General features: G+C 38.8%; 3 protein-coding genes and 1 non-coding gene across 4 annotated transcripts in view; 3 read left to right on the top strand and 1 right to left on the bottom strand.

The window, feature by feature from the left end:
• Positions 1 to 9,167, top strand: part of LOC129444367 (von Willebrand factor A domain-containing protein 7) — a 17,224-nt gene extending 8,057 nt beyond the window's left edge. Inside the window, exons 9-15 of the mRNA XM_055204991.2 lie at positions 845 to 961; positions 1,083 to 1,271; positions 1,478 to 1,610; positions 1,747 to 1,899; positions 7,839 to 7,934; positions 8,025 to 8,290; positions 8,569 to 9,167. Of these exons, the coding sequence (XP_055060966.2) occupies positions 845 to 961; positions 1,083 to 1,271; positions 1,478 to 1,610; positions 1,747 to 1,899; positions 7,839 to 7,934; positions 8,025 to 8,290; positions 8,569 to 8,940 (1,326 nt within the window). The 3' untranslated portion in view covers positions 8,941 to 9,167. The remainder of the gene's footprint in view (positions 1 to 844; positions 962 to 1,082; positions 1,272 to 1,477; positions 1,611 to 1,746; positions 1,900 to 7,838; positions 7,935 to 8,024; positions 8,291 to 8,568) is intronic.
• An 8,975-nt stretch (positions 9,168 to 18,142) lies between these two features.
• On the top strand, positions 18,143 to 43,986 carry LOC141361408 (von Willebrand factor A domain-containing protein 7-like). The gene is made up of 15 exons (XM_073862533.1): positions 18,143 to 18,467; positions 19,505 to 19,717; positions 29,343 to 29,627; positions 31,833 to 31,926; positions 34,601 to 34,735; positions 35,037 to 35,223; positions 35,482 to 35,651; positions 35,781 to 35,890; positions 36,121 to 36,237; positions 36,363 to 36,557; positions 36,814 to 36,946; positions 37,609 to 37,761; positions 42,559 to 42,654; positions 42,747 to 43,012; positions 43,271 to 43,986. Exons 2-15 carry the CDS (start codon positions 19,520 to 19,522, stop codon positions 43,640 to 43,642), a joined length of 2,511 nt encoding a protein of 836 aa, XP_073718634.1. The 5' UTR covers positions 18,143 to 18,467; positions 19,505 to 19,519; the 3' UTR covers positions 43,643 to 43,986.
• Positions 43,987 to 46,062: 2,076 nt separating this feature from the next.
• LOC129445434 (von Willebrand factor A domain-containing protein 7) lies at positions 46,063 to 69,438 on the top strand. The gene is made up of 16 exons (XR_012367464.1): positions 46,063 to 46,108; positions 51,993 to 52,208; positions 52,638 to 52,919; positions 53,870 to 53,963; positions 54,777 to 54,905; positions 55,052 to 55,238; positions 58,514 to 58,683; positions 59,386 to 59,498; positions 59,778 to 59,894; positions 60,050 to 60,256; positions 62,147 to 62,279; positions 62,727 to 62,879; positions 63,091 to 63,180; positions 63,432 to 63,703; positions 65,524 to 65,817; positions 68,639 to 69,438. It is a non-coding gene; the product is annotated as a von Willebrand factor A domain-containing protein 7 (transcript).
• On the bottom strand, positions 47,173 to 49,343 carry LOC141363547 (zinc finger BED domain-containing protein 4-like). Its single transcript, XM_073866342.1, has 3 exons — positions 48,420 to 49,343; positions 48,053 to 48,306; positions 47,173 to 47,674 (listed from the first exon to the last, which is right to left on the bottom strand). Exons 1-3 carry the CDS (start codon positions 49,341 to 49,343, stop codon positions 47,173 to 47,175), a joined length of 1,680 nt encoding a protein of 559 aa, XP_073722443.1.
• Positions 69,439 to 72,089: the final 2,651 nt, after the last annotated feature.

Here is a 72,089-nt window from a genome sequence, read left to right as displayed (position 1 = left end):
TCTAGTGAAACGATTAAACCACTTTTAAACCACAACTTCTCTTCTTCCTCCAGCTGTGGGACGAGCCAGCGCGACCTCACGTAATTGCGTAATGACTACGAAAGGTCACGTGTTATATATATATGAAACGCACATTTGTGGACCATTTGAAACAATAAACTGACACAAAGACATTAATTAGTATCATTCGACATACAACAACGTCGGAACGGTCCTCTTTCTCCACACTTTCACATACGTCATCCATGACCTCTTGACGTGATGATGTATTACGTGAGGTCGCGCTGGCGCGTCACAGAACCGGAGGAAGTCATGAAGTTGTGGTTTAAAATAAGCCCCTTATGCCTCGTTTGAGATCGTTTAGAGTCCTTTGAAACTGCAATTTTAAACTGTATTAAAACTGTTAAGTGTTGGGGTCCATTAAAGTCCATTCAAATGAGAAAAATCCTGTAATGTTTTCCTCAAAAAACATAATTTATTCTCAAATTAACAATCAACATTTTGGATGACACGGTGGTGAGTAAATTATCTGGATTTTTTTAAGAAAATGGACAAATCCTTTAACAGTGGGTGGGGCTTACTGACATCACTATATAGGCTAAAATCTAAATCAAATTAAATTCAAACACTGCCATGTTTTGACCTTATTTTCTTTTTTGTAAGGTGGTTATTTATACATTGTAAAAGTGAACTTTGCATATTCAGTCACATTTAAACATTAAGATATTATGAAAGTTTACATTTGGGAGCTTTTGAACTTCATACTAATGCACAAGAGGAAGTAATTATGAAGCAATTTTAGGCTTTAAAGGTATTTTGTGTTTTGTTGTTCATGGATCTCCAGATGGCATTAACAAGAGCTCCACCATCCTCAGACATTTATGTTTTCACGGATGCTTCAGCAAAGGACCCTGAATTAAAAAACACTGTTGGAGCCATGATAGAAAGCACTGAATCCATAGTGAGTTCCTGCATAGCACGTCCTAATGCTGTCTTCATTCATTTTGTTAGGCTGAGTGATGTTGCTGAAACATTTACATCTAAAACTTTTATACTTTTGTCTTTGTCTTTTCACCGTCCAGGTCACTTTCTTGTTCATCTCACCAGAAGTCTCAGACTCCCAGAGCTCCTCATCGAGGCCGATGACTCAATCAGAACTACAATTATACAGAGACCTGGCCCATGTCTCTGGTGGACAAACCTTAGAGGTCACAAAAATCACGCTTTCTGAAGCCTCTACAGCCATTAGCGATTTATTTGCCTCTGACCAGGTATAACAATGCTTTAAACTTCTTATATGCAGTCATTACCATTGTATTTTACAATGTAAAAATGAGACATAACATACATAAGGTAAATAGACCTTTGCATTATGTTACCAATCGTATGCTAATCTTATTTACGTTTCCGCTACATCAGATTTTGGAAGTAATTGTGAAATTGCTCAAATCTTGACATGTCCTTGTTTTTGTCAAAGGTCACAGTTCTTCAGGTGGCAAGAAGTGCAGGAAATGCAGGAAACTTTTCTTTTCTGTTGGATTCATCTTTGTCTAACGTGACTGTTTACATCACTGGGGATTCACTGGATGTTACCGTCTACAGCCCCACAGGTGAGCCAAAATGAACAGCAAGTTACATAATCCTAGTAAGGCGTACCACACCAAATAAAATTGTCTCAATTTAAAGCATATGTGGGAGGCCGCCTAATTCTCTTAACAAATCTGTTTTGATTTCTATTCCTCTCAGGTGGGTCTCAGTCAGGTTCAGTAATAAATGGCGGGCTTGGTAGCATTCAGACTGTGGGAAATCTAAAGAAAATAACACTCAAGTCTGACTTCCAGACAGGGCAATGGAGCATCAGTGTTAACTCCACAAGCTCATACACCATGAAAGTCACTGGTAAAGTTTTAATTTTCTTCATGTGATCTTTATGTGTCTTGATATAGTGAATGTTCTTTCTTTCTTTCAGGTCATTTGTCAAGTCGGCCGCATTTTATTTATCTGCTTAATTCATTGTTATGTATAAAATAGCTTTAAAATCTAAATACAGACAGTTGACCAGTATCTAATAATAATTTGTTAAAATGCATATAAAGCAGTGGCAATAGCGCTACAGTAAGATGAAAATTAGCAAATGTTCAATTAAAAATAACATTTATTATAAAATAATTATTAGAATAAACACTTTACCATTCTGCCCCGTACAGCACATTATTCTATACAAGCTCTGTTTGGTTGTGTATCATGGCACATTAAAAATATTAATGTGATTAGATGGTTTGCTTTTTTGTGCATTTTAAAACTGGTTTAAACAAGTAAAACATGTTTCAGATTCATAATCCACTGTATTAAACAGTCCTATAGCCAGGGTGGATTCCAGTGGTTCGAACGAAGCAAACTTTATTTGTCAGCCAAACCCCTTGACTTAAATTATTGACTTGAAGTACCCACTGAGATTTTAGGTTAATATTTGAGTAACTCAATAGCACATTTGCATGTTTAACTTCATAAAGATAGACTAGATATTGTACACATTTTAAACTTTTATTAAAATGTTTTATTAAAGGAAACTATTATTGTTACAAAGTAATTTGGTAATTTTTTTATTGGTACATAAAACATATCTCAGTTCTAAGTTTTCTATGTTTTGTTATTGGTTACATCTGCCCTACAAAGGCAAAAGGCAGTAACGTCGTTTTTGGTCAAAAATTACTTTTATTTTTAGACATTCAAGACCTCCATTATTATTTGCATTAGTATCTAGAGTCAATTTTATGTTTTTTCAAGAAAATAAAAATAAAGAAGAAATTAACTGACAACTGAAACTCACTATAAGTCTAAACTTTAAAGTCATTTTTCTTAGTTTCACACTCTAGCGAGTTAAGATCTTTTGCCTTTGTAGGGCAGACTGTCATGGTTCTGCCATCTTGTCCTTTGTTTAATCTAGTCTTGTGGCAGAATCATGACAGACCCATGTTTTGTGTGGGTTCACGTGGTCTTAGTATTGATTTACTGGACCACGTGTTCCCAGTGTCTTGTCTCTTTTACCCCGCTCCCTTGTCATCCTCCTCATTATTGTTTAATTCCTGTCACCTGTTGCCCTCATTAGTTGTCCTCTATTTAAGATCCTTGTGTTTGTTGTCCTGTGCTTGTGCATTGTTTCTGTCATCGTGTGAGTACGCTGTCTGAAGTATTGTAGAGTTTATATTATCCAGTCTAGTTCTTTGTTTCATGTATTCCTGTTTAATGTCTTAGTCTAGTCTTGTGTCTTGTACAGTTTAGTGTTCCTGATATACCCTGTTTATGTTGTTTTGCCCCCTCGTGGGTTTTTGTTTTCTGTTCATTATATATTAAAAGTCCTATTTGAGTTATATCTGTCTGCATTTGGGTTCATCCTTCATCCACATAACAGAATGCACAAGCCAGTTAAGAACCCAGCAGACAACCCGTGTCGTCCCGCCAGGCGGCAGTCGGCTGACCTAGAACTTTGGTGGCAGTCGACTGCCGCCGACATGAAGATGGGCAAGGCCCCATTTCCTCCTCCACAGATCTTGCCACTCCCACCATGGCGCTCATCCCACCTGCTCCGTTCACCGCTCCACGTCCACGCAAGAAGAGGAGGAGGAGAGGGGTTGTGGACCCTCAGCCTCTGCCGTCTGCGCAGCCACCGCTGCAGCCTCTGCCGTCTGCGCAGCCACCGCTGCAGCCTCTGCCGTCTGCGCAGCCACCGCTGCAGCCTCTGCCGTCTGCGCAGCCACCTCTGCAGCCTCTGCCGTCTGCGCAGCCACCGCTGCAGCCTCTGCCGTCTGCGCAGCCACCGCTGCAGCCTCTGCCGTCTGCGCAGCCACCGCAGCAGCCTCTGCCGTCTGCGCAGCCACCGCTGCAGCCTCTGCCGTCTGCGCAGCCACCGCTGCAGCGCCCCCTGTCACTGTCTCCTCTGCTCTGACGGACGCAGCGCCCCCTGTCACTGTCTCGTCTGCGCTGCCGGACGCAGCGCCCCCTGTCACTGTCTCGTCTGCGCTGCCGGACGCAGCGCCCCCTGTCACAGACTCTGTCTCGTCTCCGCTGCCGGACGCAGCGCCCCCTGTCTCGGACTCTGTCTCGTCTCCGCTGCCGGACGCAGCGTCCCCTGTCACTGTCTCGTCTCCGCTGCCAGACGCAGCGCCTCCTGTCACTGTCTAACAGAAAGATCTGTGGAGGACCCCTCGGACGCTGACTCCCACGAGATCCTCCTCTCGCGCTTCCCCCGGAGGTCGGCAGGCTGGGAAGAGCCTTCGAGAGCTGGAGTGGTGAGAGCCGGGTTCTCCAAAGTCACCACACAGATGGTGCGGCCCTCTGGAATGGTAGGCAGAGTGGCAGATGGTGATGCCCTGGTGGGAAGCTCCTCCCGACACAACTGGTCCACAACCTCACGGAACGGGCGCCGGATCAGCCCCTCTCGTTCAGACAAGGGAGGAGGGACGTTGAGGCCCGCAATGAAGTAGGAGTTGAGGAGGGTCTCTGGCAACAAAACCCTCCTCGCTTCAATATCCTGGGCATACACCCTCAGGGTCCTCTCTAGCTGAGGAGGAAAGATGAACCCAAATGCAGACAGATATAACTCAAATAGGACTTTTAATATATAATGAACAGAAAACAAAAACCCACGAGGGGGCAAAACAACATAAACAGGGTTATATCAGGAACACTAAACTGTACAAGACACAAGACTAGACTAAGACATTAAACAGGAATACATGAAACAAAGAACTAGACTTAGGGTGACCAGAAGTCCTGAAAAATTCGGGACAGTCCCGAAATCTAAGCTGCTGTCCCAAATCCTGAATCCTGCTCTTATTGTCCTGAAAATTATACGGAAGCTGGGGCTGGACACACCAAAGCTTTTACGCCTGCGGCCGGCGCATGTTTTCAATTGATTCCAATGGAAACCCGGCGTTTTTCTCAAATAATCAAACAGCTAGCGGGTTTTTTCCGCGCTGAAACCCTGCGCTAGGGGTTCAAAAATATTAAACTTTGAGAGAAATGCTCTGCTCGTCAATGTCAGTTCTTACAGGGCCGTCCAATTACAGTGGAGGGGGGGAGGGACATTACCACAGCAACCAACCGGCTCACAGCTGAAGTATCACAGTTACTAAAGCGCTCGGCTGAAAAACAGCTGGCATTTAAAAGTGCTGATGTCTCCAGCCCCTTAATCTTAATCTGAATCCCACTCAGTTAAAACCTCCGCGAAATATGCTGAAATGGTATTGTTTCTATTACTTTATCTAATTCATCTATATGCAAGAAAGACAATAGGACAATTTTGTTTTATAGAGTAGATTAAGAGAGCAAAAGTTGCAGCAGCCGCGAGGACAGTTGAAAGTGCTGGCTGGCAGTGACAGTCAGTCGCGTGAAGGAGTCAGATTTGTGACGAGGCACTGAGTTAAAAAAATACGTCTATACGTATTATATAAATGTATGTACTTATATTAATAAAAATATGATTTGGTTCAGTAACTTCCGTTTAAAATTCATTATCTTTTAGTATTAAGTAAATGAAAACTATGAAGTATAAAATAGTTCTATACATATTATATCAAGTTATTAATGCATAGGTACTTATAATAATATGATTGGTTCTGACTGAAATTCATTATCTTTAATTATTAAATAAAAGAAATAAATTAAACTAATATTGGATGACACAATCCCCCCCCCCCCCCCCCCCCCCCGTAACGTCTGACCCCCGTCCCGAATTTCAGCCAATCTCATCTGGTCACCCTAACTAGACTGGATAATATAAACTCTACAATACTTCAGACAGCGTACTCACACGATGACAGAAACAATGCACAAGCACAGGACAACAAACACAAGGATCTTAATCTAGTCTTGTGTCTTGTACAGTTTAGTGTTCCTGATATAACCCTGTTTATGTTGTTTTGCCCCCTCGTGGGCTTGTGCATTCTGTTATGTGGATGAAGGATGAACCCAAATGCAGACAGATATAACTCAAATAGGACTTTTAATATATAATGAACAGAAAACAAAAACCCACGAGGGGGCAAAACAACATAAACAGGGTTATATCAGGAACACTAAACTGTACAAGACACAAGACTAGACTAAGGGCTCAGTCACACCAAAAGCGCTTTAAATGCTTGCAAACGCAAGGCGCGACGCACTGCCTTTTTTAAAAAAGAGCAGTGCAGCGCGGCTTTTCATATTGCTAAGCAACCACCGAGTCAGCTGTCTTGTCAATCAAATATTGAAGCGTGAGCGCTCTTTTGCTGTTAACTGTCATATTAGCAGAAACTTTAAAAAGAGGGCGCTTGCTCTGACCTTGTTTGAGGATAAGAGGAGCACAAACACGCAGGAGAGAGTGAGCGAGTGGAGTCCGGTTCTTCAAAGCAACTGTAAACTTCCCTCGCCACAACGTAAGGCCCGCCTCTCCCCTCATTCGATTGGACAATGGAAGACGCGAATGACGTCAGGCGCTCCTCCGCTCTCAGCGCTCCTTCAAAAACGCGTGCGCGGCAGGCGGCAGAAAACCGCAAGGCGCTCGGCGCGCATAAACAGCGCGCAAACGCGCCCTGCCCATAGAATATCATTCAAAAAAGGCGCCTGCAACTGCCATAAACGCTTTTGGTGTGACTGAGCCCTCAGACATTAAACAGGAATACATGAAACAAAGAACTAGACTGGATAATATAAACTCTACAATACTTCAGACAGCGTACTCACACGATGACAGAAACAATGCACAAGCACAGGACAACAAACACAAGGATCTTAAATAGAGGACAACTAATGAGGGCAACAGGTGACAGGAATTAAACAATAATGAGGAGGATGACAAGGGAGCGGGGTAAAAGAGACAAGACACTGGGAACACGTGGTCCAGTAAATCAATACTAAGACCACGTGAACCCACACAAAACATGGGTCTGTCATGATTCTGCCACAAGACAAGATTAAACAAAGGACAAGATGGCAGAACCATGACACAGACATTACATTCAAATTAAAGGGAAGGTTAGAGATAGGACGGTATAAATATAACATAAATATATCTTTTGTGTATGTAAGTGTTTTATTTAGACTTTTTAATTTTAAAAATATTCATGTATGCTACATTATGATTTAATTGTAATTAATTAATTGTTTTTATCAACTCACAAACCACCAGTTTGTGTACCCCAGTTTGGGAAACCCTGCCTTAAACTAATGTTGGTTAAGACAACAACGGACAAAGAAAAAAATCACTCACTGCTTTTGATGGATACATATTTAATAATGATGTATCTACATTTAATTTATACAGTGCATGCAGTATTATACTTTACTTTAAGTACAGTACTGTTAGATCAATCTGAAAACTCTGAACAGCACTCTTTAATTTCACTTATTTGTTTGTTTTGTTGTATTTATTGGCGCTATATATAAAATATTTGCAAGCATACTGAAGCCTTAAACGTGTTAAAGCACTACTTTTGTGATTCTGCTTCAATGAATGCGTTAAACTGGCACACAACCTATATATCAATAAAAATTATAAAACAGACGTTTTGGTTCTTCATTCTGATTGGTCGAAACGTGTTCTAAGCTGTGATACCCACGATTCAGACCGCATTACATAAGCTGAAAATTTGAGAGGTGATAAGAGAACAAATGAAGGTAGGATGAAACAGGGTTTTTTTTGACAGCGGAGGCTGTTCTTTCATTTGATATATTTATGTTTATTTAAAGAAAATCATTTTTCTGGAAGGCATTAAACTAAAACTGTGTGGCAACTTAAAACAGGATGTGTGCCCACAAGCTGTATTTAAACTGGTATATTATTTGATTTGTTGCTGCAGGTCAGAGTTCAGTGGAAGTCCTCTTTTACTTTGTGAAGATAACTTTGGGAGGTCATGGAGAAGCTTGGGCACAGATCCTCACTCGCCCTTCTATTGGTAAATAATTTGTTTGTTTCTAACACATTTACTCCCCATAACTATGTGAAGTGTAAAGGCTTCATTGTCTTTGTGTGATTTGTTGATCAGGTCAGAATGCCACCTTGTTTCTCTCTGTGTCTGGAGGAGAATCGGCCACAGTGACTGATGTACTACTAGTTGATGCTTCGGGATCCAGTGTTGTTAATGGAAACGTTACATCAGTGGGTGATACAGACTACCTAGTTAGCCTAAACAGAATCCCAGAGGGTGCATTTGGGCTTCTTCTTAAAGGGCTGTTGAATAACTCATCGTCATCTAGTCGATTCCAAAGGCAATCATCCATTCATCACAAAGGATCAAGAATAACAGTCGCGGTGAGGTTAAAAACCAAAATGTCTCATGGCTAACAGATAGTGGGTCTTTACGCAATTTGTAAATTATTATAGTTAAAATCTCATTATCTGATAGTAATGCTAAACTCATTGATTTCTAAGAAACACATGCATTGATTAAATGTACTGTGTAGGAGCTTGAATTGTGTAAAAGCTTCCACCAAATGCATAAATGTTAATGTAACAAAAAATGTATATTAAAACTTCACGGTCAAGTTGCATTACATCACTGTCTGAGACCTGTTTCCCATCATCCACAGGTTGAAACACAAACCACTACAACTCCTGGAGTTTCTTTCAGTTTCAACTTTACCGTGGCCACTAATACTACAGCAGGTAACTACACTATCCGAGCCAGGACAAGCAACGGCTTCACTGTGACTGTCCCCAGTTCCCTGAATGTGTCGACAGGAGGAAGTGTTCAGGGGACAGGAACGCTGGCCGTGCCCTTCAACACAGAGTCTGGGACTGATGTTACACTCATTGTTGAGGCAGAAGCTCCAGGGTCCACTGATCTGAATTATGCCACAGTTCGAATCACTGCCTCAGCTACAAGCATAAAGTTCAGTGGCTTGCAGTCCTTCTCCATGTTTCTGTCTCTCATTAGCTTATTTGTTTCTCTTTTGCTGTAATGGAGAGTAACCGGAGACATATACTGCATTAACAGTTTTAAAATAGCTAGACACTATTTTATGTTTATTTACAACTCTTCAATTATTAAGAATAAGCCTTTCTTTTCATTTTAGAAAATTAATGAAACAAAATGATGTAATTGCTACTTGCAGCACTTTTACTAGCATATTATTACTATAACTACATACCTGGGGTTTTTGGGGTGATTTTTTATATATATATCTGTGATTTGTTTTGACACTGTTAAATAAAAAGTTTTATGAGTTAAACTGCACAAAACTGCCTGCTGCTTACTTAATTCTAACCTACACTCTTAAAAATGCTGGGTTGTTTTTAACCATATGGGTAAAAATTGGACTGAACACACCGCTGCGTTAAAAATTAACCAATGCTTGTTTGTTTTATCCCAACTGCTGGGTTATTACAACTTGCTTTATTAAGAAATAATGGTGTGAAATCGGCTGAAGGAGACAAAAGTTAACTCTGGAGCAGTTTACTTGTGGTGATCAACCAACGAACCACGCTGTATGTTATGTGTAATGACGTACAGTACCTTCCATGAAAAGCCACAGTTAGAGGCCGATCACACCAATTGGCTGTTGGAGGGCCTTTTTAAAATGATTTTCTATGGGCAGTGAGCATTATGCGGAGTTTGTGTGTGGTTTAAGCACGCCGAATACCTTTAATTTTTTGCTGCCTTTAATTTTTTGCGTTTCGTTGTGGTGACGGAAGTTTACAGTTCACTCTAAAAAACAAACAAAAAATATGCTAAATATCACTAAAAGCTAGTAATCATAGGGGAACCATTTTTGAGCTATATAGCACCTATAAAGCACCTATGAAGAACCATCCGGAGGTGATATAGGGTGTATTCACACTATCCAAACCAAACCACGCTCAGGCGCGTTTGACCCACAAAGCCTGGTTTTTTTGACTAGTGTGATCGCTCTGTACCGTGCCTGAGCACGGATTGGTTAATCACGCCCCGGCTGGGTTGCAGAGGTGGGCTGGAGGGCGGTTCACTTGGGCTCTTGGATTTAAAAGGTGAAGACGTCAATTGCGTGACCGCTTACCTCTATCTGCCTCTGTAAAAACCTTTTGATGCGTGCAGCAGTGTTACGTGAATGTCCGAGCTGCACACGTGACAGATAAACTATAGCAATATGATGACATGTGAGAGGGCTGTCTGTAATCGTGCACCAAACGACTCCGTCTAAAAATCACAGAAATAACATTGCAATGGGTACCAGTGTTAAGTGAGCACTTTACTTCCTGCTTTGTTCAAAACAATCGCATATTTGGTTTGGTTTGGATAATGTAAGTTTGGTTTGGATAATGTAAGTATGCACATAGCACCACTATAGCACCAGATATGGTCATTTTTAAAATTTTGCTAATATAACAGTTAACAGCAAAAGAGCGTTTATGCTTCAATATTTGTTGGTGGTTGCCTAACAATATAAAAAGCCACGCCGCACTCTCCTTTTTTTAAAGTGACTAAAAGAGGCATTGTGGCACACATTGCGTTTCCAAGGTTTAAAACGTGTTTGGTGTGATTGGCCTCTTAGCCTGCAAACAAATATGTCAGGCAACATAAACTAAAAAATTCTAAAGGAATTTGTAGTTTCAGGCAATTACTGTCTACCGCAAAGTAAGACTGTACACAATAGGTCTTTGGGTTATAATATTGTGCGGCAATTTGTTGTATAGAGGGTATGCATTGACTTCACTTTTCCACATGACCACGCCGGAGCACGCCCTGTTGAGTGGCAAAGGTCAACAAAATGTCTGGTTTTCATAGCGGCTACTGCGGAACTCCCGGTAAGACTGACTATTATCAGCTTAAATTGAATTTAGTTGGCCTTAACAGTGACCCTAACAACTTGCCAAACAACCAGTAGACTGGGACATTTGCATATGGCCAGATTGCTTTTCAAGACATATATGTTTGTCTTGCCTTACACTTTTAAACCATCCCACTTTTGTAGAACACAAAGTTCATCATAATGAATGTTTTTAATTGAAGACTCACTGACAAAACTTTGCAATTACACAGAATAAGAATATGAATTTATATGTATTTCATGTATTTTTATAGGATTTCTTATCCCAACATTGTACATTTTGTACATTAAACATTCATATTTCCCATCACAACGTTTCACAATTATAGTAAACAAGAAGGGTGGATGTCTTTTTAAATTAGTGCTTATATTTGTGTCTTACTCTTAAACGGTTTCTCGGCAAGGTTCACTGAAGGTTAAAGTATGTCTATATCTTGGAACTGAGTATTCTACAATTGCAGAACTGTCTTGTTAAACTGTCTAGATGTTCAAGATGTTTCCTGTTTTAATGTCTAACCGAAACCTCTCAGACCTTGGAAGCTGTTAATAAGCACTCTTCGCTTCTTTAAAACTAGGTCTTCTTTATAGTAAAACTTATCTTTTGAGATGACTTTCTTGAAAGAATAAAGACCAAAGTACAAGTCTCTGTGTTGGTTTAAATTTCAGCGTCACCTGAGATAGGTTAATTATAGTTTACCATAACAATATCTTTTATCATTTTTTTAAGCATGGCATACACTATGTAAAGGTATAAGTTTATTTTTGGAATGATCGTACCGAAGAAGGATGGGTCGTTACGGATCTGCATTGATTTCAGGAGATTGAACAGCCAATCTAAATTTGATGCCTACCCAATGCCTAGAGTGGATGACCTTCTGGAAAGAATAGGTAAGGCACAGTACATCACCACATTGGACCTGTGTAAGGGGTACTGGCAGGTACCCTTAGATCCAGCTTCAAGGCCCTACACCGCGTTCCGCACACCTCTAGGACTATTCCAGTTCACGGTCCTGCCATTTGGCCTGCATGGGGCACCGGTGACCTTCCAGAGGTTAATGGACAAGGTGCTTGAAGGATGTGAAGAGTGGTCTGCAGCATACCTAGACGATGTAGTCATCTACAGTCATTCATGGGGTGAGCACCTAAAACATATAGAAAGAACTCTAAAGAAGATTCAAGAAGCAGGTTTGACGTTAAACGTTGACAAGTGTAACTGGGCGAAAGAAGAAACTTGTTACCTGGGTTACCAACTGGGAAGGGGACAGCTGCGTCCTCAAGTGGACAAAGTGGAAGCAATTCGACGGAGCCCCAGACCAACCACAAAGAAAGAGGTGAGGTCTTTCTTGGGTCTTGCTGGGTGGTACCGAAGATTCATCCCTGAATTTGCTGCCATCGCTGTGCCACTAACGAACCTGCTAGGGAAAAACATCAAGAACCCAATACCCTGGACCGAAGATACTGAAGTGGCATTCAGGACTCTAAAAGACAAGATGTGTGCCAACCCAGTACTCCAGAGTCCCGATTTCACCAAGCGGTTCCTGGTCCAGGTAGATGCCTCAGCAACAGGAGTAGGGGCAGTCCTGGCCCAGGGCGAAGCAGGGCGAGAGTTACCAGTGCTTTACTTAAGCCGGAAGTTGTTGCCTCGAGAGACCAGATACTCGGCGGTGCAAAAAGGAGTGCCTAGCCATCAAGTGGAGTCTGGATAGCCTCCGCTATTATCTCCTAGGGCAGGAGTTTGACCTGGAAACAGACCATCGAGCCCTGACCTGGCTGCATACAATGAAGGACAGAAATTCCAGGGTGACAAGGTGGTACCTCAATCTCCAACCCTACAACTTCAAGGTACGGCATCGACCAGGAAAGCAAAATGTGGTCGCCGACTACCTGTCTCGTTTCCCGGCCAGTACGCGGCTTGGAGAGGGGGAAGGTAATGTGATGGAGCACGATCACCAACCACGCTGAGCAGGCAACACTGGCGCACACACACATACATACACGCACATACACCACATACACCGCATACTCTTACCTTAACTATACTCCGATTCGACGGCGGGTGCACACAAAGCCGATTCACATGGACATTACAGTCCTCAACATTTTCCCCTGTTAATCCTGTTATTTCATACACATGCACACACTTTGTTTTGCTTGTTTGTTTGGTTTGTTTGTTTAGCCAGCCTTCCGGGATGGGATGCTGCGCCGGCGAACCTGAGCGATTGAGCGGCACACGCTTATGACGTCACAGAGTGTGCCGCGCCGGCGCAGTATTCGCGAAGGAGTCCATTATGTTTGTATATAGGGGGGTGTTGTTTTTGTCATTGTTAAAGGGGCTATGTGTTAAATTATGTTTTTAATATGTGTCAAATAGATGTTTTGTTATGTGTATATAATGTCATGTTTATGTGTTTAAACTCACTGGATCTGAGTTTAATGGCAATTTAAAATACTTACCTGGATACTTACCTGGTTATGGGAACTCCCATTGAAGGGGAGGAGTCTGGCTCTATAAAGAGGGAGGCCAGACTCTCAATCAGGACTTGTTTACCAAGTCGACCGGAGTGAGTGGTGGTGGAGACGTTGCTATTGATATATTGTGAATATTTACTTGTGTATATTTTTCGTCATTGTTTTGTTTTATTTATTTTTTGGTATTTGGGGTTTTGTTTTCTGCACTTGTAAATATAAATATATCCCCTTGGTTTTTCTCCTGATTCACTGTAAATAAACTTCACTTTGTACAAGAGTACAGTTGCGGTATGCAATGTTTAATTTACATAAAATAAAAGGAAATTTAAAGGAAAATGCAACTTTACATGTAGGCCATTTTACCTGAGGTTAGTTGATAAAATTAGTCACCAATTTTCAGGTAAAATAGACCACTTTCCCTTTTGACATTTTGTTACAACTCATCTTGTTAAACGGCACTTATGGTCCGATTCATGTTTTTTTTTCCTTTGGTGTGTAAGTGTGTATTAGTACATGTTTAAGATATGCAAGATATGCAAAAGGTACATACCCCAAAGTAAATAATGAAGCGAGTTATTGTTTTCAATGTAAATCTCTTTTCTTGGACTACAACAAACACACGGATGGTAGGCAACAGTTTACTTCCTGGGATTGGTGATGTAAAGAAGACCGACATTATTAAAATTCCTCCTGCTTCGGACTCAATCTGTAAATTAATTCCTGTTAAATTATTAATGATATAAGTGAAATCGAAAACAAATATTCTCATTTGGTTTAAACTGTATGAAAAGGAGGAGAGGTACCATCTTTCTCCTTTTACCTTTTTAAGATTAAGAAGTTATTATCTGTAATGAGCTGAGATCTCCACACCCACGGGTCATTGAAGTGAACAAGCAGAGACATCCATATGCATAACTCTCGCCTCCTGCAATCAATGGACACACAATCCCTGATTCATTCTCTCCACTCCTTGCTATGCTGAGCTGTATATCCGAGTGCACCAAACATGACATCTAAATCCTTATTTACTTGCGTATGTGTGCCATTAAAAGTTCTCTCCAGCCGCACAAAATTTCTTTATCCTTCCTCAAACAGTACACACGATAGGTACACACATACACAAACACACGCGATTGTAAACAGCACATCTAAATCCTGTTTTACTCATGTCTATGCGTATATCTCTGCGCAGCAAGTTTATTAAACACAGGATCACACGAATGTCCACACATTCCTTTGTGCTGCTTTCACAATCAACACTTGAGGGAGCAAAGGTGTCTGTGTAACATTGATAGGTTGACCGCTCATCTCTTAAATTATTTAAAAAACACAAATAAGTCCAGAGTCCAGACAATGACTGGCAGTTCTTCTTTTGTGCTTTTTACTGCGCAAAAGTAAAACTTGCTGGCGCACCAAACAATAACCATGTGTTAATTTTTACGTTGGCCAAACAGTACTTTTACCAAAGTTCAATAACAACTCAATACACTACATGTCTTACTAATTTTACCATGATTACTATATGGTTGCACATTTTCTGTAGTAAAACCTTTAAAAGGTATATATATATATATATATATATATATATATATATATATATATATATACACCCACCTACTAATACTGTGTTTAACCAACCCCCTTTCGCCTTCAAAACTTCCTTAATTCTATGTGGCATTGATTCAACAAGGTGCTGAAAGCATTCTTTAGAAATGTTGGCCTATATTAATAGAATAGCATCTTGCAGGTGATGGAGATTTGTGGGATGCACATCCAGGCCACTAAACTCCCATTCCACCACATCCCAAAGATGCTCTATTGGGTTGAGATTTGGTGACTGTGGGGGCCATTTTAGTACAGTGAACTCATTGTCATGTTCAAGAAACCAATTTGAAATGATTCGAGCTTTGTGACATGGTGCATTTTCCTGCTGGAAGTAGCCATCAGAGGATGGGTACATGGTGGTCATAAAGGGATGGACATGGTTAGAAGCAATGATCAGGTAGGCCGTGGCATTTAAACGATGCCCAATTGGCGCTAAGGGGCCTAAAGTGTGCCAAGAAAACATCCCCTACACCATTACACCACCAGCCTGCACAGTGGTATCAAGGCTGTCCAAGTTTGGTGAACTTGTGCAAATTGTAGCATCTTTTTCCTATTTGTAGTGGAGATGAGTGGTACCCGGTGGGGTCTTCTGCGGTTGTAGCCCATCCGCCTCAAAGTTATGCGTGTTGTGGCTTCGCAAATGCTTTGCTGCATACCTCGGTTGTAACGAGTCAAAGTTATTTCAGTCAAAGTTGCCCTTCTATCAGCTTGAATCAGTTGGCCCATTCTCCTCTGACTTCTAGCATCAACAAGGCATTTTTGCCCACAGGACTGCCACATACTGGATGTTTTTTCCTTTTCACACCATTCTTTGTAAACCCTAGAAATGGTTGTGCGTGAAAATCCCAGTAACTGAGCAGATTGTGAAATACTCAGACTGGCCCGTCTGGCACCAACAACCATGCAATGCTCAAAATTGCTTAAATCACCTTTCTTTCGCATTCTGACATTCAGTTTGGAGTTCAGGAGATTGTCTTGATGTGTGTGTTTACATTCTATTGAAGATTTTTGTTATTAATTCCCAAATAAACATTATCATGGTTTTACTACGGAGAAAGTTACATTCCCCTTACATTCCTACAAGCCTCATTATGCGGCTCATTATGAAAGTCTTTTGATTCCTCACCTGTCAGTTACAGATTATTCAGGAGCTTTCACGCCTCTTCGCATACACCAAAAGTGTCTTAGAAACTGTAATTCAATATATTGCTTTATGTGAATGAGTAGGCAGAATGATTTTCACATCATTTTAAAGAAACAACTCTAGACTACTAGATCCTATTTTGAAAATTTAGCTTTTTCAAAAACCACGCATAAACATTTTTCTGTACATACATGTTGCTCATATAATATTGTAGCTAAGTTTGTGCTGAACACAGTGTTATGAGACGTTTGCCATTATTATGTTTTTAAGCAACTGAAAAAAGCACAAATGTCAGTGCATGTCAAAACTTCTCCAAGGCCCTAACAACCCCTTAGTTCTACCACCGCGACAATGCACGTGCATCTGATGAAATTGTATATACTTATTAAAGAAACTATAAAAACTATATACTGTACACCACCAAGTTTCTGCTTCCCTTTGTTAAAATAAACTAATTGTATGGTACTGTAAAATTAATCTAGATTGTACAGATAAAAAGTCTGTATTTTGGTGTGGACCAATGAGGGACTGCATCCCCTTTCCACTCATCCATTTCCATGCTGCGCTTACTGATGTTGTATCTTAAGAACTGAACTGGTGACATAGCAGGAATATTTAGCAATGTAGATAAGAGCTATAGGTAGACAGCAGGTTTACCTCTGGGTTTATAGCTCAAGTTGGTCATAAGGTATGCCTGTTTCTTATTGTTTTTCCTATTGTGTACAGTGTAGGCTGATTTTGACCAGTTTTTTGCTTAAGAAGTGCATTGCGATGTCATAAATTGTAATCAGACTGCGATGGCACAAAAAGAGTTGAACATGCTATCAATGCAAATTATTTCCCTGCAACCTGAAAATGTTGATGGCGATGATTATGGTCATGGTGTAGAGGTTCAATTTTAGCTTGCAACCATGAGGCTGAAGGTTCAAATCACACATGGGTTGGTCTATATTTCAAGACTTGAAATTTGACAAATGCCCTTCATATAGTTGTTTTCACTATACTGTACATACTGGAAATGTGTTTACAACTTGTTTTTGTGTGTGTTGTCATGTCTAAGGAAGAATGAGGCCAATCTTCATTCCTTTCCCTATCTTTTCAAAGCCAAGGAGAATGCAAAAGACACTTAGCATTGTGCAGATTGACCCAGTTTTATTTGTATATTACAGTGCATTTTACAGTACGTTTCAAAGCAGCTTTACTGAAAATACTACCTTAACAAAACCAGCAAGGAAGCAAATGGCAACAGTAGCAAAGTTGACACAACTTAAATGTTTATGTAAATAAGAACAAAAAGTAACAAGACTTTTGGTCAAAAAAATGTGTTGTGCACATACATAAAATTAAGTATAAACTTTTGACATGTTTGTTTCATTTTGTAAGTTATTAACACTTAATGACATTTAAATGACAGTTTAATGTAATGTTAACCCAAAAGGCTAGGTAGTTCCTTAAGTTTGATAATTATTCTGCTATGTCATGTTTATGACATATTTATGACAAGTTATGATTGGTTTATGTCAAGTTGTCATAACAAAGACAATTCGAACAATGTCATCTTTGCCTTAAAAATGACATTACTGAACAAATGACACTTAATGGCAGTTGTCATAAACTCTCCTTGGTGTTCATGACACGTGTCATGTCATGATTATGAAGGTGTCATGTCAGTCTTATGAACACTCCTTCAAGTAAAGTGTTACCTTACATTTTCTATGCTTTGAAAAAGTCATAACATGGGTTTAATATAACATTAGCAGCAGACAACAGTTTATCCTTAAATCAATTCCCATTTACCTGTCCAAAAAACTGCTTAAAACGTTAAGGTTGCAATAATACTCATTCCATTTCTATAGAGTTTGCCTTGCTGTTTGTTTATTAAAGCTGTGTCAGAAAATATATTAAGAGAACAATACAGTAACATTAAACATTCTCATCATCAATACTCATGAATCTTTAGGCAGGTGTGTCAGATTGTGGTTGGAAATCTAAAGGCTGCAGGATCAGGTTTGAGCACCCTTTATCTAGACTTTTGTCATTGTTTAGTTTGTGGAGTGAACTATACAGAATGGGTAGATTAACAGATATATAAGTCAACCTTCATTCCAGCCTAATGGCTTGCAAACAGGATAGGCAGCATTTTCAAGCATTTTAGAGAACAAGTTACTTTCTCTTTTCCTTCGGTTCTTTGTTCTTAGTTCCACCTTTCAGCATAAAAATTGATCAGATCATAGACAGTCTGGATGGATTAACTCTGTTAGGTCGACACGATGATTTAAATCTTGCATTTTTTAATTTTCATTTTTAGATTGCTATCATTCCTGTACTGTAGTGTTTCACCTACCTGCCAGGTCAAGATTCCTGTGTGACGTTGGTGTTTATCACATCTAAACAAGTATAAATATACTGGATGCTGTTTTTTAAGGACTCTGCAAATACACTGTGCTACAAAATCTGCTCAAAGGTAATAAAATTTTCTTATTTCATTTTTTGTGACTTCTATAATGTTACATAAATTAAAGATTTTTACCACTTTACCAAGTAAATTGTTTAAGTAAACTATAATGTTAGTAAATCTCTTAGTAAGTCTCAATCTTCTTTTCTGAAAAACTGCCTTTCTGTAAAATTTTGTTATAACGTAACTGTGATCAAACAAACCTGACCCCATAAATCATTATTTTTAACTTCACAAAATTGACAACAGTCTGCTCTTACAAGCATACAATTTTTAAGTAAATTAAAAGTCTTGATAAGCTAGTTCAGGTGTGCTGGGTTTTTAAGGCTGGAGTTACAGTACAGTAAGATGTCTGATAGTGTCTAGTGATCCTGATGATCATTTTTAGGGGTTTAGGTCATCATGTTTTTCCAGTCTTTATCATTGTCTCCTTTCCTACACATTACAGAGTAAATGTTTCTTGAACTTGCTTGATTTAACAACAGTTTATTATTACTATGCAACCCAATATGAATGTATCATATAAGTGAAAGTGACATGATTGTAAGGTATGGTAGCGCATAGTCAAAATGCAACTGCTGCATTTAACCCATCCAACAAGTAGTGAACAATGCACTGCAAATTGTGAACACACACACACCCACACACAAGGAGCAATGAGCATCTGTTACTGCAACACCCAGAAAGCATGTTGGGGGATACGTGCTTTGTATAAAGGCACCTCAGTGCCCAATTCTCTTACCATAGCTCGAACATTAGCAGACATATAAAGTAAGCCTTATTATGTTTGGTGTTAATTGCGTTCAAGGAAAAGCTGGGAATCAATTGATTAATTGTAACTGAACTCTGCGCAGACCTGTTGAGTAATATTTGTTTACAGGCAGAAAACAAGCACTTGACTAGATGATTCAGTTGGTCTGTTACATTATTCCATTTTTTTGCATGTTTAAAATTCTGCAATGCACTGTAAAAAGTGAAAGTTTGATCTACATAAAAAAATTACTTCATCTTCAAAAAATACTTAACATTTATAATTTTTTCCACAGTTTTTGTAAACAGAGATGGTTTCACCGGTTGTAGTGGCTGTATTTCTCCTTTGGGGAACAATCTTTCAACCACCCCATGCTGGTGCATTTAAAATCTTTTGGTCTGATGCCTCCCTCAGTCATCAAGAAATCACAGAAGCGGCAATCCTCCTCAAGACGGCAGAAGTGTGTCGTGACATAGCCAAAGCCCAGGGCAAAGACTTTACACTACCTGTAAGTAAAGTATAGGAAAAAAACAAGAAAAGCAAGGAAGACCAGAGGTCCACTGTCCTACAGAGTTTAAATCCTGATTCAACACCTAAAAGATTGAAGTCCTTTATAAATCTTGCGGATCTCGATTTACTGGTTCAGATGTGTTTGATTATGGTTGAAGCTAAACCAGAAAGTTGGCTCTTTAGAAATAGGAATCCCCACCCATGAGGGAATTAAGAATGCTGTTTATCAAAACAGACATATTTAATCTTGTTTACAACGATACTTCCAACGTGATCTCATGAGAATACGTGTATGACTTGTATTTAACCTAGTTTAGATGTTGTTTCTAGGAACCTAGTTAGTGTCTGTGTTATTTTTTCTGCACGTTACATTAAGGTGGGAGGTTTTTAACAATTACATATTATAGTTTTTGCATAGATCTATATAGACACTTTTATCCAAAGCGACTTACAAAAGCTTACAAAGGAAAAACAGCAAAGCTATTTGTCAAAGGAAAGCAACAACATCAGTACACCCATGCAAGTCCCTTACAGTTTACAAAGTTTTCACCAATCCTTATAGATGTGGCAATGCTGACTAATGATTTGTACCAACTACGCCACCCGGGGGCTATTTCCGGGATTGGCCTCAATTTAACAGCACACAGGTTCGTCACGACTGGGTCAGGTATCAGACAAGAGTTGAGTCAATCAGAAAAGCTTTATTTAAAATGAATTCAATTTTATTCACGTTATCAAATAGTAAAAGTAGCAAATAAGAAAGACAAACAACACTTCAGGGTGGGAGAAGGCCTGACGTTCTTTGGGCAGAAAGCACACAGCACTCACACGTGCACACACGCACCACAGCACACTACAGCACGGCACACCTCACTGTGAACACAGCACTGCAACCAAATAAGGAGCCCACCACCTTAAAGGAACAATCTGCTGATACGGCCAACCCACACCTGAAGAGAAAGCAACAAAAAAACAAATAAGTAACCTTTAAAAGACACAATAAAAAAAGGACATCACTTCTAACAATCTGGGTTTTTGTCATGCAATTAACTGCCCAAAAGTTATTACTGTAGGCGCCGCGTCCGGTCACCCCAGCTACCAAACAGGCAATAGGCAGGAAGCCTGTAAAGTGGTTACAGAGGCAATGAAAACTACAGAGAAAGAAAACACCTCACAGGTCACCAAAATTAGAAAGTACTTAACTTGATTAATACAAAGAAAACAAACAAGCGGTAGCTTAAGACTGAAAACAATAAAGTAATAAACCAAAATAATTCTAAATAATAATAAATATCATTATAGAATGACAATAAAAAAACAATAATCAAAGTAAGTAAAGAATAATGCTAATAAGAATAAATGACAACAGAAATAATAGAGATAATACAAAAATAAACTAATAAATCAGAACCAAAGGAATTCAGAGTAGAATAATGCTAGTGACAGTCAGATAATGACTACTCTGTCACACGCCGATTTCAAATCAGTTACTCACGCTACAATTGGATAAGCACCACGCCCCAAATCCAGACCACGGTCCAGCTGATCCTGCGAAATACTGCAATGCTGCAACAGTAAACTATTAGCACATGAGCAGCGCAATGTTAATCAGCTGGTATAACCCAGCAACGCCGCAAACAGCGCAAACCAGCAGCAGCACAGAGCGCCACCCGTCAGAAATGTAAATTAGAATGCCCAGCTGACCCAAGCGAAGCAGACAATGCAGAGCGAAGCAGGCAAAGCAGAGCGATGCAGGCAAAGCAGAGCACAGATGACGTAGCGCGAAATCCCTTCAGTAGAGTTAGTACAGCCCAGATGATGACGTAGCGCAAAGCGGCTGCAGTTGAAAGCAGAAGGTAAAGCCAGCAGTGTAAGCGATGCGCGTAGCGCAAGAAAGCCATGCAGCCAGCAGCAAGCCCACTACAGCAACCCACTGTAACGTCCCTTGCACATTGACCCACACCTGTATTGGAACTCACGAAGCACAGATGGAGACGTGTAATGTAAACGTCTCCATTCACGCAGCGATTGACGGGTTTCCCGAAAAGCTCCTCAGTCCACCCTTACTACCATTCGTACACAAAAAAAAACCCCGGAAGTACGGCGGCTCGCTCGCTGATGGAACAAACGCACCCGCATAACGTGAACTGAAACGCTTTTATAGGCAGATACATGGTCATCAACAACACACGCATCAGCTGGCCAGATGACGTCAGGGGATAGAAAACCGTACTGCTACATTCTACCCCCCCATTCATCATCGTCGTCCCGACGATGAAACAATCAAGACTCTAATTCCAAGGCCTAAACCACGCCATAACTGCATTAGTCCCACAGGCTGGAGCATCTGGAGCGTTTACACTTCCAGCTCCTACCGTTCGTGGCAAATGGTGCACATTAGAATGTTGCCCTGCCCCTACTCGTCCTGTCCGACGTGGAACTACACCTGGTGGGTTAGAAGTTTCCCGAGAGGGGGAAGCCACTACAGGTACCAACTCAACATTGGCTACTTCTGTAGGTGCTGGAGGATCATTGGCCTGCACTATTCCAGCTGGTTCTGGCCTTGCCGTATTTCCGCTCTGAGCTAACGGTACAACCTCAGAAACCACATATGCCAAGTCCCCATCTTCAGGCTCTATCTCAGTCTCCAAGTGCACAGGTGAATCAACTGAACTTTCAGAAAGGTCATCTGATACCACCTCCCCTTGGGCTCGAAGTTTCAATGCCGACCGATGAACCTGTCGGACTTGAGTCAGATTGTTTACTGGAGCTACTGTATACACAGAACCACCAGGTGGAGGGGCTTTAACCACCTGATATACTGTGGAGCTCCAAAGGTCATGAATCTTATGCCTACCTCGAACCCCAAAGTCTCTCAAATAGACAAACTGGCCCTCCCCTAACGGCAGCTCTTTTACCCGTTGATCATGCCCCGCTTTACGCCGGCTTGCTGCAGCCTGCAGCCGCTCTCGGGCGCCATCAACCGCCACCTGCAACTGTGCCTGATGCTCCTCAATCCACTTGTGGACTCTACCTGGCACCGGCTCTTGTACTTGCCCGAGCAAAAAGTCTATGGGCAACCTTGGTTCTTGCCCAAACATCAAAAAGAAGGGCGACTCACCAGTAGCCTGGTGGGGAGTGGTGTTATAGCAGAACACCACCTGTGCCAGGCAAGAGGCCCAATCTCTCTTACGGTCAGTGGGCAAGGTCCGCAGCAAATTGTGTAAAGTCCGATTGAACCTCTCACACTGGCCGTTACCAGCCGGATGGTATGGAGTGCTGCGCGACCTTCCTACCTCATACAGGCTACACAACTGTTGAATCAAAGTGGACTCAAAATTGCAGCCCTGGTCGGAATGAATCCGCCCAGGAACCCCAAACTTGAAGAACCACTCCTCCACCAAGACCCTAGCCACAGTGCTCGCCTGCTGATCCCAGGTGGGAATTGCCACTGTAAACTTACTGAACACGTCAGTCATCACAAGCACATTTTCTTGTCCAGCCTGGGATGGCTCCAACACCGTAAAATCAATAGCTACAATTTCGTTTGGACGAGAGGCCAGTAAATGCCCCATGTAGCTCCGAGGGATTGGTGCCACATCTTTAGCTTGTTGACACCGCTCGCACTCCTGAACCCACTGTGCCACGTCTGCAGACATGCCCGGCCAGTAACAGCGTTGCCGTACCAGTTCTAAGGTACGTTCGACACCTTGGTGTCCATGCTGCTGGTGTAAAGAAGTTAACACCTCTGGCTGTAAAGCAATTGGCACAACAACCTGAAGCACTGACTCCCCTCCATCTGGCCGGAAAGCTCTTCGATATAATAGGCCCTCTTGCTCTACCAACCGGTCCCATTGTCGGAGGAGTGTGATTACTGGCTTAGCCAAAGTCCGTCGCTCCTGCGGGCCTGGGCGCTGCCCTTGCCGCCAAAATCGCAAGGCTTCCCCTACCACTGAGTCTGTCTGCTGTAAGGCGCTGATATCAAGCACTGAGCGACTAGGCCAAGCCTGCATTGCATGCACAGTGGTAACCTCCCCTGGCGTTACCCTTACTGCTCGCCTCAGCAGCTCGGGTACCACAGCACCTAACTGCCCACTATCATCAGCCCCCAGCTGCACAGTAGTTAATCGTGACAGCGCATCGGCATTCTGGTTGGTTCTACCCGCTCTGTACTGAATCACAAAATCAAAGGCGGCTAACTCAGCAGCCCACCTTTGCTCGGTAGCACCCAACTTAGCTGTAGCAAGATGACTTAACGGATTGTTATCAGTACGTACAATACACTTATGCCCCAACAGGTACTCACGAAACTTCTCAGCCATGGCCCATTTAAGGGCCAAGACTTCAAGCCTCATGGAACTATAAGTGGCCGTATTCCGTTCCGCAGGTCGAAGACCACGGCTAGCATACGCGATGGGTCTAATCTTCCCTTCGACTTCCTGTGACAGCACAGCTCCAAGCCCTGCATAACTGGCATCGACCTCCAATATGAAAGGACGCGTAAAATCCGCATATGCCAACACTGGCGCCGTGGTAAGCTTCCGCTTTAAAGTTTGAAAGGAGTTCTCACATTGTGGGGACCATACCGCTGCCAACTCTAGACTGCGCTTACCTACCTTACCTCTTGTTAACTCTGCCACTATTTGATGTAACGGGGCTGCCAATTTCGCAAATCCCTCGACAAAACGCCTATAGTAGCTAGCAAATCCCAGGAAGGTCCTCAGCTCGGCCACTGTCCTAGGACAAGGCCACTGAGCTACAGCCTCAACTTTACCTGGGTCTGTTGCCACTCCGGAAGAAGAAATTACATGCCCCAAGTATGTTACCCTTTCCTGAAAGAACGCACATTTTTCCAGCTTAACCTTTAGGCCTTCGGCCCTCAAGCGACCCAGCACCATCCTTAACCGCTCTAGATGCTGTTGTATGGACGATGAAAACACAATGATATCGTCTAGATACAGCAAAACAGACTGGTGCCGCTGGTCACCGAAGAGCCGCTCCATCAGGCGCTGGAACGTACTTGGGGCATTACACAACCCAAATGGCATACGATTCCATTCAAACAAACCGAATGGCGTGCAAAAGGCAGTTTTGGGACGGTCGGATTCAGAGACGGGAACTTGGTTATACCCACTGGCTAGATCTAAAGTAGAAAACCAGTGGGCACCAGTCAAAGAATCCAACGTCTCCTCAATCCGAGGTAACGGAAACGAATCCTTGCGCGTTTTAGAATTAAGCTGACGGTAGTCTACGCACATGCGTAAACTACCGTCCTTCTTCTTAACTAACACAATCGGGGAGGCGTATGGGCTGCAGCTCTCCCGGATAATCTGTGTATCTAGCAACTGACTAATGTGAGTCTTAACCACTTCGTACTCCGATGGTGGGATACGTCGGTACCTCTGCCGAACTGGAGTGTCATCGGTCAGGGGGATCTCGTGGGAAAGCAGGTTGGTACAACCCAGGTCTCCTTCATGTGTCGAACACACACTTTGATACTCCCGAAGGAGAGCCCTAACCTGATTTTGATCCTCAACTGACAGTCCTCCAAACTCAAGTGACGCTATCTGCCCTAACATATCTGATGCATCACAAGAGGCCACCTGAGCAGTCATGGTTGAGACCTCCGTCAACCCATTTGGCAACCCCACGAAATATACTTCCCTCAACGTACCTATAACTGTAGTGGGATACAGTACTACATCAACGGTACCGACATTTACGACCGGGACCGAAACAGTACCCCCGCTCACCTGTACTAATGAGGGTGAAGCCAACAGTCCTGCAGGCAAACCAGTCTCAGTAGGCTCAAACAACACGGTCTTACCTGCAAGCAAGGAGGAACAGGTAGCTGTGACAAATGTCAAGGTGCCGCCTGAAATGCGACACACCTTGTGCCCCCTTACTTTTACATTATTCCCGCGATCAGCGGCACGAACAGCTTGTTGACAATTCTGAAATACCTGAATCATGTTCACATCCTCAGCCAAACTTGGCAACTCAAATAACGTGGATCCATGACGACCGAACAGTTCCCGGTAGCAGCGGCTAAGAACATTCATGCCTAGAAGACCAGGCACGTCCGGGCCACTGCCCGGAGGATCACGGACCACCAATACTCCACAATTAGGAATTGTACTACCGCACAGCTCGATATCTAATTCAAGATACCCAATATACGGAATTTCCAATCCATTTGCTGCTCGGAGCTGCAGCCAGTGACATGATTGCAGACGACCCTGGCCCCATGGCTCAAACATCAACCGGAAACATGTTTCCGTGATGGTCGACACCATGGAACCAGTGTCAACCAAACAGGGCACTGAAACCCCCCCAATATTTACAACAAGGCGTGGACATGAGGACACTAGTCGGGAACCCGTCTCATTACCATGAATACGAGAGCCACGCGCACTCCCTACCGAGCTGTGGCTCAGCAGCTCGGTAGGAACTAGTTTTCCGGACGGTTAGGGCCAGGCAAGGACCTTGGTTCACCGGCCGAAGGAGCAACAACCGGGCCTGGCGGAGCACGAGGCGGACGACGCTCCCCATTGCACTCCCGTGCAAAATGACCCGGTTGTTGACACCGTCGACAGATTAATTGAGTTGGACGAGGTGCACGACCATGGGAAAAGGTAGTTTGATTCCGGGCGATAGTCTGGGTAAGCAAATCTAGCTGCTGTTGCTGCCTATGCAGCATTTCTCGTAGCTCACTTAACTCAGATGTACGATTTCTCTGGGCCCAACCCATCTCTGGACTTCCCCGGACCTCATACTGGATTCCACTCACCAGGGGGACTGACTGACTTCTACCCCTAACACCCCCTGGTAATCCCTCTCTTTCCCAACGGATCGCTTCTCCTCGAACCTCTAGCAACGTTACAGTGGGCTGACGTCGTATCAATTGTTTTAATTCTCTACGAAGTGCATTATCTGACACGCATTAGACAAATTGATCCCTTACAATTACATCACCATTTAAAACTTCACATGGCGACTGGTTTTTTACTTTTTCAAAAAGACCTAACAACGCCAAGGAGAACTCCAACAATGTTTCTCCCTCGCGCTGTCGCCGAGAGAAAAATGCTTCCTGCAGTGCAATGTACGACTCTGCACAACCATACACTTCACGCAAAGCTGCAATAATTTTGTCTGGATCACTTTTATCTGCACTAGAACGGTATTTAATCTCGTTTCTGGCCTCTCCTTCAAGGTGATCATAAAGGAAAAAGGCTTGCTCTTCTGATGTCATATTACGAACTCTCATACACGCTCGGGCCTCCTCAAGCCATTCATCAAGATTGACACCAGATCTGCCATTAAAATTTGGGCAGCGTCGGTCTCTCGGAATAAATACAAAACGTTCGACTGTACTGGCACCCACATCAGCCGACCGCGGTGTAGATGGGCGTGCTGCACTACCAGATGGTGCTGCACTACCAGATGGTGCGACAGGATCGGGCCGCTCAACCGCCGCACGCTCCTGCCGCAGCCTCTCATTATCAAGTTGTAATTGGGCAACTAAGTCCCGCATCTCCTGTAATTCGTTTTCCATGGCGTGTTACAAAAGTACTCACCCAATCACTGCTCTGTCACCAGCGTGCTGAAAAAGAAAGAAGGGAAAAGGAAAAACTCTCCTCAAAGTCTGAATCTGATAACCAGTCGAATACCCTGCCGATCATACGCCAAATGTGGCAATGCTGACTAATGATTTGTACCAACTACGCCACCTGGGGGCTATTTCCGGGATTGCCCTCAATTTAACAGCACACAGGTTCGTCACGACTGGGTCAGGTATCAGACAAGAGTTGAGTCAATCAGAAAAGCTTTATTTAAAATGAATTCAATTTTATTCACGTTATCAAATAGTAAAAGTAGCAAATAAGAAAGACAAACAACATTTCAGGGTGGGAGAAGGCCTGACGTTCTTTGGGCAGAAAGCACACAGCACTCACACGTGCACACACGCACCACAGCACACTACAGCACGGCACACCTCACTGTGAACACAGCACTGCAACCAAATAAGGAGCCCACCACCTTAAAGGAACAATCTGCTGATACGGCCAACCCACACCTGAAGAGAAAGCAACAAAAAAACAAATAAGTAACCTTTAAAAGACACAATAAACAAGGACATCACTTCTAACAATCTGGGTTTTTGTCATGCAATTAACTGCCCAAAAGTTATTACATTAGGCGCCGCGTCCGGTCACCCCAGCTACCAAACAGGCAATAGGCAGGAAGCCTGTAAACTGGTTACAGAGGCAATGAAAACTACAGAGAAAGAAAACACCTCACAGGTCACCAAAATTAGAAAGTACTTAACTTGATTAATACAAAGAAAACAAACAAGCGGTAGCTTAAGACTGAAAACAATAAAGTAATAAACCAAAATAATTCTAAATAATAATAAATATCATTATAGATAATAAAAAAACAATAATCAAAGTAAGTAAAGAATAATGCTAATAAGAATAAATGACAACAGAAATAATAGAGATAATACAAAAATAAACTAATAAATCAGAACCAAAGGAATTCAGAGTAGAATAATGCTAGTGACAGTCAGATAATGACTACTCTGTCACACGCCGATTTCAAATCAGTTACTCACGCTACAATTGGATAAGCACCACGCCCCAAATCCAGACCACGGTCCAGCTGATCCTGCGAAGTACTGCAATGCTGCAACAGTAAACTATTAGCACATGAGCAGCGCAATGTTAATCAGCTGGTATAACCCAGCAACGCCACAAACAGCGCAAACCAGCAGCAGCACAGAGCACCACCCGTCAGAAATGTAAATTAGAATGCCCAGCTGACCCAAGCGAAGCAGACAATGCAGAGCGAAGCAGGCAAAGCAGAGCGATGCAGGCAAAGCAGAGCACAGATGACGTAGCGCGAAATCCCTTCAGTAGAGTTAGTACAGCCCAGATGATGACGTAGCGCAAAGCGGCTGCAGTTGAAAGCAGAAGGTAAAGCCAGCAGTGTAAGCGATGCACGTAGCGCAAGAAAGCCACGCAGCAAGAAGCAAGCCCACTACAGCAACCCACTGTAACGTCCCCTGCACATTGACCCACACCTGTATTGGAACTCACGAAGCACAGATGGAGACGTGTAATGTAAACGTCTCCATTCACGCAGCGATTGACGGGTTTCCCGAAAAGCTCCTCAGTCCACCCTTACGACCCTTCGTACACAAAAACCCGGAAGTACGGCGGCTCGCTCGCTGATGGAACAAACGCACCCGCATAACGTGAACTGAAACGCTTTTATAGGCAGATACATGGTCATCAACAACACACGCATCAGCTGGCCAGATGACGTCAGGGGATAGAAAACCGTACTGCTACATAGACAACATAACCTGTAAAGAGAGAGACAGAAGATCTTGTCCACTTCTACATGAGTTAACATTTATTAGACAAATAAAATTAGCATTTTTCTGCTGTGTATGTCTCGAAATAAAGTTTAACAGGTTTATACATTTATATTTTTTAGAAGAAAAAAAAATGTTTACTGAATTTTATATTTTGTGACAATTACAAGATTGCAAATGATATTTTTAGATGTTGGTAACCCAGAACTTTCCCTGATTTTTTTCCACTCTCCACTTCCAGGTCAACAACAAACTAACTGCAGATATTGTACAAAAAGCCTGCTCGCTTTCAAATTCTGCCCTATCAGCATCAGTCAACTTCAAGTTGACAATTTTTCTGATTTGTCAGTACAATAGAGCTGTGGACAGAAAACAGTTCAGTGAAGCACATCATTTTGATAATGAGGCTTTCAGCAGTGGACGGGACCTCATCACCCAGGGCATAACCAAAGTGAAAGTCAGTCTGAAAGAAGGAAACTACATATCTGCTCAAAAAAGCCTGGGGACTCTAACACATACTTTACAGGTAAGGTACAAGTATGATAACCTAATGTCATAGTAGGCTAGTCTATAAAAATCGCTGTGAGAAGTTCCTTTAAATTTTAAATCAAAAGAAGTGCAGAGTTATATTTATTTATTTATTTATTGCCTTTAAATCTGAAAAAATTATGTTTCTGTTTTTAAAAGGGGTCTAAGTCTGTTTTTTATTTTATATAATGCTTATGCAAAATATGCATAAATGGTATTAAAATATTTTTTGTACTAACTACTACAATATTTTGTAGGTCAGTTCTGGAAATTTTACTTCAATAACATTTATTTTTTAATTAATTGAATTGATTAATTTAATAAATCCAAGGTTAATTTACCGTCACCACCACTCCCATTAGACCAGGGGCGATTCCAGGATTGTATAAATGGGGGTGGCACAGGGGGGACCAAGAACCAGTCAGGGGGGGCCAATCAGAAAATTCAAATGAAAATAAATACGGGTTTAGAAAATATTAAGCATGGTTCCCAAAATCGTGTGCAATGCCACGTGCTCTAATATAGACAATATTAATTTTTTGTATTTTGCATGGATTAGACAACAGTTCTGCTCCAGAATAGTTCACTTTAAATAAATTGTCATAATTTACTCATCTTAGAGTTATTTCAAACCTGTATGAGTTTTTCTTCGGCTGAACACGAAATAAAATATTTTGAAGAATCTTAGTAGCCAGAAAGTTGATGAACCCCATTGACTGCATGTTATTTTGTTCCTACATATGAAGTCAATGGGATCCATCAACTGATTTTGGTTACCGACATTCTTAACTCTTTTCTTTTTTGTGTTCAGCAGAAGAAAGAAACTCATACAGGTTTGAAACAAGTTTAGGTATATGACCATTTAAATTAAGTAAACTGTTCCTTTAAGTAGGCTATCTACATTGCGTGTAGCTGGTATTAGTTAACATTCTGACATATCAGGATTTTGGGAAAATGTTAGCCATTTGTTTTTCTACTCTGTCTGATCTGACTTTCATTGTTTATTAGCCTATATTGTATTTTAACACAACGGAATGCTATTTTTTATCTGTTCTGTTGTCAGACAACAAGAAAGACTTTAAGCTTGTGACTAAACACGACCCAATAACACCTCGTGTTTAATCCAACCAGCTGTTACTTTATACTGCTAAAATCCTAATTTAAATGCGACATTGTCTAATACAATTTACATTGAAGAGCTGATACAAGGTGATTTCGGATTACCTGTGTGTCTCATGCAGGGTTGCTCTTCTCATCTGATTGTGTTTATGAGCGCTTTTAATTTTAAATGCGAGTGATAGTTGTATTGTAGATCGCGTATAGCGCAGAGTGCAATTCAGCGCATATTCAAAAATATCAGAGAATACTGTTAAGCGTGCGCGCGCATACCACACCATAGGGAGGGAGAGAGAGAGCTCGTGCACAGAGAACTGGTGTGTGTGTGGGAAAACACTAACCTTTCGTTAAGTCATAATACTCGATCAACCGTCTTCTCTGTCAGTAACATCTGTTGACTGTTAACTTTTACGTGAAAAGACAATGGAGGAACCCAGGTGGAAAACACTGCCAACTTTTAACTCCTTCACTCAGTGTCAGAGAGGCACTGTCGAGGTTCCGCACGCAGCAGTGAGAAAGCGTGCATGCGAGAGAGTGGCGCTGCTGAGCGCTTGCAAAAGTAAATAGTAAAATAAAATGTAAATGGTAATCATGGAAAATCTATTTGATTTGTGCCAGTGTTAAGTCTGTGGCGGGGCGCCCTCCTTCTTCTTGTTTGCACGAGTCTCAAATCAAACAGTGATTGACAACTGGTCCAATTGTGCGGTGGGTGTCGTGGTGTCTCTTTCCTCCTGTTTTAAAAACGCGCAACTACTGTGCTCGCTTCGTCTTCGCGTTCGCGCGAGTCTCAAATCAAACAGTGATTGACAACTGGTCCAATGGTGTGGTGGGTGTCTGACAACTGGTCCAATGGTGTGGTGGGTGTCATGGTGTCTCTTTCCTCCTGTTTTAAAAACGCGCAACTACTGTGCTCGCTTCGTCTTCACGTTCGCGCGAGTCTCAAATCAAGCAGTGATTGACAGCTATTATGACAAATATGCCAGTTTATGACGTAACTGAATGAAAAAATTGTTTGTGTCAATAATTGATACTTGATCACTTTTACAAGTTCTAACAATTTATTAAATGTATTTATTTTTGTGTGCAGGATTTCTATAGTCATAGTAACTGGATAGAGCTGGGATCCACTAATCCTTATAGCACCCTGATCAAACCGAATGAAACTCTCAGCAACATAGCAGGTAAATTAGTTTCTGTATTTCATAAAACATGAATAACTGTATAATCTAATATCGCTATACAAAAAGTGTATCTATGCATTCCAAAATCTCTATTTAGATGCAAATCGTTTTTATGACATGTGTAAAACAATTACAGTGCTCAGCATAAATGAGTCACCCCCATAGGTGTCATTTACACTGGGGACGCTGACATGTACCCACCACTTTTTGAAATGGCTGGTTTTGGCCCCACCACTTTTTGAAAGCATTTGGTTAAAATGTTCTGAAAATCAAGCAATACATGTGCAACTTACACTGCAAAAATGACTTTCTTACTTAGTATTTTTGTCTTGTTTTCAGTAGAAATATAAAAAGAAAACAAGTCTAGTTTTTAGACAAAAAAGGTACAATGCAATAATCCATAATAATAAATAAACATAGATAATAAACAACAAATAATAATAATAATCTAAACTATAATAGAAACGCAGAAGGCATTTCGCAGTGGGACGAGTCCTAACTAAATACGGAAAATAATATTTAAAAAATTATTAAAACATTTAAAAAGTCATTGAACAATAATGAAAATATATTATTAAAAATATTAGTGCACATCGGCTGAAGATGATTAGCCTAAACAAGCTTCTGCGACAAATTCGAGTCATTCTATTGGTGACATTTTAGCACTTGACAAATGGATAGCGACTCTTAAGTAGAACTTAAAACCCAGCTGCGAATGATCGTTTTACGTACATCTTTGGAAAACGCACGTAAATGAACAACGAATGTTTGTTAAGTAGCTCGTAGAAAGCGCTCTTAAGTGCTAAGTTCAATCGTTATCGGGAAACCCAGCCCTGAGCAATTTAATTTCATCTTGTTACTGTTGATTCCAATAATTGTTACCAGCAGTATTTAAATGTATATAAATATGATTTATAAATAATCATAAAATGTAAGAATTATTTACTGGAAGTATACGTCACATTGAGCAATAAATAAATGCAAAGCATTAGTGCTGACCAAAGAACCTAACTTTAATGGTGCAATGCTCAAGTACCTAACAGTGCACAGACTTTCACTTAGTGAAAATTTACAGTTTTTCTCAATTGCTAAAACACAATTTCTGAAACCTTGCTCAATTTTCTGAAAACATTAAACACAAAACCTCATCTTCAAGCACAATTTGCAAAACCTCTGACTCCTCATGCAAAATGAAACTTTCGCCCAAAACAGTTTTACCAAAATCAAACACTGCTCTCAATCCATAATCAATGTGATCAAAATGATATACACTGTCAAACAGTGAGTAAACACTACACCAAAAAATAGAAAACACATTGTTCAAAACATATAGTTTTTCAGGGAGAAGTACATTTTTACAGTATAATTCTGCAAACTGTCATGACCTGATCTCTCTATTTCTTGTCTTATCCGAGTTTGAGAGATTAGGTTGTGACAGTACGTGTCTGCCCTGAGAGAGTTGTGTGACATGCCCTTCCGCGGTCCACGTTTCTCTCAGGGTTCGTGAATTGTTTCCCGCTCCCTTATGTCTGATTTAGCTCCAGGTGTCTGATATTAGTACTCCCTATTTAATACCCTTCTGTCCTGTCCTCCGTGCGTTGGTATTATTCTCTGTTCCCTTTCCAGATCCCTGTGTTTACTCTCTGTTCCAGATCTCTTGTAAAGTCTATGTAGTTAGTGTTCCAGGTGTTAATGTTAGTCAGTTAGTTCTCGTGTCTGTTTATTGTTATGTTTTACCCCCTCGTGGGTGTTTTGGTTCTGTCTGTTTGTATGTATTAAAGTATTCATTATTTTAGTCTGCGTTTGGGTTTTCCTTTCGTCCTCCTCGTGTTCCAGCCGTGACACAAATGCTTTGATAAAATGAAGCAGATGATTATGTACAAATGTCTGCTGTTTGCCTTTTCAATTTACTTTTCATGAAAATACATTATACCACTTTCTTTTGAATAGTTTTACACATCAACACATTTAGGAATTACAGTTTTTTTTTACAGATGCTAGGACACATTTATCATAGTAGGTCACTTTTGCAAATAATAGCACACATCTCCTTCAAAATGCAACACTGCATTCAAAATGCCATAAACACATGTCAGAATGAAGCATTTGCACCAAATGCCAAACACTTTTTTCATAATAATACATTTTATTATTTTTAAATATAAATATATATAATTATATAAACCCCTGCACCACTTTTATTAGATTCTTTAAAAGCTCCTCTATTTATGCCTTACTAAACTGCATGATTTTCATGCAGTTAAATATATGATATGATCTGTAGTGTTATATCAGATAAAGGCTACCAGGTCTGGCGAACTTTGGCGTTGTACCAAGAAGATGAATCTAGAAATCTCTACTAACTTAACGTTGAGACGGTCACATTTTCTAAACAGAGGAGGTTAACTGCACATTACCGTACTGGGGTTTGGAAATGTTGTGAGCGCTTCTTACATGTTTTTAATTCCTCAAAATCCATTTGGCACGTGCCCCCTCAGTTTGAATGGGCATGACGCTTCTGGTACAGTTTATTGGATGCTGTAGTAGTCTTTACTGGTGAACTATGAATACAATAACTGAGATTGTTCATTCTGATTGTAATTGTTGAAAAATGTTTAAACCCTTTAAATATTAAGTACGCACATGCACTTATAAAATGTTTGAATATCTTTAGACCCCAAAACAGCGACATGCAAAAGCTGTGTAGATGGCAACTGCACTGATAACATTCTCTCAGAAGTCCTGCAGCAGAAGATATTAACTTCTGGATATTTCAGCGCTATCCCTGGATATACATACAAACCTGCAGGTACATGAATTAGCACTGAGGTGTTTAAGTGCTGCTTTGTCTTTTTTTCTGATCTGGCACATGTGATAGTTTAGCTGTACAACTGTTCTTCTAACTTTACACTTGCTTGTTTTGTTTGATGAATATAAACACCAAACTTATTATAAAGTAATTACTATTTGGCTTGCATTAGTCTCTGGTTTGTAACATTGAAAGTTACAATAAGAACAGGACTTAAACACTTTGAATTTGAATAGCCCTGCTAGGCCATCGGCCAATGTAAGATTGTTTTAAACACACTGGGTACATATATATTTCTCAGGCAAATGTAGCCATGGTAGCTCCTTTGATCAAACCAGCAAAAAAGATCCCACTGGAGGCATCAATAAGGATGACGTCAACTCAGAACATGGCTTCCTTCACCTTAAAGCTGCAAACATGGCCATCAATGCTACCATGGAGCTACTGGAAGACATTAGAAAGGCTGCGGGAGAAACAGCCTTTCTTCGGTATGGATTATTTAGCCTTGTGTTAGATATAATACACATTTAATGCTTATTTCTGTTATAGCTCTGTCTGTACTACTGCCCATTCTGATCTAACATATTAAAATATTCTGCATGTATCACGTTTTTGATTTTGTTGTACCACATCAACAATAAATAAATAAGTGTGTGTAGATCATGGCAGAATGGTCATTGTAAGGCTAAGCTCTTCCTTAATCTTATTTTGTTTGTTTCATTTTTGCAATCTTCCATCTACTTCAGGTTGTTGGGCCTCAGTCGTACCATAGTGCTGGTTTTTGTGATTGACATCACAGGCAGTATGTCTAATGACATCGCTGAAATCAAGAAAGTGTCCATCAATATGATAGATAGCAGGAAAGGAACATCAGAAGAACCTACAGATTACATGCTAATAACATTTGATGACACAGGTAGGTCTATTGTGTGTCCATCTTAAAACGTGTAATATAAAAAAACCATGCACAGTTTATGATCAGTGCATGTTGTTCATGTTTTTGTAAAGCTCTGTGGTGATGTGTGAATGTGTCTCATACTTACAGGTGTCCAACTGACAAGGATTGGCGATATTGATAAGTTCAAAGAGAAAATCAATTCACTTTCAGCATCTGGTGGGGCAGACTTTCCAGGGATGTGCTTATCAGGACTGCTGGTTTGTACAGTACATTTATTTGGCGATGTACAGTTTAATTTTGCATGAAAAAGTCTAATTGTACACAATGAAGTAAGTACACTCTGAAACTACTACCAAAACATATCTGTTTAAGATATTATAAAAGTTAGGTTTGGTAGATTTGATTTTCATAATATAGCAAGAGGGAAAGCAAGTTATGAAACAATTATAATCTATTTTTTTCTCTTTTATTGTTTATGGGTTTCCAGGTGGCATTAACAAGAGCTCCATCATCATCAGACATTTTTGTTTTCACGGATGGTTCAGCAAAGGACCCTGAATTAAAAAGCACAGTCGAAGCCATGATAGAAAGCACTGAATCCATAGTAAGTTCCTTCATAACTTTCATGATCAGTGCCGTCTTTATTAATTTTGTTATGCTGAGTGATTTTACAGATTTGAAATTTGCATCTTAAATTCCTCAATATGTCTCTTTCTTTCCACCATCCAGATCACTTTCCTGTTGCCCACCTCCATCTCATCACGTGGAGACTCCCAGAATTCCTCATCAAGTCAGATGACTCAATCAGAACTACAGTTGTACAGAGACCTGGCCTATGTCTCCGGTGGACAAACCTTAGAAGTCACAAACACTACGCTTTCTGAGGCCTCTACAGCCATTACGGATACATTTACCTCTGGCCAGGTATGTTTTAACATAAACTCACTATATTAAAAGTATCCAATCCAGTCATTACCATTGTATTTTATAATGTAAAAACATACATAAAGTAATTAGACCTTCACGTATCTTATCAATCTTATGCTAATCTAACAGATTTTTGGAAAATATTATTTAAAAATATTTTTTTGGAAATTTAATTCCTGTTATGCTTTACATTTTTTATGTCGGTTTCTTGTAAAAGTGCTAAAATCATGACATGTCCTTGTTTACCTCAAAGGTCACAGTTCTTCAGGTGGCAAGAAGTGCGGGAAATGCAGGAAACTTTTCTTTTCTGTTGGATTCATCTTTGTCTAACGTGACTGTTTACATCACTGGGGATTCGACTGTTTTTACCATCAACAGCCCCACAGGTGAGCCAATATGAACAGAACAACACATAACTCACAACTTTTGAATTATGGTATGCATGTTAACTTCAGATGTACATAATCCAGCCCAGTATCACGAAATTGCGTGACCACTTCACACATGGACCAGCGCGACAACGTCACGCTTTGCCGCGTTTGAGCGTGAGCATGTCACGCTTTCTGTTTGTGTCGCTGTCACGTATTGGTTGCTCAGCTTTTTTGTCCTAATTTCTTACCATTGTCGCTTCGGTTTAGGGTTAGATTTACATAAAATGACACCCTTACCTAAACAAACTCTAACCCCAACGTCAGGTGACAATTGGTTAAAGTTTAGAAAATATAAAAGAATAAGTATTGTATCTTTTTATTTAATAAACAAATACTTAAATTTAAAAATAATTAAAGCTAAATATAACACAACCACAACATCTAACCCAAAACCGAAGCGACAATGGTTTGAAAACAGGACAAACAAGTTGAGCAACCAACACGCGACAGCGACACAAACAGAAAAGCGTGACATGCTCACGCTCAAACGCGGCAAAGCGTGACGTTGTCGCGCTGGTCCATGCGTGAAGTGGTCGCGCGGTTTCGTGATATAGGGTTGACATAATCATAACTGTGACATCAATTTGGCTGATTCATTGTGTTTCTGTTCCTCTCAGGTGTGTCTCAGTCATATTCAATGATAGATGGCAGCCTTGGTAGCATTCAGACTGTGGGGAATCTAAAGAAAATAAAACTCAAGTCTGACAACCAGACAGGGGAATGGAGCATCAGTGTTAACTCCACAAGCTCCTACACCCTGAAAGTCACTGGTAAAGTTTTAATTTTCTGCATGTGATTTGATATCTCCATGTATATTGCAGCTGAATGTTTTTTCCTCCAGGTCATTTGTTATTTTCTTATAAGACTGCGTTACCCGTTTTAATTGCATGATGCCTGTAACTTTAGGCATAAATTGGCATTTAAAGGTGCAATGTGAGACTTTTAGAATGTTCAATTGACAGCAATATAATATGGGTGCACGGGGAAAAAACTAATGCGGGTTAGTTGTAACATGGACTGTTTACACTAGCTATGTTTACATGGACACATTTTGCCTCCATTGGATTAAAATCCTTCAGATTAATAAATCCTATCATAGCGTTTACATGAACACTTAAAAATGTGATCGGATTGATGTGCGTGTTTATATGACTCAAAATTTACATCAGATTTGATCATTTGACATGCGCACATTGCACAAATATAGTTTCACGCTGTTTCCACACGCGTTTGTGGATCAGATAATAAAAAAAATCATGGACTGACCGGACAACGCTGTCTTGTATCACTTTATGGGGAATTGGAAGGATAATAGGAACAAGATTAACAAGACAATCACTTCTTGTGACGAATTCCTTCAACAAAACAAACTCGAGTTATTTGCGTCACATGTCATTACGGCAATTCTACGTCATTGCATGTGTGCATTTGCTCCACACTCCCGTCCTGTAGGTGGCGGAAATGCACCTTTCAGTGGGTTTGCCAACCGCCATTAAAAAATAAAAGATGGCACATGCGCAGAGCGTCCCAGTTTCAGTTATCCATCCGATCAAGTGTATACATGTCATTTTGAGCAGATTACAAAAGGTATTTTTTTTCACGCTGCCAAAAGACGATCTCCCGCACATTATTGGAAAAGTATAATGTTAATGTTATTGATGAACAAGTGTTTTGGTGGCCCCACAGACTAGGGAATACAAACTAGGGAATGAACTTGCGCTCCCTGGGCAGTTCAGGGCAAAAAAGGAGGCGTGTTCTGGCGCAAACCATCCCTGATGCCATTTTGCAGTTTCAAAAAACAATTGCACCACTGACCAAAAAAAAATAGTCTAAAGTCAGTGCGCGCGTGGTTCATTATGCTATTTTAAGGGCGCATGCTTGACCATAATGTATAGCGTGCACAACGCGCACACACTTTGCTTATCTAATCTACACAGATGCAACAGTTATTTTTGCAAATCATAAATTGTTACAAGAAAAAATATTAACACATGAGATAAGGGAAATCATTATGGGGAGCATTGTGGTGATAGATTTTATTTATTGTGTGGCTGCGTTAAAAAATTATCATGCAAATAACGACTAAAATATTTTCATAAGTTTGTTGTGTGGCTGTATTATGTTTATTTTATGTAAATAATAATTAAAATGTTTTCATATGAAACCTTAATGTATATGAACTTGATTTGTAAGTGTACTTTGCACTGTAAAAAATCCAATTAATGAAATGTTGGAAGGGCAAAAATATATAAGTTAAACCAATTTTCTTGTTTGGGCTTAGTTGAGTAGACATATTATTTTAAGTTGACATAAATCTGTGTTTAAAACATTAAGTGAATTGTTATTTTCAAATTCAGTCAACATTCAGAATGGCTATGTTGACTGAACTAATTAAGACAAATCTGGTCAATATGTGGACTTATGACAGCTATGTTTCCTGACAACAAAATGCTCATAATATTACTGTTATTTGGTAACAAAATGTAATTTTAAGAGTTGTTCAGGCGTGAATGTATGTGCTTTAAGTTTAAATATGCGGTCGGTTAATATATATAGCGTCTATTTAAAAATGTGCTCGGACACTTTCGGACGGAGAAGAGCTCCAGATGAGCTCCAGAAAATCACAGACACTTAAGTGCTCACACCCCGCCCAGCGCAGCCTCGCCTCGGCAAGCCCATCAGAAATCGACTGCTGGCTCTGATATCTCTGTGGCGTTTAAACATGCGATTTAATTCATTTTAATTTCTTATACTTAATAATAAAAGGTTTACCGGTATGTTTTAAATCATATTTTAGGATTGCACTTAAATGATATCGCTGTTGAATGATATTTCATATCTTTCACATTTGTTATAACTGGGCTGCGTACTGCCTGCGAATTTGAACTTCAGAGCTGAAGGTGCGAGTGGAGAAATAGTCCCAATATCATAACAATCTTAAAACTTCTAAATATACCCGTGTGTGTACCCGTGTGCGTGCGTGTGTGCGCGCGCGCGTACTCGCGCGTGTGTATGTATGTATGTATGTATGCGCGTGCGTCTGTGTATTTTTAATTTAAAATGTTATAAATCGGAAGGATCTGGATCACAGGTCATTTCATCTGAGATCAATCCGCACGCAACAGCTGGAATCACTTACTGATTCACACAAGGAAGGACACAAGTCATCAGCCGTTTCCTCAAGTTCACGTCAGGTAAGTGTTTGTAATTAAATGTTAATTTTAGAATATATTAATTGGCAAAGACGCAAATACTCGACGTTTTTGTAATGATATTTTTGTAAAGATATATTAGAAGTGTGTTATGTTGTGTCCGAAGTAAAGTGGAGCTATTTTAGTTAAGATAAAAAGCCTGGATATAGGGTTGGTTTACCGGACAGAGTTTAGAACTCGGTCTTTATTATAATTGGGACATTTTTACAAACAAACCTTATATAATACAATACTGGCGTGCATTTTGAGACAAAACAATAGCACTCATATGTTAAGAGATGTCAGTAAGTTATTTTAGTCAGTGAAAAGCCCTGTCCGAGAAAACCGCCCACTAGTGTTTAATTATGTGTGATGGCTGAGGGAAATTTGGCCTAACATTAACGTTATTAAGGGAATAAAGTCTTTCACCGTCAAACTTTATTATATTAAACATGTTATTTATGTAACGTTATGTGTGTGTGTTTATATTCCTCTGTTTATCAAACCAGAGCGAAGATGATGTGAGAGAGGCAGACCAGAAGGATACATAGCGAGACAGTCTCCGCTTGGACTGGCTGAGGAAAGTCTCCTAAATGGCCCTGGAGATGTTCTGACTGACTTTGGAGGCTTTTTGGACTGTTTTATGCCCTCTATTTAAAGAAGACTTAATTCTGTATGTTCAGTCTGTATCATAAGTCAATAAGTGAATAAAAAGCTTTTGTTTTTATGTGACTGAAGTTAATTATTTTGTTTACAACACCAGCATAAATTATTTGGTAAATCATTTAAAAATGTTATAAAAAAAATCCCAAATAATAAATATTAATTGAAGTAACACATAAAACATTGAGTAAATACTTAAATTTTAATTGACAGAGTCGTTGCTGTAAGTTTTTAAAGATTCAACTGATTAAAACATTTTAGTTGAATGAACTATAAAGCTAATTGAGCCAACATACTTTTTTATATTTGAGGCAAATTTGGGCCAACTAAAAAACATCAATCCAGGTAACACTTTGGAGACAGAAATTGAGTGAACGTAAAATTTCTGTGGAACTAGTTACTAAAAAATAATTCATTGAGCCAACAATTTATTTTTTACAGTGTGGGGTTGGACCTTGCTTGCGTTTCTTGTGTCCGATTTCAAAGCCCCCAAACCCTTTCAGCGGTGAGGGTGGACGCAATGATGTCCTCTGCTGCCGTCAGGTCATGTGTAGAGACAGATCCACCTCCCGTTACACAGCGTGCCCGATTTATGCTGGCAAGCTTGAGATTCCCCCGTCTCCTGACATCATTGTAGCGCTTGGTGCAACGATGGGGATGCCAGCTGATGAGACAATTGTGGCTATTTCCTCTCACGCCTGTTTAACCGACGCTGATTTGTGCGGATTTCTTCTATCCCCATACAAAACAACTTCTCTGTCTTTGACTGCTCTTACAAGAATGTCAGTCTCCTCGGCTGTGAACCGCTCCTGGCGTGTGCCTGGTAAATCCGTCATAATAATAGCAACCCGCAATGGAACTTGCGCCCTTGCGTTTAAAGGGAATGTTGGATAGCGTTCTGATTGGTTTTTTTGATGTTATGCCCAAACCACACCTATGAATAATGAACCTACTTCAGACCAACCCCTTATTGATTTGCGCCTGGCGCAAGATTTATTTCTCCCGCCGGGAAAATAGCAACATCGCCCAAGATCCGCCCACAAAGTTACTTGCGCTTTGCGTTTCGCACTTGCATTTCAGATCGTTAAAATAGGGCCCACCAAATCCAATGCTATGTCATATTAATAAGTGTCTTATTGACTAAAACATAGCATCATTTTGAAATATGTCTGCAGCTCTTAGCAACTTTTTTTGGTTGGCTTGAAAATATTTTGACCCAGCAGGGTTAATTTTAACGCTGTGTTGCAACTAACCCCTCAGCACTAACAATATGAAAATAGCTAACGTTAGCGTAATTCTAGCTGTTGATTTAAACACACGAATGATTGCTGGCTGCCAAAAAAAATGTGATTGTCTTATTAAAAATTGTGTGTCAAATGTATTTGTGTTCATATCTTTAATATTGATTGAATAAGGCCACGTCAAAGATTGAAAACATAATGAAATGAATGGCTAAAATCAGACTTTGATGCTCATTATCTCATTTTGAAATTGTAGTTTTGTTATTACAGACTGGGTCACATTTTTTACATATAAAAAGCTGTCATAATTGTGCTGTTATTCTCACATATTTAGACATTTGTATCCATTTATTATTGAACTACTGTATAGTTCTGTATAGTTCTGAATAGCCTCACAGAGAATATATGTGCTCAAAGAGGCTAAAATGTATTTAAACTGGTATAAACTGGAATATTTTAATTGTTATCATAGGTCAGAGTTCTGTGGACATCCTCTTTTACTTTGTGGAGATGAGTCTGGGAGGTCATGGAGACTCTTGGGGACAGATCTTTACTCGCCCTTCTATTGGTATAATAGCATTCTGTTCTATTCTAATCTAATTGTTTCTGTAAATATGAAGTGTAAAGGCTTTGGACTTGTCTGTGTGATTTGTTTATCAGGTCAGAATGCCACCCTGTCTCTCTCTTTGTCTGGAGGTGAATCGGCCACAGTGACTGATGTACTTCTAGTTGATGCTTCAGGATCCAGTGTTGTTAATGGAAACGTTACATTAGTGGGTGGTACAGACTACCTGGTTAGCCTAAACAGAATCCCAGAGGGTGAATTTGGGCTCCTACTTAAAGGGCTGTTGAATAGCTCATTGCCATCTACTCGATTCCAAAGGCAATCATCCATTTATCATAAAGGATCAAGAATAGCTCTCACGGTAAGGTTAAGAAATAGATTAACAGATAGTGGGTCTTTACACAAACAGCATGGTGGTAACAACGCTGTGGTCATGGGTTTGATCTGTAACTACCTGTAGCATGCATTGCATGTCACTTTGTGCATACATGTAAATGTAACAATTTAAAATGTATTACTAAATTTATTGCATTTAACTTCAGTGCTTAATTTAAAACAAGATCGTCAAAAAGCTGTCAAGATGCATTACTGTCTGAGACACATTTCCCATCATCCACAGGTTGATACACAGACCACTACAATTTCTGGAGTTTCTTTCAGTTTCAACTTTACAGTGGCCACTAATACTACAGCAGGTAACTACACTATCCGAGCCAGGACAAGCAACGGCTTCACTGTGACTGTCCCCAGTTCCCTGAATGTGTCGACAGGAGGAAGTGTTCAGGGGACAGGAACGCTGACCGTGCCTTCCAACACAGAGTCTGGGACTGATGTTACACTCATTGTTGAGGCAGAAGCTCCAGGATCCACTGATCTAAATTATGCCACAGTTCGACTCACTGCCTCAGCTACAAGCATAAAGTTCAGTGGCTTGCAGTCCTTCTCCATGTTTCTGGCTCTCATTGGCTTATTCGTTTCTCTTTTGCTGTAATGGAGAGTAACCGGAATCCCATAAAAATGTTTTAAAATAACAAGATGCTATTGTAAGGTATATATCTCCGTCAAGATACAGTATATATCAAGGATTAGCATTTCTTATAATGTTAATGAATTTATATTGAAGGACATTCATTTAAAAGTTTTATGAACCCACTCATCAATGGACTAAATATTGAAAATTGTGTGGTATCTGCACATGCAGTACATTTTTTAAGATCCAATGCAGGTTGTTGCATCACAGCTTGTTTTTGAGAACGCTACAAATACTGAAACAAATTAACCTAAAAATTAAAATCATCCCTTCTGCACAATTCAATGTTATGTTTTAAATTAATTTCTTTAACAAAGAAATATGTCTGCCTAAAAGCTATAACAGTATAAGATGTTTTACTTTTACAATTTTGTAGTTTACATGCTTATATACCATAGGTTGGCTGGCTTTAGTAGGCTACTGCATTATTTAGTCTTTGATAGTCTATATAACTGAGAAGTACCTGCATTTTTTCTATGTGTGATTTTCTAAGACACTTTTTAAAAATATTGTAACATTTAAAAGTTAATAAAAAGGTGTACAAAACTGTGTGCTGCTTACTCAAAACACTTATACAGTAACCTTAGCTGAGCTTCATGCTATACGTTTCAAAGTAGACAGGGTGAGACTATACTAATGTTACCCTAACCCTGCGTCCGAAATCTGTGACAGTATGTACTGAATAAGACCTAAGTACCTACTCATAGACCATTGAAACAGTATGTTCTAGTATGAACATGGAGAGTATGGATGAAATTTGAATGCACTACATCCATGTTGCCATCAAGCCATGTTGATACATCAAGTAAAATACGTACAGTAGTCTTAACAACAAGTGACTTCCATTTAACCATAAGGAACAACTGTTTTTCTTATGCATTTACATTTCAATAGAGCCGCATTACCGCTGTCCGTCATTTTTTTATATGACAATGTCTCTCATCCATCTTCTTTTTTGGGTGACTTCTCTCCAGGGGGTCACAGGATAGTAAAGTGCCCATCGAATGCACACTTCAAAATCTTGCTAGAAGTAGTATGGTACTGTAGATCATCTCGGTACTGATATCCTACTGTTTTTGGAATACTATGAAATCGGCCATACTGCTCATCTCTCCTACTGATTTTCATCATTCAGTCTCATAGAGATGCGTATAAATAGCATGTAGTGTGAAATCTCGTGCAATACATATCCAAGCAATAATGGTAAAAAAGTGAAAAAAATTGAGAAACCAATACATAAAATGACACAAAAAGATGTGCCACCAAGTTTTTGGGGTGTAGGTAGTTTCTTGAGCACATCACCTCTGGAACAACCTAACCCAGGCCCTTTGGCACAAATCACCCCAGACCTACAAGTCTGAACAATTAAGCATGATCCAGCAGTTAAGAGCTAACATTATGCTAACTGCTAATTGTTTAGACACTACAATCAAAAAACCTTAATCATCAAAATTTTATTTTTAAAGGAAAAAAACTTTTTTTGAGGATAAGTTAAATTGATGGTTTTTCAAAATTATGTGGTCACCTGACCAATTTCTTCTATGGTTTTCCAGAATCAAGGGGTGGAACAACTTCCCCCCTGGCACAAATCACCCCACTCTCCCCTATGTAAAGTATTTTACTATCTTTACATGCACATTATTTGGTTCATGTTGCTCCAGTTTAATTCAGAGGACTCATTGGTTTGGTGTATGCATTTTTATTGTAAGCCTTTAAAAAGTTACTATTTTAGATGCACATTTTTAATATTTACAGCTTAAATTCTCTAAAATCTTTTTAAAACATTTAAAATCATTTTTCCAAAACATTTCACACAGAAAAAGCAAAAAAGTCAGCAAATTCCATCTGGCCCTGTCTGTAAGCCACGAATATGCTAGTGTGATCTAGCTTCGGTCTGTATTCATACATCTGAATGAATCACAACTTAATGCTAAATTAAACCATTCATATTTGGAATCGAACAGTTTTGTCTCTTAATTTCTTCTTCTTCTTTCTGTTTTATTCCTAGTCCTGCACTGAAAAAAAATGATTCATTCAATTTACTCAATTTTTTTAAGGTAAGTGGTTGCAATCAATTTATTTAAGCTACATTTAAACAAACGTTTTTTATTTTATTTTACTTTACCAATCTTTTTTGTTTAAATGTAACTTAAATAAATTGATTGCAACCACTTACCTTAAAAAAATGGAGTACATTGAATGAATCATTTTTTTTTCAGTGTGAGTCAGGTCCATGTTTTGTGTGGTAGCACATGGCCTTTGTTTGTTTGTCTCGTCTCCTGCCCCTCGTCTCCTAGTTAATTATCTCATTATTGTTTCATGATTGTAACCTGTTGCACTCTTGATTGCTCCCTTATTTAATGCCTTTGTGTTTGCTGTCATTGTTTGTTTTGTGCTGATTGTGAAGACTCTGTTTTTCCAAGTCAAGTGAGTCATAGTTAACTTTAGTCAAGTGTATTGTTAAGGTTTTTTTGTCAAGCTAGTTTTTTAAAAAGTAAATATGATATTCTTTAAGCCTCAGCCAAGATATCTCTCATATACTTATTGTACATAGAAATTATAGTATAGTTTACAGCCTGATTGACACGACATTGTACAATCAACAACAAAAAAAGGTTTATAAAAGATTATATAAATGCTTTTATTTTATTTACTGAAGTTCTACTATCTTCTATTACTTTTTACATCCTGAAAAATCTTGGTGGAAGCATTAGCTCTGTGTTTTTACCATCTACTGTAGTATATTTATTTGCCTACAACACTGAAAAAAATGATTCATTGAATTTAATCCATTTTTTTAAGGTAAGTGGTTGCAATCAATTTATTTAAGCTACATTTAAACAAAAGTTTTATATTTTATTTTACGTTACTAATCTTTTTTGTTTAAATGTAGCTTAAATACATTGATTGCAACTAGGGATGGCCCGATACAATTTTTTTAAAACCGATACGAGTACGAGTATTTACATTTGTGTACTTGCCGATACCGAGTACCGATATATCTACCGCAAAAGTAGCTAGGCTCAAAAAAAAGAAGGCAGAACACCATTTTAGAACACAGATTAGAAGGCTGTTTTATTTTCTTCTCTGCTTGTTTTAACAAGTCTAAAAATAAGTAATAATGAGTAAAATAATAAATATAGGCGATTTCAAAAATAAATTATATTTCTGTGTAAACAAAATGCCTCAACACTGGCACTCTTCACAAATCTTCAGTCTTCACAACTGACAAAATATCAATAAAACATATTGTACAGTCAACAACGTCAACTCAAATATTTAGCAATGAAACTAATTGCCACCATCTCCAGCTTTCAATTTAACAAAATTTCAATGTAACTGTTGCGTAGTCTCAATTAAACATTTACATATTTCAATTAAACAAACATTAATGTAGCTATTGCAGTCTCAATTAAACTTTTTGGCACAGTAACAGTTCCCATGTTTCAATTAAACAAACATTTCAGTCAGCAATGTGATCTGAACTAGCTTTAAGTACTTTTTGGGAGAATGAGAGGCAGGTTCTTTTCGATGAACAAAATCATCTCTGCATGATCTGCTGTGATTCTGTTTCTGCTTTCATTCACAATATGTGACACAGAGCTGAACAGCCTTTCACTATCAACACTACTGCATGGTGCTGAGAGGTATCTGGATGCCATTTTGGCCAGAGTAGGAAAGCGCATTTTGTTAACTGCCCAGTATTGTAGTGGTTTGTCTTCTCTGGAAATTGTGGTCTCCCCTAGGTATGTCTCTAATTGTGCAGTAGAACCTACTTGAGCTCTGTTTAGCAAGACCAGTGCTTGCTCATCTGCTATTTCATCAAATATACTGTCCAGGCTGCTGCTTGCCTGGTCCCTGCGTGGTTTTCTGGCAGGAGGTTCGTGCAGGTCATGATCCTCCTCTTCTCCAGACGAACTCAACAGCTCACGCATCAGCATCTCCTTGGCATTTGCAGCAGTGTCAGTGTTTGAGAAAAAGCGGTTTTTATACCTATAACAGAGGGAGAAAAAAAATGAGGCTCTCTGACAATAGGTATGTTTGCCTACATACATGATACCACTTTGGCTATTAAAAAAATAACAGCCTAATCAAAAAATGTATTACATGAAAATGAAGTACTAAAATTTACTTTTCAGCAAGACATAGGCGACTTTTAGTTTTCAACTCTCTAACCAGCCTAACACACAGACACACACACACACACACCTACACACACACACGCTTACACAGACACACACACGCATACACAGACACACACACGCATACACAGACACACACACAGACGCATACACAGACACACACGCGCATACACACACACGCACGCACGCACGCGCACACACACACGCACACACACACACACACACCTACCTGGGGTCGAGTAGAGTAGCGATGCTATAGATAGGTTGTTCTTCCACATCAGAAAATCGCCTTTTGACAGCTGCAGCTAAGGTCCCTTTCATAGTTTTGATGCCATGGTCATCGTCGGTCTCTCTAGACAGAAATCTCTGCAGTACAGTGACAGCAGGAATCACATCTGCTGCCATAGCATCAGAAGAGCTAACTTTTCGTGTTAACTCCTCAAACGGACCCAGAACAGTCATCATCTTCTCCAGCAGTGCCCACTGGTGAGCCGTGAGATTATCAGGGAGTTCATATTCGGACACAAAAATTCCCAGAGCCCGTTTCTGCTCAGAGACTGGATCATGTAAAACGTACTATTCCAGCGGGTCTGTACGTCCTGCTGTAGTCGTTTTGCAGGCTGACCGATCTCTAATTGAATGTCTTCGAGGCGGGAGTAGGCTAGAGGAGAATGTTTAAAATGGCCCACGATTTTGCGTCCGATAGCCAACGCATCAGCAACACTTTTCTGTGACAAAAGGCCCTCGTGGACCACCAGCTGGAGAGTGTGAGCGGCACAAGGTAGGCTGGGGAGTCCAGCATCATTCATTCCCTTAATCATATTTTTTGCGTTGTCTCGTAGCACAACGTGGACAGAGGTTTTCGGAATGCACCAGGTCTGAAGCATCCCATTTAACGCATTTGCTATGGCTTGGCTGGTGTGCGATCCCCGAAATGGCTTTGCTTGTAAGGTGGCTTGGCGAAGAGTAAAGTCGTCATCAAGCCATTGTACAGTTAAACTGAGAAGAGACGTAGGACAGACACTGCTTGACCAAATATCTGTTGTAAAGCTAAAAGCGGAAACATCCCGCAAAAGGCCACTGACGTGCTTTTTCACATCATTAAACACTTTAGGTAGCATAGCGTCTGTAATGTAATGGCGACTGGGAATTTCGTATCGCGGCTCCAGTATGCCAAGTAGATGTCGAAATCCTGTATTTTCAACAACCGACAATGGTTGGTCATCGAGTGCAATAAAGTATGCAATTCCCTCTGTTATTTTTAGTGCCCGTGGATTATCTCTGGACATTTTCTCGCGCTTCTGTAAAACCTGTGTTAATGTTGGCTGCTGAGTTGCTTTAGCTTTACTAAACTGTGCGTATTCAGCGCTATGATGCGTCTTCAGATGTTTAATGAGATTGCTGGTGTTAAACGATGTACTTTCTTTTCCTCCTCTCGACACCTTAGCTGAACATAACTTACAGTCTGCCTTGCTGCTGTCATCATCCCTTATCTTGAAATGAGCCCAAACCGCCGACATTATTCCTCAGTTCCCCTCTTAACTGACAAAGCACTCGCGGCGGCAAATTTCGTTTAGCAAAATGTACGTGGTATCGGCGAATTTTTACGAGTACGAGTATATCAGGACAGTATCGACCCGATCCCCGATACCAGTATCGGTATCGGGCCATCCCTAATTGCAACCACTTACCATAAAAAATTAATTAAATTCAATGAATCATTTTTTTCAGTGAATGCATGGCCTAGTTTTGAATTTTTGGTTACTGTGTTTTTTCTAAATATAGCTTAAGTGAATTAGGCTATTATTATAAAGAGAAAATTATAAATTTGTGAATACTGTTTTGTCTCAAGATACACACCAGTATTATTTTGTAGGGTTTGTAAAAACTACTTAAATATTGTAAGGTCTAGGTCTGGATTAATCTAAACCCTGTCCGAGAAACCGCCCAAAAACCTTTAAATCCATTAAGTTTTCTGTTGTGTTTTGGGCAGGGTTCTATTGCACACACACTTCCTTAACTATAAGCAAACTCACACCAAATGAAAAGTATACATTTTCATTTCACGTAGCTCAAGGTGTATATGAATTTTTTTAACATTTAGCTGTTATGCCGATTTTTCATGACAATGTATGATCTTTGACTGATTATAGCACTCATTCTACACTCTAAAATTTTTTATTTTTAACACATTGTTTGTGTCATGCTATTTGTGTCGTTTATTGTTTAAATAAATAAAAGGGACAACCCAAGTTGTGTTAAGAATAACACAATGTATTACTTTAGGGACAATACATTAAGTGTGTTGTCTGTAAACTAATACAGAATGTTTTTAACATTTGTTTTTAAAAATGCTTTTCTGTTTTTAGAGTGTAAGCAACGCATCACACACATTTTAGCAAAAGTTTACATTAGTTTTGATTAGGGCTGTCAAAATTAACGCGTTAATAACGCGTTAACGCAAATTCATTTTAACGCCACTAATTTTATTAACGGAGATTAACGCAACGCGCAATTTCTGTTTGACCCTTGGTCCAGCCCATAGTTGAATGAACAGAGACGCAGACAAATGTGACTCTCTCTAAATGAGTAAAAGGTTTTCATAGAAATAAGAACATTAAGCAAATCGTCTACCAAATCCAATGCTCTAAATGCTCGTTGGACATCTGATATGATCTTTATTTATACGTCTGAGAGGTGTAACGTTACCGTCCTCCTAATGCTTAATCTAATACAAAGATGCGGCTCAATTCATTTTGGTTTCGCTTTTATGCATGACTTAGAAAATAGACTGCAGGACTTGCTTGATGTTAAAAGAGTCATTAAGAGAGATAAAGTTCGGTACCTGATTAATGTTAAAGAGTTATTAAGAGCGACAAGACTCAAAAGCGATCCCCTCACGCTGACTGACTGATATCTGAAGCGCGTGCACACAGACGCGCGAGTGCGCGACCCGGATATATAGACATCTACACAAAATTACAGTTTTACAAATATCTGTTTTGATAAGAATTCAGGCAGGTAGGCTCTATAATCTGTTATGTTTTAAGTAAATGTTTGGTTAACTGTTGGGTAAAAATATCTGATGTGTAACATTATATTAAATCACTTAGATTTTAAGCAGTCTGTCTCAATGTCAATCAAACAAAAGGAAAAAAAGTTGAACATACATTGATGATGTTTTTGCTTTGTGTGTGCTAAATCTATTAGTTTTACCAGTGATTTTAAAGTATTGATGTGGTAATATAATGTATGGATGTGGAAATGTTTGTGGTAATTTGACTCTTTCAACTTCAAACACGTGTAGTTCTGTCATATTTTGTTATATTTCAACAAATCATGCATTGTTCTATGTTTTAAAAGAGAATGTCAAAATATGAACAACTATTTTTTTTAAATTTGCTAATTCCGACTCAACTTGCCAGCACAGGTCACAAATGATGCAGCAGCAAACAAAAATGGAGAAAGAAAATTTTCTGGAAGGAAAATTCATATACAAAACAATGGCTGGTGATTCTGTTAAAATGTAAACAGGCTGTTGTTAACATACATTTGCATAAAGCATCTATATATGTATATATGATTAGAATATTAAAAACCTAAAAAATGTGTTAAATTAGGGTAAATTTAGAATGGATAAAAATGTGCGATTAATTTGCGATTAATCGCAGTTAACTCATGAAATCATGCGATTAATCTAGATTAATTTTTTTAATCTATTGACAGCCCTAGTTTTGATATACAAACTTTCACGCATGTTTAAGAAGGAAATATAACTTAGAAATCAGGGGAATGTAAACTGTATGCAAACTTTCAAACTTTATACAGTATTTTTTGTATGTGGGTTTATTAATTTCAAACGGGGTAGATGTGACTTGCTAAACTTTGAACATGTTAGCTGTACTTTCACTTCACACTCAATGTCATTCAGCCACTCCACTTTACTCAAGAGCTACCTTGCACTTTTGTGTATTTCAGCATTAATTGACATAATGACACAAAAAAGGCGACTCTGGGCAATAAACAGTGAACAGATATGTTTAGTTGACTTTACAGAAAGAAACACAAATGCACATACTCAAAAAACCATACTTTAGATTAATATGGTTCTATATATTTTCATCTGAAAACTATGTTAAGAAATGAATAATGAGTGAATTTTCCCATAGGACCTGTGCTTGTGGACCATCATGATGTTGCTGATATTTTTGGCTGTATTTCTCATCAGGGGGGCCTTTCAGCCCCCCTGGGCAACAGCTTTCAAACCCTTTACTTCTGAGGGCTCCCTAACCCATCGACAAATCACTGAGATGGCCATTCTCCGCAAGACTGCAGAAGTGTGCCGTGACGTAGCCATTGCTGAGGGGCAAGACTTCAAGCTAACCGTAAGACCAGAATGTAGGAGTGTAATCCATTGAGGTGCAAGGGGTTTTGGTTATTTCAGAACTCGGGGACAGACATTGACAAGCAAGCAACATTTGTTTACCATTATTTCTGTTAAGACTGGATTTTAATAAACTGATTTTATGAAATAATTGTATAAAAATTCAGTCATTTATTCTAACCCTTATATTGTTTAAAGGCACAATATCCTTATATTGTTTAAAGGCACAATATTTAAGATTTTTGGAATAAAATATTCAAAGATCACTAGCACAGTGCATACTCTGAAAAACTAGACTGTTGGAATGTGATTTTTAAGCCTAACATATTTATACTAAAAGGAAAAAAAAACGTTTTATTTTGATTTATATATGTGTATATATATGCATATTTTTTGCATTTTTACAATTGTTTTCACTTTCCATATACAGATTGACGACACCCTGACTTTATTTGCTGTTCAGCAAGCCTGCTCAGGATTACATTCTGTCTACTCCACACATGGCTTTCAATCAGCTATTGCCAGTACATCTTATTCTAATGCTCTTGTGGACATAGATCAAATCCATCCTGAACGGCACTGTGATGCTGAGAAAATCAGGGAAGGGCAGAAGCTTATTACTCATGGCCTGAAATCAGTAAAAACCGACATAGATGAGGAAAGCTATGTTTTCGCCCGCATCAGTTTGGGCATAATATGTCATACTTTACAGGTATGGTATAACAAAGTCAGTGTGTAAGAATATTTGAAGAGCTAAGATGCAAAACCCTGTGTGCTTATGTTTAGGTTCAGTAATTTCAGTTTAATAGCAATAAAAAGGTAATTAGTAATTGAAATTTCTTATTTTCACAAATGTCACTTCAGTGATTTAATTGGTATTCAACAAATGTTAACAAAATTGTATTTCTTAGTAAGCTACTAAGTGCATGCAAAAATCTTCACTTCTAAAAAACTCTCCAGTCACTATTCACTGTCTTTTCTGAAAAAAGGGAAAAGGCTCAGCAATTTGGTCAATGTCCTAATAAATTCAGTAAAATATATATTTGGTAAAAAAAAACTCTTGCACCATGCATTTTAAAAATGCTGGGTTGTTTCCAGTGTTAGATCAAAAAGAGACAAGGGCTGAATCCCAAACCGCCTACTTCCATACTATATAGTACGCAAAGTAGCGCTTTTTACATACTATATAGTATGGAAGTAGGCGGTTTGGGATTCAGCCAAGCTCTACCTTTGGGTTAAATTAACCCAGGAAATTTTTGGGATTGACCCAACAATGGGTTAAAAAAACTGCATTTTAGGTTGAAACCAGTGGCAGCGTTTCACAAAAACCTAGGGTATGGCATAATTTCATCTGGCCATATACAACAAAGACATTATCAAATAACTAAACCATAAAACCATGCACAGTACAGGCAACAACAATACGCAAGCAATAGAAACTGTGAACATATTCTAATCTGGGTTGTTTATATTGGTTTTAGCTGAGTGCATCTCAGTTGCAAATTTGTTTTAAAAATACTGAGTTAAATTCTTATAACTATTTTTTTATTGCTGTCTAAATCAGACATGTCAGACAAGTCCCTGTAAATGAATAAATAATATCTGTTTGTTGCATTATGAAAATTTGACAGGAAATGCAAATGGATGTGTTTTTATGTACAGGATTTCTACAGTCACAGTAACTGGGTGGAACTGGATAAAAGTGTTCCTTTCAGCAAACTCATTGATGGGGACAAAATAATCGACAACATAGCAGGTATAGTGACAATTGTTCCCACATAAACTTTTTTTCAAATGCTTTGTGGTTCTAATCTAAACACACAAAGTTGGTTAATGCCATAGTTAAAATGGGTAATTAACAATTACATACATACAATATATGATGTATTTTATATGAGGTGTGCTTTACCATCTTGGGTGTGCATTATTTTCAAAAATCAACGGCCCGTCGTCAATATTCCTTACATAAATCCTGCCATGGTTTATTCAACATACTTAAATGTGAATAGGCTGTGAATGGTTAGAACGGTGCTTCCCAATCCTGGTCCTCGAGGGCCTCCTCCCAGAAAGTTTTAGATGTCTCCTTATTTAACATGTCTGCATATCCTCTATAAACAGAAAAGGAAGTGAATGTGAAAGTAGTGTGAGTCCATAGTCCAGATGGAAGAGGATGCCACCTGGTGGTGGGATGAATGGATGAATTTATTACAATCCATACATTGGATACATTTATATATATATATATATATATATATATATATATATATATATATATATATATATATATATATATATATATATATATATATATATATATATATATATAAACTCTGTAATGATGTTGAATGATGAATTTGCACATGGTTTGTCTTAAAGCATATTAAAAACACCCCATAGAAATATAACAACATCCTGATTTTCACCACAGGGGGACTTTAACATTATTGATAATGTAACACAAAAGCTGTCAACAATTATTATTGTACATCTTTAAAATTAACAAAGAAGACATCTCAATAATTTTTCACTTGTGTTCATTGTGTTTATTTCAACACAAACACATGTCTAGATACCAACACAAGAACATGCAGAAACTGCAATGGAAATAACTGCAGTGATAATATTCTCCCAGAGTTAAAAGAAAAGAACCTCCTAACTTCAGGATATTTCAGCATGATTTCCTCATCCAAACCTGAAGGTAAGGAAGCATGTCCTCCGATACAGTATTATGGGTTTAGAGCTGCTCTTGGCAGCCAATAAAAATCCTCAATACAGTCATGAAACACCATGATATCAATACATCTTAGGATGAGCAGACTTAACTTTAACTTCTATTTTTTTTAGGCAAGTGTAGCCACGGTGGCAAATTTGACAAGACCAGTTTTAAAGAACCTACTGGAGGTATCAATAAAGATGAGATCACCTCAAGTCATGGCATCTATCACCAACGTGCTGCAGAGATGGCCATCAGAGCCACCATGGAATTGCTGGAAGATATTCGACTGGCCAAAGGCAACCAGGCATTTCTTCAGTATGGTACCCTTATTCAGAGATGTTCATTTAAAAAAAAAAGAAAAACATAGTGAATTTTCTTTTTTAATTTATGAAATCTGATGATTTCTGAACTTGTAATCTTTTTAGTAGTGGTGGAAGAGCAGGTTAAGCTTGGACAGGAAGTGTGACAAAAACAGAGCACAAATAAATACACAATGGGGTGGTTTCCCGGGCAAAGATTAGATTAAGCCAGATCTAGTTTAGTTAAAAAAATATAACTAGTGTGAATTTTTAGGCAAAACAATGAGCATTAATGTATTTTAAGATGTCGGTGCAAGTTGTTTTCAGTTTGGACAGCTCTTACATTTATTTTAGTCTAGGACTAGTCTAATGCTTGTCCGGGAAACCGCCCCAATAAGATAGATTTACACTGACCATGTTTACATGCACCCTCCTAATGCCATTTATAATGGGATTTTGGCGATATTGTAATTATACTTTATTTCATGTAAAAACACTTTAAAAAAAAATGTGATTAAGCTCATAACTGCAGTAAGTATAATCATATTAAAAGAGGTGGCGTACAATGTTTTTAAACGAATTATGCGGCCATGTAAAGGCTTTAATCGCATCTATACCGCACTAACTGAAGTGGCATGTGTTTTAGTCACGCATCTTGCTTCAAGTTTTGCTTCAAGTTTTCCCTGAACTCTGTCAACACGAACTGTCAGCAGTACTTCATCCAGAAACAGCTCAAATAAGGCAACAGCAGCATACAGTATAAAATTGTAACAGGCCCTGTCATAATATTTCTGTCTTTAACCTGCTGAAAAAAAAAACAATAAAACCATTGGTTTTATTGGGAGTTTTATTGGTTCTAATGGAATATGGCCCAAAGCACACTACAGTGTATTGGTTTTTGTTGGTCTCTAATGGTATGTATTGGTTCTAATAGAATATGGCCCAAAACACACTACAGTGTAGTGTTTTTAATGGTAAAAGCTAATGGTTCCTATTGGTATTTAAATGGAAAACATTAGAATTTTCTGTAATGGTTTTATTGTTTTTTTCAGCACAGGACCGCATAACGAAATGCATGTTTGTCATTTAATGTAAATTATATAAATAAAGTAAATTAAAACAGTGGAGAGTATATGCGAATTCATCATTCGTGCCCTGCATTGGGCGATTTTCTGAATCAGGGCCGCTGGAAGTCATTTTGAACAGGGGGTGCTGTGAATTTTTTTTTAACAAAAACCTATGAGCCTATATAGGCCTATTTAAAATGCATTTTAAATATAAATACATTGAGTTTCACTACTTTATTGTCATATACACTTCAGTGCACACAGCCAGGGTCTGAAACACACAGACGTCATCAGTTCTCAGATGAATATACAGCATGCGCTATTGATCAGAAGCAGAAATACTATAATCCCAGGGGGAATTACTTTCGTTACAACTTCAGATATACATACATATATTTACATACAACATATTATATTATAAAAACATATCATATTAATTAATCTTCACAATTTTCAATGTCCATGCGGACGAACATATTTTTAAGTTAGGATCACACGTCGATTAACAGTGGTAAAATATTCTCACAGTAACATACCTAGTATCATGGGCGTCGGAACAGGACCCACCCACTTTTTTAGACCAATGATAATGGACCCACCCACTTTTTCTCTAATTTGGCGCATTTGTCGGTTCACTTATCAAGGCGCTGTTAGTCAGAATCCATTCCATTGGAACAGGGATCCTCAACCTTTGCTTTTTACACCGCGGACCCGTTTCAGCTTTAAAAAAAAACAAATTGCGGAGGGAGGGGTCGCTGAGTTGCTGTTCGAACAAAGTGCTGAAAAACCTCCTTTGCGAAATGTATAACGTTTTAAACGGAAGTAAAGGTCAAACATCCATGCATTAGGAAAATTAATAACTGCTTTATTTCTAGTAACTTTATATTTTCTATTGACGTGTTAAACCATATTATGGCGAATTATTTTAATTTCACTATTTCACGAGTTTGCCTGCCTAGTCTTAATAATTAACGGTAAACGAACTTAGCTTGCTGTTCTTAAAGGCAGCTCGAATAATCAGAAAATAAAAACTGCATGTAAACTGGAGTGTAAAGGTTACAGTACCGCCAATCATGTAAACATCTTACTAAGATTAAAGGAATAGTCTACTCATTTTCAATATTAAAATATGTTATTACCTTAACTAAGAATTGTTGATACATCCCTCTGTCATCTGTGTGCGTGCACGTAAGCGCTGGAGCACGCTGCAACGCTTCGATAGCATTTAGCTTAGCCCCATTCATTCAATGGCACCATCCAGAGACAAAGCCAGAAGCGACCAAACACACCAACGCCCCTCCCATTCAAGACGAGCAGCCACACGAGCAAGTTTGGCGGTACAAAACAAAACGCAGCGCTCCTCCAAGCGAATTCAAAAGAGGAACTACACTTCACGGCGTAATAGCACTTTTGGGAGCACTCCGACTTGCCTGAAAAGTCCGCTCCCCTTCTCACTCTCATAATGGGAGAGGGAGGGTGTTACTGCGCCGAGTCGAAGTACTCCCAAAAGTGCCACCACGCCATAAAATACAGTTCCTCTTTTAAGTCCTTACTCTGAGGAAATAATCGCATTACTGTTTACGTAGTCAGTAATTCTGACAAATACTTAATTTAGAATTAAGAGCCTATAACAAAAGTATAAAAAAAGATATAATTTGTAAAGGACAAAACATTTTTTGCCTTTTTTTTTGAAGTAGAGTGTGTGTCCATAATCCAGATGGGGAGAGGGTGTCACCTGGTGGTGGGATGAATGGTACACTCCCATTTATTATAATCCATACATTTACAGCAATTAAGCCTGCTATTTTTACTTACATGACTACACTGAAAAAAATGATTCATTGAATTCAATCAACTCCTCCAAGGTAAGTGGTTGCAACCAACCCACCCAAGCTACACCTAAACAAAAAAGATTAGTAAAGCACAGTAAAATATAAAACTTTTGTTTAAATGTAGCTTAAATAAATCGATTGCAACCACTTACCTTAAAAAAATTGATTAAATTCAATGAATCATTTTTTTCAGTGTAAAAGAAAAGGACATTTAAAGGTTTTAATGTGAAAAAAGGTTTTTTAATGAAAAAATACTGCAATGATGTTGAATGATGAATTTGGATTAAAGGACAAAACCCTTTTTTCGCCTTTTGCAAATTATTATTATTATTATTATTTTTTTTTACAAAAAAGTATGTAAAGTAATTGATTTCCTACTTTATTTTTCTCAGATTGGTGGGGATGAACAAGACGTCAGTGCTGGCTTTTGTTATTGACACCACAGGCAGTATGTTTGGTGACATCGAAGAGGCAAAGAGAGTGTCCTTTAACATTATTGACAGCAGGATAGCATCAGCAGAGAAACCTCCAGAATATATCCTAGTTCCATTTAATGACCCAGGTAGACCTGTTATACTATTTTATATATGACATGGCAACTTCAAAACTGTGTTGCGGTGGTGCTCTGGTGGTCTATAGCCCTGTATTGTGTAAATGTACATGTAAAATGTATGTTGTGTTGAAGTTAGTAACATATCACAGTTAGATTATATTTCTACCGTATTAATTATTATTATTTAATTCTAAAATTATGTGTTGAATTTCATAATTTTTGCTTCATTAGCTGATAAAAGTTCACTAGTACTATGTCTCACAAAGTTCCGTGGGATAGTCACAGAATTTTTTGCTCATTTTCCATAGCATTCTCACGGATCTCCGCATTTTTCTGTGGCCCTACCACGGATTTTCTTTTCCGTGGCATTCTCATGGATTGGTTACTCAACTGCTTTTTCCTATTTTCAAACCATTGTCGCTTCAGTTAGGGCCATGTGAGTCATGTTCCGAATGGAAACAGTCTTGGAAAACCTCTGTATGATCCTGGCCACTGCACTGTACCTCATTTTCAGTATGTTACCGATCTTTTCATAGCTTAGGCTATCTTTGTGGAGAACAACATTTCTAATTCTCAAATCCTCAGAGAGTTCTTTGACATAAGGTACCATGTTTAACATCCAGTGGTCAGCATAAAAGTATAGTGTTATCACTTGAGAAGATTTAGTAAAATGGTTGTTCACTTTCGTGAGATATATATGTTTGACTACAGATTCTGGACCACTGATAAGGACTCGAAATGCAGAGTATTTCAAAGAAAAAATCAGCTTGCTCACAGCTCATGACGGAGGAGATAAACCAGAAATGTCCTTATCGGGACTCCAGGTGGGCATTTCTATTGTGTGTGTATGTATATAAACTCTAAAAAGCGCTGGGTTGTTTTAACACAGGGTTGGGCCGCTATTGGACAGAACATGTTTTAACCCAACTGCTGGGTTGTTTCAACTCATGGTTGAGTAACAATAACCCAGCAGCACATCATCGCAACTAACATTGCTTTATAGCCCCCAATGTGAAAGGACTGCATTTTAACTGCCTTATAATTAACTTTAAAAGAATTTGTTTAGTACTTTTACTAGTTTTTATTGTTATTTGGTTCTTTAGATGGCACTTGCAGAAGCTCCTCCATCTTCAGACATTTATGTGTTTACTGATGCTGGAGCCAAAGACTTTCAATTAAAAAGCACAATTCGAGCCATGATAGAAAATACCAAGTCAAGAGTAAGTGCCTGCAGTTCATTCATGCGTTACCACTGCCCTATTTGTTGCATTAACTCTGTTGCTAAAACATTTTGGTCTCATCTGTATTTTTACTGTATCTGTATTTTTTGCATCTTTGTCTTTGACTCTTTGCTTTGTGTGCTCCCAAAACACAGGTACATTTTATGCTGACAAAAACCTTTTCACTCCACAAAAGAAGGCACGTCTCACAATCTCAGCGTTCCTCAACAAGAATGTCTCAGCCAGAAATACAGCTGTACAGAGACTTGGCAGATGTTTCTGGGGGACATGTCATAGAGTTCACCAAGAGTACATTGTCTCAGGCCACAGCCTTCATTACTGAATCATCTGCCTCTGCTCTGGTATGTTTAAAATAATTACAGTATAATGAATAAATGTAAATACATTCATGTAATTATGCAAAATCTAGGTTTATGGGTTTAAATTATAAACTTTAAGGGGCGGTTCCCCACACAGGAATTAGACTAGTCCAGCGTTTCTAAAAGTGTGGGACGGGAGGACATTTTGGTCATTTTTGTGCCCATTAGGGCTGTGACGGTTGTCATAACCACTGCACAACCGTGGAAACTATGAAAAATACAAAATACAATCTCGCCCAGCAATATGTTCTTCAAGTTTGTGTAAACGCAAATGGCCAGCAGACTCAGAGTAAGTGGGATACAGGTATTTGCAAGGGAAGGCAACTGCTATCAGTGATGACCCTCTGCTTAGTGGAACAATGAGGCAAGATGTTTCTCTCTTCATCACTCAAGGTTGCGATAAAGTATCAATCTGCGCTATTAACTCTTTCACCGCCAGCGTTTTAAAAAAAAGTTGCCAGCCAGTGCCAGCATATTTCATTATTTTCACAAAAGTTTAATGCCTTCCAGAAAATGTTCTTCTTCAAATATATAAACATACAATATACCAAATGAAAGAACAGACCCTCTGCTTTCAAAAAAAAAAAAAACTTTTCATCCTACCTTCAGTAGTTTTTTTGTAATCAGCTTTTGAATATGGGTAGGTTTCTGCAAAAACACCACATTTTGAGCAAAAAGCTAATTCCATTTTTGTGATGGACTTTTCATAGAGATCCCATTCAGAGCAATCTTTAAAACAGACACGGACATGCAGCAGCTTGCCTTAGGGCAATACTTTGGGTTTTAAAAAGTTGCGGAAGGGCGCCACCTAGTGGATAACAGCGGTGTTGCGGAAATACGGAAATACTCGTCATTGGCGGGGAAGCGTTTTTCTCTTGATTGACGAGATATCTCGTCAATGGCGGGGAAAGAGTTAAGACACCATCATAACACGTTTTCACTGCAGCTGGAAACATTATAACCCCAAAAATATTTCTGACTTGAACCGAGTGTTGTCTTACAGATAGAAGTGCTACAGCACACACACATAGGTGCCGGTCTCGTAAGTGCTCAAATGGCCAAGCACATATGTTCAGTTGTTTCAAATTTGCTTCACATTTCGCATCTAAAACCACGTGGTAGTGTTGTAGTTCTCGAGAACGGTCTTGGTCTTAAGACCACTTTTTAAAGGTCTTGGTCTCGTCTCGGAATCGACTGCATTTTTACTCGCTCTCGTCTCGGTCTCAGACAAAGAGGACTCAGAATTTTATTTCAAGACCGTTCAAGACCACAACTGATGGCACATCACAAATGTATTTATCATTAACTCTTTCCCCGCCATTGACGAGATATGAATTAAGGTCGGAATGTTAACTGAAGCATAACAAAATGTATAGACGGTAGCAGGTATAAAAGTTAACAATGGATAAGTTTGGGGCACGAAATGAAAAGAAAACTGGAGATTCGGCACCAGCAGAGAAAACCAATACAGACAGTGGACCTTAATTAACTAAAAAGCCAGCCAAAAAGAAAGTATGATGACTTTTGTCACTGCAAATGAATAATAAATTTGCATGTTTATTTTCTCTATTGAAAGTGTTTAATGCTGTTATGTTTGAAACTATGACGTGATTTAAATACATTTCAACAGTTAAACTTAAAGCCTAGTTGATTATCATTTTTGGTAACAATGTTTGGTAACACTGGACTAGTCCAAGATCAGTAATCAGTTTTTAGTAAGGCATGTTCGTTAAAACTAGTTATTTTTTCCAATTAAATCAAGGCCTACTCCTGGTTTAAGCTAATCCCTGTCAAGGAAACCACCCCTAGATAGTGTAATTTATATTATATAAACATGATTTATACCTACACATATCCCTGTTTTTTTTTAAGGTGACTGTTCTTCAGGTAATGAGAAATCCAGCAAAGGCAGAAAACTTTTCTTTTGTCCTGGATTCATCTCTGTCCAATGTGACTATGTATATCACAGGGGTCTCTCCAGTCTTTACCCTCTACAACCCAACAGGTGAGCTAGACATACTGTATATATTGACAATATGACACTAACTGCACATTATTAGACAATATTAAATAAAATTATTCCTTGATAATTCCGCAATGAAGAAATAGCGCATGACATTCTTTCATATTGTCGGAGTTTCCCCTTCCAACGCAAACTTTATGGGAAGAGAGTATTTGATTCATGCATTGTGGTAACTAAGGTTTGCGCTCATCAAACTTATGGTACTTGCACCATTATTTAACGCCCCTGAAAAGCATGTCTTAAATTACTGGGGTTGTTACGGAAATGAGATGATGTGCCTATATTCTTCAATGTGCACCTTGTCTGTAAATTTGGGAATTGCGCTCTCACGCTAATTTGTCCTGTTTAGTAAATATGCTAATATGAATTAATTAAACCATGTTGCAGGCATCACAGATTTGAATTTTGCGTGTCTTTTGTCTCTTTCAGGTGAGTCTCAGTCAGAATCAGTGACAGATGGTCCTCTAGGTAGCATTCAGACTGTGGGGAATCTATGGAGAATTAAACTCAACTCAGAGAATCAGAACGGGGTATGGAGCATCAGTATTAACTCTGCAAGCCCCTACAGCATTAAAATCAGGGGTAAGAGAGATTTGGTTTTGTTTGTAGATGTCATTTAAAAAAAAAAAATCTTACAATTTTGCTTGCCTAAATTTGATTCCAGACAATTAGTTTCAGCAATAATGATGCTGTTTAAGTGCTGTAAAATGTCAGTTTTCCTAAATAAAAAGAATTATTGCCTGTTCATCAGTATGTGGTACATTATTTATCTGCATTATACACTTCAACACAGGTCAGAGTTATTTCAACTTCCTCTTTAACTTTGTGGGATCTGAAGGATTTCAAGGGGACTTTGTGCCAAAAGACAATCGCCCTATCAGTGGTAATGATCTCGTTTACATATTTTCCAAATGTAACATTTCTTATCACTAAAAGTCAAACTTAATTTAAAATGTACAGAGTTTATCTGTCACAATTATACAGTTTTATATTGTACATACTATACAGTAGGAATTTTATGTAACCTGAAAAAAAAGCATTTAAAGAAATCTAACATCATTAGTAATATAAACAAACCATATTGATGTAAAAATGCATTGTTTTATTAGCTCAGTTTTGTTTCTGTCATCACAGGTGGAAATGGCACCTTGTTTCTCTCTGTGACTGGAGGTGAATTGATCACAGTGACTGACTTAATTCTAGTTGAAGCTTCAGGGTCGAATACTGTCAATGGAACCATACAATCATTGGGTGGGGCAGACTACCTGATATACTTACAAAGAATCCCAGAATGGCCATTTGTAGTACAAATAAAAGGTCTGATGAATGATCTTAATGGATCCTCACTTGGCCAATTCCAGAGACAGTCATCCATTCAACACAGAGGCTCTAACATTAAAATCACGGTGAGCTTAAAGACAATGTTTGTCGACTTTGAATGTGACTTTATAGCAAATTTACAACAAATAAGAAATGAATGTTTTAACCAAAAACAGTAAACTTCTTTATGCATTTTGGCTGTTTGTTTACACACAATGGTGTTTTGGGGTCCTGAAAATGTTACATTTTGAAAACGGGGTTCAAAGTGCAAGTTTGTGAAAATGATGCCATAATTGTTTCAGTGTAAACAATGAATATGCAAATCGGTAAGAAATAAACGGAAACATCATGCACATGCAGATTTCGTGGTTCGTCTACAGGCATACCATAACAACAATGGCGGCCAACAGGACTGTGTTTGTGCTACTCAAAATACCAGATTATTAAAGCAACACCAAAGAGTATTTTTTACCTTAAAAAATGTTTCCAAAAAAGTTTCAGTCGTTCTTCCACTCGAAACAGGGTGAACGGCATTTTCACACTTTGCAGTCCTCTATTCGGACAAAACTGCACTAAAGAAGTTTCCAACCGCCGGGTCGCGGTTCTGTAGTTCGAGTAAAAACTACAAAAACTTGCTTTACGGCAGTGGAGCATCCTGCAGGCTGTGGGTGGAGTATACTCGGCAGGTACATATAAAAGAAAGATACCATTACCTAACGTTCATGCGTTCATCATGGCGGAGCCTGCAAAGAAAAAGAAGGGTTTAATTTCTGAGGAGGCGAAGGAAAGAAAACGGGAGCACGATAGAGAAAGAGCTCGAACTAGAGTGAACCTCGGGCGGGCTTATACTCGTTGGCGAGAGTTGAGGGAGGCCAGGAGTTGCAAGACTGATGTCGAGCTGGCTTTTCTGCTACTAGACTTGAGTAATACCGCTTTACAGATACTAAACATGCCGACTTGATCTCTTTTTTGTACAATGCATTGTAAAATTATTTAGGACAATTCCACTTCCAACCTGTAGGCGGAGCAGAACAAAAACTCTGTGTTTAATGCTTCTCCAACAAACTTCACAAAATTTTCCCGCTTTATTGTCGGATCACTTGAGCTCTTTTCACACATGCATTATATACAGAATATATGTCTGATGATTTGTCTGGGGATCATTTGGTTCATTTTCACTGCCAGTTCATTTTTCATTACATTCACACACAGAACCCATAAAGACACATTGCGTATTAAAGTTCTGCACTTGGTAGGTTTTTACCGCAACGTCTAAAGTTTATTAAGTTAAAGTTTGCTGCTTATCCGTCATTTCCTTCTCAGATCATTGAGCATGTAATGTTTTGTTCTATTATGCTGGTGAATGTGATCTCAGCTTAGATAGTGATGACCTCCCTGATCTCTGCTTTAGTCCAATTTGCAGATATTTTTTGTCGTAAATTTTTATCTGCATTTAAATCGCCTGTGTCAAAGAGCTGAACATTAACTTCTCGTTGCGATGACACACACGTCCTGACTACGACACGTCTTTTACAGCATTGTTTCTTCCTTTTTTTCACACGGGAAGCGTCCATAAATGCTGCAATATTATTAGGTCCCCTTTACGGGAGCGATCCCAGAACATCTACGGGACGTGTTTGTGTTCACACAAAAGGCTTTGACAATTTTTACAGACATTTTCTGGGATCAAAGTGCTGTGTGAATGGGGTTCTGTAGTAGTAAATCTACATCATTGTTTGTCCAAACAAAATCCCCTAATGTTTTCTCGTTCTTTTTGTTTTTAATAAAATCGTTGTTGTGTTGCTGATTTTGCTAAACAAAATGTTTATCTCAAACTTCTAACACAATGTGAAATCCAGTTACTTCATAGTATGATGCTTACAGAATACATTCTTTCCTTTATCAGGCCGAATCACAGAGCACTTTACAGGCTGGAATCCCTCTGAATGTCAACTTTGCATTAACCAATAATGGAAGTGCAGGCATCTACACCATACGTGCCAGGAATGACCGTGGTTTCAAAGTCTCTTTCCCCAGTTCCCTGAGTGGGAAAGCAGGAGGAAGCACTCAGGGAACCGCAACACTGATCACGCCCTCCAACACAGAGTCTGGGAGTGATGTCACTCTCATCATTGAGGCAGAAGATCAAGAGTCCGCTGACCTGAATTATGTGACACTGCGACTCACCGTCATGGCTGAGGTAAAACCAAGAATTACAATTAACCATTGTCATTTACAGCTACTACTGTAGATATACAGTAATTTTAAATCAAATCACAATGAGTGTGTTGCCCCAACAAGGATTAGGCTTAAATCTGGTTTAAATTAAGGGCGAGGTCCATGATTTTTGAAAAACACTTTGTAAAAGGAGTCGGGCCGACTATCAAAACACACTTGCCAATCAGCAGTAAGGGGCGTGTCTACTAACCAACATCGTTGCCTGGGTTGCGTATGTGTGGGGCGGGTCTATCAAAAGAAGGTTCACATTCTATTGGGGTAGGAATGTGTTTGTTTAGGTGATTTCAAATGTCAGCATTGGCTTTCAGAGATCATGGACCCCACCGTTAAGGCTTATATACAAATTCTGTTGCACCAAATTTTAGATCTTGTTTAAAAATAATCAGTTCCTATTAAAAATAATCCTGTTGCTCCATAATTTTACCTTCTTTTTAAAATATTAGTTAGGGATTAACTTTAAAGGGCAACTATGGTCCAATTCACAATTTGACATTTTTCTTTGGTGTGTAAGTGTGTGTTAATGATATGCAAAAGGTACAAACCCCACAGAAAACAATGATGCGAGTTATCGTTTCCAACAGAAATCTCTTTTCTTGGACTACAACAAACACACGGATTGTATGCAACAGTTTACTTCCTGGGATTATTGACGTAGACAAGACTGACATTAAAATAATTCCTCCTGCTTCAGACTAAGCCTGTAAGTTAACTCCTGTCAGCATTGCATTGTGAGCGAATCTTTCAAACGTGGTAAGGGGTGTCACATTTTTGGCTGATGTCAGAGGTATTCAGGCCAATCACAACGTACAGATTAGCCAATCAGGGACACAACGGTGTTTAGATCGATGAGCTTTGTACAAAATCACAGCGTTCGAGGTACAGTACAGTAGGCAGGGATATCTGAAGCTACAAAAATGTATACGAACACATTGCATTATACCAAATACACAAAAAAAAATTTTTAGCAATGAAATAGATGCCCTTTAAACTTTTTAGGAGGTTTTTAAAAAAAATTATACAATTTAATGTATGGCTAATTTACCAGAAACTGACACTGTGACTAGCGTGGTACGATTTAAAGTTGTGTTTTTAAAACATCTCAACCTCATTAACATGTCTTCATGTTGCTGAAGCATCAAGTCCGTGATACCCTCCTTATCATATAGTACAGTGTTTCTCAACCCTGGTCCTCAAGGACCCCCTTCCAGAATGTTTTAGGGCCTTTTTACACCTGGTCACTTCATGAGTTTTCTCTGATCTGTTAGCTATCTGATTTGTTAAAACTGTTCCATTTACATTTGGCCACATAAATGCGTCTTGGTAAAACGGATATGAATCCGATCTTTTACCCCCGCCCAAAATGCAAATACACTATTTATTACTCCGCCTTAAAAAAATTAAGATGACGTTTATGCAACAATAGGCAGCCCTTACTGTATGTTGTACTGTATGTTTGGCAGGGGACGCGTCTTCTCTTTGCTCGGCATGAGCTGAAGCTCGCAGTACAGCGCAGCAGGAGAGCGTGCTGATTTAATGCAGGTCCATGACGGGAAAAGCATTCCCAAAATTCTCTCTTAAAGTTTTATTTCTTTGTTTAATATCATTTGAGTTTGTCATTAGACTCTTTTTTTATTGATTCTAGGAAGCTTTTTCATAAAGCAACGAGTGTGTCGTCTTTGTTTGTTTGCCTATCGGCTAACTTCTGGGTGTTGTGCTAACGTTTGGGAGGAGTTATGTGCTGAAAGATGTGGTTTCATCAACCAGATGTATTTTTCACATGTCCAGTTTCGTCTGAAATGGGTCCCAGACCACCTTCTGAAGTGGTTTGAGCGATCGGATTTAAATCCGACATCTTAGATGTCTCCTAAATTAACACACCTGATTTAACTCATTAGCTTGTTACGGAAACATTCTGGAAGGAGGCTGATGAGTTAGTTCAGGTGTTTTAAATTAGGAGACATCTAAAACTTTCTCGAAGGGGGTCCTTGAGGACCAGGGTTGAGAAAACACTGCTATAGCACAAACAATGACATCTTTTTTTTAAATATATGGGATAGAGATCGATCATCAAAAAGAACACAACTAGTGACAGCTACTAAAACACCAACTCTAACCCTGTAATGATCTCACTTTGTGTTTCCCTAGTCATGTCTTTTATTTTGAGATCTGGTCGTTGTCTGCCATGTCTGTAGTCTTCTGTAGTTTTTTTGTTCCATTGGTCCTTGTCTGATTGTCTTCCCAGGTTGGTCTTGTTTCCTTGTTACCCAGATGTATTGCCCTAGTGTTTCAGTTGTCCTTTGTTGAGTATTGTTTCACTGTGATGATGATCCTGTTCTGTGTTTTCCTTGTTCCGTGTACCATGCGTCCATGAGCATGAATTAATAAATCCAATATTTCGTGACTATACCACAAAATGCCTTGATGTAGGGTTGTCCTGTGTCATGCGCACTTCGGTCAGGAACTAAAGAGCAGTGAATGAACAGACACGATGGCTCTTCAAGACAAATGTGCAACACATCCTGTGTTTAAATTTAAGTGGTGCAACATAACTCAAATTAAAACTAAAATGGGATCAACAAACCCTAGATTATCGTTAAACTCTTAATGTAATCCTTGTTGGTGCAATCCACATGATTTGAAGTTGTTTTTATGTGTGATTTTGCACTCTGTATCTTCTGTCAATGCCTTTGTTTGTAAACAATATTAACCATTTCATTTTTAAAATCATAACAAACACAACTGCTACAAACTCCTTTACCTAAATTATTATTGTTTTGTGACAGATAACTGATGTCTCTAAACCTGTGTGTAAAATAGGGAGCATTAAAGCTGACTGCCCTGTGGTGTGCAGCAATGCATCATGGGAACTCTCCACAAACCTGACGGATGGTAACGGTACAGGCATAGCCATACAGTGTTCATAAACATCGGCAACGGCTCTCTCAGTACAAGTCAACTAATAAGTGAGAATGGCACTAATGTGACCGTAGCTTTCTACAATGCTTCCTGCTGTTCTCCAGAGGTGCAGGTAGTGGCTGTTGATGGGGTGGGAAATGTGGGTACATGTTTCACTTCTATTAAGAAGAAAATCCCACCACAGCAATACCCACCACAAATACCACAGTAATGCCTCCCACAAAAACTACAAAAAGCCCTCTGTTGCCGCCACATCTAGCGGAGACTTTGTGTCATTATTGGAGTATATTTTGCTTTTCATTTCAGTTGTTTTCTTTATATGGTAAAGGGAATGTAAAGGCCCATACTGGATATTAAGATATAGGGTTAACATGCTGAGTAAACATACTGTAGATGTTTATTCTGTCTGTCTGTCATGTTTAGATCTAAGAGCACTTGCTGTTATTGTATGACATTGATGTAATTCTGTGTTTAAAATGTTACCCATGCATCTAACGTACAATAATGACTAATTTTGCTTTATGATCATTCAAAGAGGAACCTCTCTGTATTTTTCGAATGAATATGACTTTGTAAATTAAGAAATGATAGGCCTATACGTAGAGTAAAATCAGTAGACCAAAACATGATAACAATGATTAATAAATATAATGATCCGGCACTTTAACACCTGCTTGTCCAGTTGTGAAAATGTTGCCAAATAAATCCACCTTGATTATCCCAGATTTTTATGAAATATAGTATACTAAAACATATAAAGAGCTCCTGTTGAGCTAAAGGAAAGCTATGAGTCAAATTGCTTGCTTACTAAAAACAACATGGTTACTTACCTGTAAGGTCTGTGCTATGTCTTAAAATCATTGCATATATTTGTTATAAAATTAAATACACATTTACATTTTAAAAATTAGATTTAAATTGACATTTGTATTGAATCAAATTTGCTTTTTGTTCGAATACTGTAAAAAGCAGGCAAAAGCACGCACATCAATCTCAACTGAGTGCTTGACCAAAAAAAGCGGAATAATATTAGAATGCAAAGTCAGCAACACCAAAGGTAACGTTTCGATCATGCAGGCTCTTCGAAGACTGTTCATATTCACAGCAAATTTAGCATAGTTAAAATTACGGTGTTAATGGAAATATAAAGAGTTTGGAGTTAATTTAACACTGGATTGAGTTAAAACTATTTTATTTAACTCTATAAAAATAAAGAGTTGGTGTTAAAACAGAGTGTTACCACTTTTTTTTTTTTAAATTAACTCTTACAGTGTTTTGTTAGTGGAGTTTGTTAACTCCTAGAGTGTTAAATAGAGAAGACCTTCCCCTTTTTACAGCACACACTGAACCGTGTTTTTGGATGATGCAGTTCAACCAGAAGGTCATCTCTTTCACTAAATGGTAAGTAAATGTTCAATAAATAACATTTTGATCAATTACATTTGAGAGTTGTGAGGTGATATGTTTTATATTGCTGTTAGTATCAAGTTTAACATTAAGAGTCATGTGTTATTGTCATGAATCCGGCAGTTGAGTTTAGGTCTTAGCCTCAGATGGAGCAATTCATACTCGTATAATGTTTTTGGAAGTTTTTTTTGTAGTTTTTTTTTTTGCTTTATATGCTGTTTAAGTTTAAAATATATATGTTTAAATCCATTAATGTGTGCAGGAAATTTGCTTTGGGGACTTTGGAGGAGCACAGAAATAGGCCTACATGAAAATTTCTTCAGACGAAGAGCAATTTTATAACAAAGTGAGTATTTTTGTGCAAAACAAATGTATAACTATTTTCAAAGTATTTTGTAATGTGTTCTGTATGTGAATTCTGTATGCATTTTGTATTGTTTTTTAATAATGAATGTTTATTGTTTTTTAATAATGAATGTTTCCCTTTTATTTTTGTTTTATTAACAGAAAAGTTCAATATCCAGTCTGAAAATCTGACCGAGGATCATATCACCTCCTTACAGCTACTGGTTCATCATATTCTGCTGTTATTTTGTGAAGACCAACATGGATTTTGGATTGAAATGAAGTCAAACTTGTTTGTAAGAACTAAAGCATCCAATAAACTGTTTATAAATATCTGTACTTGTGTTATACATTGGGAATGTGCTTTTTAGTTGTCTCGGATGTTATATCTGTTAATTTAATGAACACTTAAATGCATGATACATTGAGAACAATTTTTCTGTCAAAAATAAATGTTGATCAGATGACATTTAAAAAAAAACCTTAACAGTTTTATAATGATAATGATCGATTATACTGCTGTATTGTTACATTAAAAAAACTGTTTAAAAATAAAGTTTTTTTGTCCCAAAAGTACCGTAATATGTTTCTGTCTTTACATTTACCATATTAACACCATTGGAGTTAACAAATTACACAGAGGGAGTTAATTTTTAACAAATAAAAAATATTTAACACTTATCAGTGTAAATTTATAGTTAGATTTTTAACTCTGTATGGTGTCAATTGCTAACACTTTAAAAGAGTCAATGTGCCAACACTTTCAAAAGTGTTAAAATAACTCTATTGGGAGTGGACCCCATGAGACACTTTTAAAGTGTTGAAATTAACTCTTATAGAGTTATTCTGAGGTTCCAGATTTTGCTGTGTACTGTAACAATTTCAGAAACATCTGTTTGGTAACCTTGTTCTAAACTAGAAGTTTTAAACTTTATGATGTGAAATACCTTTAAATATGATAAGGGACCCCCATCCTAAAAAATATTTATCCATTTATATTTTATGTATAAAGAATTATCTGTGTTAGATGTCTATAAATGTGGCATGTGCGATTTTAAAAAGACAACATCATTTTTCAATCATAAATAACTACAGATGTCTACAGTAATGTTGGAAAAAGAAACATTATCAATTCGTTTTTTTTACTGCTCATCTTTCACAACATCATCTGAAAACACCTGTTCTAATGTACACAACGAATCAGAAATTTATAGTTATTTTTCAGTTTAAATGATTTGTAATCTATATATACAACCTTTATATGCCTATATATGAACATTTAAAAAGCCCCTATTATTAGCTAAAAACAACATTATTTTGTGTACTTGGTGTAATACAATGTGTTCATGCGGTTTAAAAATTAAATTATTTTCCACATACCGTACATTTTTATTGTTGCTTTGGGCCCCACTTTTCTAAAACGTGTCGATGACTACAAAGCTCTGCGTTCTGAAAAGTGTGGTGTGCTCTGATTCACCAGCTATCCAGTGCATTGTGATTGACCGAATAACTCAAGCATGCGAAAGAAATGTGATGCTCCTTACCATTTGGAAGATCAGCTCCCAA

The sequence above is a fragment of the Misgurnus anguillicaudatus genome, chromosome 3 (assembly GCF_027580225.2).
Source record: "Misgurnus anguillicaudatus chromosome 3, ASM2758022v2, whole genome shotgun sequence".
Classification (NCBI taxonomy): domain Eukaryota; kingdom Metazoa; phylum Chordata; class Actinopteri; order Cypriniformes; family Cobitidae; genus Misgurnus; species Misgurnus anguillicaudatus.
This window is presented reverse-complemented; position numbering and strand designations above follow the sequence as displayed.

Coding starts and splice junctions, on each gene's coding strand:
- LOC141361408 (XM_073862533.1), top strand. CDS start 19,520: ATGGTTTCACCGGTTGTAGTGGCTGTATTTCTCCTTTGGGGAACAATC. Junction 19,718..29,342: donor GCAAAGACTTTACACTACCT/GTAAGTAAAGTA, acceptor CTCCACTTCCAG/GTCAACAACAAACTAACTGC. Junction 36,947..37,608: donor TACCATCAACAGCCCCACAG/GTGAGCCAATAT, acceptor TGTTCCTCTCAG/GTGTGTCTCAGTCATATTCA.
- LOC141363547 (XM_073866342.1), bottom strand. CDS start 49,343: ATGTCGGCGGTTTGGGCTCATTTCAAGATAAGGGATGATGACAGCAGC. Junction 48,307..48,419: donor CAAAACGACTACAGCAGGAC/GTACAGACCCGC, acceptor ACGGCTCACCAG/TGGGCACTGCTGGAGAAGAT. Junction 47,675..48,052: donor GCTACTCTACTCGACCCCAG/GTAGGTGTGTGT, acceptor CCTCTGTTATAG/GTATAAAAACCGCTTTTTCT.